This window comes from Telmatherina bonti, assembly GCF_933228915.1.
Source record: "Telmatherina bonti genome assembly, chromosome: 15".
NCBI lineage: Eukaryota > Metazoa > Chordata > Actinopteri > Atheriniformes > Telmatherinidae > Telmatherina > Telmatherina bonti.
The window spans coordinates 11,823,981-11,881,551 of NC_136613.1; the positions used below are offsets into that span (position 1 = coordinate 11,823,981).

General features: G+C 36.8%; 4 protein-coding genes across 4 annotated transcripts; 2 read left to right on the forward strand and 2 right to left on the reverse strand.

The window, feature by feature from the left end:
* Positions 1-846: 846 nt before the first annotated feature.
* Positions 847-9,064, forward strand: serpine3 (serpin peptidase inhibitor, clade E (nexin, plasminogen activator inhibitor type 1), member 3; the record flags this gene model as incomplete). Its single annotated transcript, XM_079254475.1, has 9 exons — positions 847-1,081; positions 1,580-1,854; positions 3,355-3,579; positions 5,851-6,093; positions 7,601-7,799; positions 7,888-7,988; positions 8,116-8,202; positions 8,298-8,381; positions 9,012-9,064. Exons 2-9 carry the CDS (start codon positions 1,590-1,592, stop codon positions 9,062-9,064), a joined length of 1,257 nt encoding a protein of 418 aa, XP_079110601.1. The 5' UTR covers positions 847-1,081; positions 1,580-1,589.
* Positions 9,065-9,350: 286 nt separating this feature from the next.
* Positions 9,351-28,568, reverse strand: ints6 (integrator complex subunit 6). The gene is made up of 18 exons (XM_079253768.1): positions 28,136-28,568; positions 27,912-27,989; positions 27,193-27,342; positions 22,851-22,940; positions 22,217-22,400; positions 18,571-18,696; positions 18,077-18,228; positions 17,332-17,484; positions 14,857-14,989; positions 14,436-14,530; positions 14,233-14,343; positions 13,670-13,885; positions 13,389-13,515; positions 13,154-13,296; positions 12,868-13,057; positions 12,181-12,561; positions 11,445-11,538; positions 9,351-11,083 (listed from the first exon to the last, which is right to left on the reverse strand). The coding sequence occupies exons 1-18, from the start codon at positions 28,244-28,246 to the stop codon at positions 10,990-10,992; spliced, it is 2,628 nt and encodes an 875-aa protein (XP_079109894.1). The 5' UTR covers positions 28,247-28,568; the 3' UTR covers positions 9,351-10,989.
* Positions 28,569-32,122: 3,554 nt separating this feature from the next.
* Positions 32,123-50,398, forward strand: wdfy2 (WD repeat and FYVE domain containing 2). The gene is made up of 12 exons (XM_079253851.1): positions 32,123-32,352; positions 33,958-34,025; positions 35,195-35,268; positions 37,676-37,730; positions 39,619-39,769; positions 41,025-41,137; positions 42,411-42,537; positions 44,515-44,620; positions 45,842-45,943; positions 47,021-47,151; positions 47,259-47,367; positions 50,248-50,398. Exons 1-12 carry the CDS (start codon positions 32,216-32,218, stop codon positions 50,275-50,277), a joined length of 1,203 nt encoding a protein of 400 aa, XP_079109977.1. The 5' UTR covers positions 32,123-32,215; the 3' UTR covers positions 50,278-50,398.
* Positions 50,399-53,888: 3,490 nt separating this feature from the next.
* On the reverse strand, positions 53,889-57,509 carry dhrs12 (dehydrogenase/reductase (SDR family) member 12). Its single transcript, XM_079253992.1, has 6 exons — positions 57,433-57,509; positions 57,242-57,303; positions 57,033-57,137; positions 56,838-56,928; positions 56,101-56,238; positions 53,889-55,593 (listed from the first exon to the last, which is right to left on the reverse strand). The coding sequence occupies exons 1-6, from the start codon at positions 57,494-57,496 to the stop codon at positions 55,481-55,483; spliced, it is 573 nt and encodes a 190-aa protein (XP_079110118.1). The 5' UTR covers positions 57,497-57,509; the 3' UTR covers positions 53,889-55,480.
* Positions 57,510-57,571: the final 62 nt, after the last annotated feature.

The following is a 57,571-nucleotide window of genomic DNA, read 5'->3' on the forward strand; positions in this document are numbered from 1 at the left end:
CCTGCAGGACACCGATCCTCGAGGACCCTGGTCTATGGTTCTCCATCAGACATGTGGTACCACTGAAAGATGGGGTCGAACAGAATTAAATAATACCCAGTGCAACATTTTAATGTGAAAATAAAGATTTTGGGTACAATACCTGTTTGTTTAATTTTGTATTTATATTTTTTCTCATTTTTTTCTTTCAGCATCTTCTACTTTTCCACTTGTTTTGGCTGTTAAATGTCCTTAAAAAAAAAAAAAAAACAATGGTGGGAAATGGAACTATTAGGAAAATAAACTATTCTTTACCAGATTCCCCAGCATGCTGTTCAGTATGACATGCAAGTTGCATGAAATGAGTTACAACCTACATACATTTTTAATTTAATTTAGTTGTATGGTGATATTGACGACAGAAGTGACAAAGTTAATGTTTATTTGATGTAATTTTTGTAAGTTTCAGCTAATGCTTGATATGCTTTATTTTTTTAAACAGCTCTAACCTATGCTAAAGTTGCAGTTAACCTTGCCTAGAAATGTTTTCTTTTTTAAAGAATCTGTTAACATATGTCACAGTCAAGTAAATGTAGGCTACGTCTTTCATTTTGTTGGCTCCCTGTTTCACCAGGAAACCAATGGACTCTAACTGGAATATATTTGCGCCACCGGGGTAAAATACACGACATGCTGGGAACATCCCTGCCCCTCTGAGCTGCACACGGGTGTGGGGGTGTTATTTTCCTCTCTCTGCTCGGCTTGGGATTTGCTGGTCGGTGACATGCCTCCCTCCGCCTGGTTCCTTATAGCCCCGTGGAGGCAGGAATCCCAAACGAGTGGTACGGACATCGCCGACCGCAACCGCAAACAAAACGAGTGTTTCCCCTTTAAACACGGTCTTATGACTTGTTTCAGAGAGACGAGAGGAGGAAAGAAACAGAGACCGACAGCCAGGGACCAGCAGAGGGGTGAGTCCTTGACAAGAACCTGTGAACGGTGACTGACAGGTGGTGAACTACATGATTGCATCCCCTGAATGGTTCGTAGAAGTCGAGGAAAACAGCTGAACTTAAAAGGATACTACCTCACCTGCACGCAGGTACGTGTCAAATGTGTTCCTGAAGACTTCACTGACTGTCTTTGGGTCCTAAGTTTCTAAGAATGTGACATCTGGGACTGCCCATAATTTTTGGCTCCTATCATTTTAAAATCTTTACTGTGTGATGGAGACATTATCCAGTACAAGGAGCTTTTGTTGTGCGTTTTAAAATATCATTTAAAGCATGTGTGCACATTTGGAAATAACATAGACTAAGTACTGAATATTTAGGGGGGAAAATTCCATCTAGATATAAAATTAATGTAAGAATATTTGATCATTTGTATTGGTGCACTTGTGATCATGTTAAGATTGTAGTTTAAAGCCACTTCATTCAATATTTTTTTATTTACATATTTAATTATGATCTGCTAAGATGTTTCATAGTTTATATGATATATAAAATAACACAGATCACTTAAGGGCAGCAGCTGCTTGCTTGTTCCTCACTGACCCCAGCTTCTTTCTGGCACCCTGTGGACCTTTCCTCCCCTGCAGCACTGAGGACATGCGTCGTTTGCCAGTGGCTTCCCTCTTCATCTGTTTCTGGTTGGTGGAGAGAAGCCACTGTAACGGCAGCCTCCAGGACAGCATGAGAGAGCTGCACAACAGGTTCGCCGTCAGCCTCTACCAGACGCTCACTGAGACGGAGAACAACTCCAACCTGATCTTGTCACCGGTGAGCGTCACCTTGTCTCTGGCACTGCTGCAGCTCGGTGCCAGGGGCAACACGCGTGCTCAGCTGGAGGGAGCTCTGGGATACAATGCGAATGGTAGGATTCATCTCATTTTCTGCAAATATAAGGATGGAGGGGGTCAATGGGGGAAGCTTGTATTCAGGTAGCATTAGCGGCTCCTTGCGCTGTGAGAGTGAGGCTGGAGGGGTTGTTGGTGGCCCTCAGTGCTGTTGGTACCAGGTGGTGTGGAGTGGTGCTGCTGCTGCTGTTGGCTCTGCAGAGAACAGTGGTGTCTGGAGCCATAATACCTGCCTCCACACTAACTCTAATCTCATTAACCACTCCTGCAGCTCGGCCTAAGGGTCAGGAGGTCAGTATGTTTAATTACAAACAAAATGAGAATTGGAGCTACTGTTTTGTTTTGTTTTATTGCCTTAAAGATAAAAGCTCATTTTGTAATTTAAGGATGGAATTGACAATTTTATATTGTCATATAGTAGGATGATCTTTCTTATATCTACATCTGCAGCTACGTTTTTCAGAAATAATCACATATTTTGTTTACAAAATGTAAGAAGATAGCGGCGAGGAGTCTCTAAAACTCAAACTTCCATTTGAAGATATGTGATACACAAATTGTTACCTCTTTTTTTTTTTTTTTTTTTTTAACCTGCTAAAGGCATATTCAGCCCTAAAATTCACTGCTTATTTGCTGATGATTAGTTACTTATCATTTCGGTCTTGCATTAGCATGCATATATAAAGTTGATATATAAATTTATATAAATTATATAAATGCATTTATCTTTCATTTTCATATATAAAGAAAGGACCAAATAAAAAGATTTAAAAAAGCACATGAGAGTAGTTATCACACAAAATGAAAGAAATGTGATGTGAAATCACACCTAAATACTTGGGATTAAGTCAAAGTATTTCCAATATTAAAGAACAAGATTGCATTTCGGTGTCATTTGGTGTCCTGCTCTGTACCTATACATATTTAATATCAGGTCATTGTGGTGAAGAAAATGGAAAATCAGAAGACTGACACATAAAACTACTGTGAGGGAATTTAAACAGAAATATTGAATAATTCACAGGAATAAAAAAAAAAAAAAAAAAAAAAGAGAAATATCCATTACATCCTCCCCAAAAATTGACTCAGTTTGTCAAACATGACATCAGCAATGAGATGCATCATTTTATCCATAAATTCTCAGTTTAACAGATTAGAAGATCTCCGCCTAACAGCACAGCTCAAATTATATCAAAGAAATTTCATTTCCCACAGTATTTTTAGATATGGTACAAATTCACATTCATATAAATTCACTGAATCTTGCTGTGAAGGTAACTTCATAGGATTGTTTTCAGATTTCCCATATTTGCTTACAATTTCAAGCATAGAAGCATCTTTTAGTCATAGTTGTAAAGTTACAGCAGAGCAAATAACTGATAACAAAACTGCTGTCAAGGTGAATAAGAGCTGCAAAGTGACAATCAATCTTGTGTCTGCACTCCACACAGAAAAGGGAAATTCACTCTGATGCACCACCAAATCTGACTTGTTGTCTTTGTCCTCTTCTCTGGCAGATGCTCAGGTGCAAGACTTGCTGTTGCACTCACAGGGTGACATGGGGAACACTAGCCAGGGTGTGTGGCTGCAGCAAAGTTGCACGTTATTCATCCAGAGTGGCGTTCAGCTCCTGACTGAGTTCACACAGCATGTAGCAGCCTGGGGCAACACCAGCGTGGTCCGAGCTAACTTCAGCCAACCTCACACTCGCAACCAACCAGAGCGAGCAGGACACGACCACGGTAATCCAGCCTCATATAAGTTGGTTATCGTCTTATGATCTTGTTTAAATGAAGATGTTTGACGTGAGCCAACCAAGGATAGTTCTGTTCACCCTTTCAGCATCTTTTAGCTCCTGCTTTTTGCTTGTAAAATTTAAGAGTAGAATTCAGTTTTCAGAACTAAATACTTTTGTTCATCTGAACTTAAAGTTTGAGACTCGCTGTTTAACTCAATATTCGAATAATAATTATGAAAGTTCTGTTTTTAGGCTCTTGCACAACCAGTACATAATCTCTGAATAGATACACATTTGGATACTCAAAAATTTCTTTCCATAAACAGAGAAAAAATGAGGTAATTGTCCAGAGCTAAAGTTAGAAGTCTGTGTTCATCCTTCTGACTTTGTTAAAACTACAAATCAAGCCTGAACTCTTAAGTTAGCAAGCTCATGTCAAGTACAAAGTCAGCCTCGATTATCTCAAGAATATTTAAAGTGTAACTATTATGTGCATTTCAGACTAATTTATTTTTATTTCTGAGACCAGAAGGGCTGGGATTGATCGAGTTTTTATCACAAATGGCTTTATTTACTTCAGACCGACCCTCTCCGTAGGCTGTCAGATCAGCCGGCGGGCAAAACGAGTGGATTGAGACTCTTCCGCATTAAGCCCCGCCTCCCGCCACTGCACTACATCGGGAGCGTGCACCGCAACTGCTTTCGCCGTCATTGTAACATCTCATAAACAGAAGGATTACGCTAATATGAACTCAATAAAAAAAACAAAATACAATGTCAACACATAGCATACAGCCCTACATGTTGGAACCTGAATCAGACCCTGAAAACGAAGTGGAAAACAGCAACCCACAGCAAGGAATGCAGCAGGATGTCTCTCTTTGGTAAACTCACCAGCCATCGTTGGAAACAACTTTATCCCACGTTTTCCACCCGCCTGATGTATTTGTACATGCCCTTGTTAACCAGTAGAATGTAACCAATCACCGAACCTTATCCCCCGGGACGTCACAAGGATTTCCAAGTAGAAAAAACTCTCTAAAACGATGCGTTTTTCGTCGCCATGGAAACCGAACTGAGAGAGTGCTGGAACTCAAACTCAAACTCAAACATGCGTTTAGGTGATAAAAAACAGTGTTGTTCACATGTCTGATGAGGATTCAACACTGTAACAAAGCTCAGAAAACTCCAAATACCATAATAGCACCCCTTTAAAGGATTAAATGACTAATGTCTGAAAGTGGTTTAGAAAGTGTGTCCATGCAGACTAACTGTAATGGTGTATTTACTGGTCTGCCTAAAAGCTCACTGAGACAGCTGCAGCCTATTTGGAATGTTGCTGCTCAAGTCCTCAATAACAACTGGAAAATGGATCATATTGCTCCAGTTTGGAGATCTTTCCACTGCCTTCCTGTCCGTCAAAGCGTTTATTTCGAAACCCTGGTGTTGGTTTATGTCTTTAAATGGTCTAGGGCCAGATCTTGTGGTAAGCTATGAACCTCTCAGGCATATTAGGTCATCTGGAACACATTTCCTTTCTGTCTTGAGATCTAACACTAAAACACGGAGAGGTTGCTTTTTTGTTTTTATGCACAATATATTTAGAATAAAAAGTCAGTAAAATAGAAGTCTGCATGAACTTTAGCTTCTTTAAAATTAAAACTTGGCACTTTTCCATTTCCCCATTAGATGCTTTTAATTAAGATGAAAAACCTTTATTAATAATTTTCCCTACACTGTCCCTTGCACTCTTATTTATTTTTTTTGCATCCTTTTTATTTAGTTTTTTTTAACTTATGAAAAATATACATTGTTAGTTATTACATTTTTAACATATATTATACATTTTACACAATGCTCTCTGCATCACCTTTATACTGGATAAGGTAATTGAAACAAATTGGCATTAACTTCTCCGTGCTACTCCAGGAAAGTTTTATTCAATAAAATTTATCATGTGAACATATTTGCTGGTATCTATTAATTAAAAAAACAAGTAGCATATTCAGTAAAAATTGATAAACTGCCAAATAAATAAAATTTTAATGCTGAATTGTGCTGGCTCTGATTTGTCCACAGATTACTGTCAGAAACTGCAAAGTCTTTTTAATTCTTAGGCAGTGTTAGTGTACTGTGGTCATATAAAGAATAAGAGAAAGAAATGAGGCTCAAAGACTGTTACATGTCAGAATAATTTTTTTCCAACCTCCTTATTTATGATTAGCACTCATCCTTGTGCAAGGCCTAAGATGTAAATGTACTTTTTACCTCCTAGATGAGTCCTGGCCCATACAGTCAGGAAGCAGCAGCGGTGAATTGTCAGGCTCAGGTGAGGCCCAGGCGGAAGCTGTGTGGTGGGGACACCGGCTCCAGGTGGCCCTGGTCAACACAGTGATGTTCAGGGGTATCTGGCAGAAACAGTTCATGTTCACCAACACCCAGAACCTGCCCTTCATCCTGTCTGATGGGAGCACCATCAAGGTGCCTATGATGTATCAGGCTGCAGAGGTCAGCTTTGGTAAGAGTCCATCCATCCATCCATCATCATATGGTGAATGTAATGTAATTTCAGTTCTCCCGTAGGAGCTTTTCATGCTGCTAAAACTGTCAATATAAAATATTGCCATTAATTTGTAGCAACAATTTACTTTCTTAAGTTTCTTAAAGGTTTTTATTGTTAGCCTTCACTTAACAAGTTCTTTATAAAACAAGCAAACAGCTGATGCATCTGGGTACAGGGTAGGGTAGATACTCCGCGGTTAAAATGCAAGATGGGCTCTAGCAGTGTTGACTGAGCTGAACTGACCTTCATCCCAATTAAACACTGGTGAGCAAAACTTCATTTTATGATCAGATTAACTTGAAAAAAGTCGCATTTAGAATACACAATTTTAAAATCTAGCTTTTAGGGTATGCTGATCTTATTTTCATAATGTGGGCAAGACATTTGGCAACACACAGCTGCTTCACAGTTGCTAGGCCTGCTTACTATGAGCAACTTTATGCTTCTTTTTTAAGATTTCGTCTAGTTTTTTTGGAGTGATTTTCAAAGGTTTATTGCTTTTATCTGTCAAATAATCTGATAACACTGATTCCAACAGCAAGTCCTGTGCAGAACAAGATGGTAAAAATAAGTCAAACTTTTGGGCGAAGAGAGAAACCTGAGTAATGCTTCATGTTTATTTAAAAAAAAAAAAAAAAAAAGACATGACAATGCAAAAGTATAATTCTTAATCAAACTGTGCTCTTTAATGTGTGAACAGGACTATAAAAATTAATAGCCCATTTGTAGCTCTAATTATGCCATTGTTTGAGTGTTGTCATTTAAAAATGAGATGTATTGTAATTGCCATATTGCTGCACATGTTGACATAACCAGTGTTAGCTAGCAAACATGGAATATAACAGCTTTATAAAATGAATGAAATTAAATAATTGAATGAAATATTTTTTTCATTTCATTTGGTTGAAGGTTTCCATGCTTACAAATATCACTATTGTTACTTTGGCTTAAAAACACAAACAGTATGACAATTGCATGGGTTTAAATGAGGATGCCACTACAGTCAGTAATATTACCAATTTCTGAATTTTTAAACTGATTATCCAAAATGTTTGTATTCATGTCAAGCCTGATGTTTGTTTGGGGTTTTTAAAAAAAAAATAATATTCCCATTTTACATGTGAATTTTTAATATTCAAGACAATCATATAGACTTAAAAAATAATCAGCCAGTCTCTTCATAAACAACTTGCTTGATAACAAAAACTTAGTCTATCATAGAGCAATATGTAAGTATGTTTTCTTTATCTTTTATTTTAAAAAAAAAAAAAAAAAAAAAAAAAAAGGGGGTGTTTCTGTTATTTCCATGCAGAAAAAAATAAGGTTCACAGTAAACTTAATATTGCAGGTATGGTTTTTAATTGAAACTATATGTTATAAAGTAGAAAAAATAAAAGTTGCGCAATCAAGCATTGGAAAAAGTCCTAAATGACTAATATAAACACATTTATCTCCTGGCCAGGTCAGTTCAGAACATCATCTGACCAGCACTACACAGTGTTGGAGCTGCCATACCTGGGCCACTCCCTGAACCTACAGGTAGTCCTGCCCAGTGAGAGGAAGACTCTGTTGTCTTCCCTCGAGTCCCAGCTCACTGCGCGCCAGCTGGCATCCTGGAACAGCGGTCTGCGCAGGACCAAGATGGACATTTTCCTTCCTAGGTGTGGGGATCATACAAGTGGAACGTAAATCTTTTCATTGTTTGCTCAGAGAAGTTGGAGATGTAACACAAACTCTGTCTATTTAAAGATTCAAAATGCAGAACAAGTTCAACCTGAGGTCAGTGTTTCCTTCCATGGGCATCAGTGACGCCTTTAACCCGACTGCAGCTGACTTCACTGGAATATCAGGTCAATGAGTCGTTTTAGGATAGATTCTCAATGAGTTTTTTTTCTTGTTTGTTTTCAGGCAGGCCATATTTTGCAGTGTGCACATAAAACAACTTCACCGACATTTTTTTTTTTTTTGTTCCTGCAGTGGAGGAGGGTCTTTATGTGTCTGATGCCTTTCATGAAGTCAGAATAGAAGTCACAGAGGATGGCACAAAGGCATCTGCTGCCACAGGTGAGTCACATGTGCAGTCACAAAAAAAATAAAAGAGCAAACTGACTACGGTAAAGGGTTGCAAAAAAAAACCAAAAAACTTTTTATCATTGCAGCCATGGTGCTTCTCAAACGATCCCGCGCTCCTGTTTTCAAGGCAGACCGACCATTCTTATTTCTACTGCGACAGGTTAACACAGGTATCTACTTTACAGTATAAATACTGCTCCCAGAAACATTCGTCAGAGCTCAATTGTTATGTAATTCACGGCTGAAAATAACATCCAACAACTGAACTGTTTCTTGAAACGTGGCTGGAGTTGACTTTTTCTCCTTCATGTATTGGATTGAAAACATTTAGGCCAGAGATCTTCAATCCTGGTCCTCAAGGACCGGTGTCCTGCAGGTTTTTACATGTGTGCCTGCTGGAACACGCCTGACTCAGACAAGCTCTGCACGTCTGCTAAATACACACCGATTAGAACCAGGTGTATTGGCCCTTGAGGACTTGGATTTAGGATCCTTGATTTAGGCCAACATGACCTTTTTAGGGTTTATTTAATAGCTATAATATATATATATATATATATACACAAATAAAATACACTAAAATAATAAAATATATGAACAAATGTTGAGAAATAACAGCTTTGTGGATGTAAGAAAAACTTCACCATGCATGACGTAACAAAAACATGTAGGATTCAGTTTCTGGTTTGGCGACCCCTAGTGATCCTCAGAAAAACCAACAAGCTGATGAATTAAACTGCTTGTTGCTGTTTAAACAGCCATTTACCTTTTTGTAATCATATTTTTGTTTTCCATTTCAGGATCGATCTTATTTATGGGCAGAGTGATGAACCCTTCACATCAAGCACCCTGAAGCGCCAACACCCACACACACACTTCTTTGCCAATTTATTTCACTACTGGTATTTATTTGTGGACCAAATGGAGGGATCCACAGACACTTCAGGAAGAGGGATATTATTTTTGTATATATCTGTAAATAAAATTTTAATATGTTTTTACAATTTGCATGTTTTCACACTTCCTTCAGTTATTTAAAAAAATATTTTAAAAGGCAAACTTGGACAAAAAGGGAGGGGGGGAAAAAAAGCACATGGACACTCATTTTTATGAACACTTTATTTACATGGCCTTTCACAGTGTAAAATAGAAACTTTATTCATGGAAATACTTACAAAAAGGCCATTTTTCCACTGAACATTCTCTTTAAATAGTACTCTAGGGTTATTTACATCTTTACAGTGTATTCAAAATACTCTTTTGGTAGCGGCCTCTTCACAAAGACAAGTATGGCAGATTTTGGTCCCTGTCCGAGGAGGGAGGGAACGAAAGAGGGCTGCCATCTGAATCAGAAATCAACTTTTGACCTATAGACCTTAATATGGGTTTATTTGTGTACATTTGAGAACACTGAAATAGCCTAATTTTTTTTTTTTTTTTTAAGAAGAAAAAGGTAGTTTTTCTTAAGTTATGTTAAATAATTCTCAAATTTACACAAGTGCATTAATGGTTAAGCGACAAGAAGTTGGTTTGAGATTCGTGGCGGAGAGGGGATATTGGGGGGCAGTTCAGGTCATTTGGCAGCAACCAGCTCACTGGGACAAGCTGGTATCTGAGACCTAGGGTCATCAACACTCCAGCAGGTGACTTTTTTTTTTTTGTTGCATATCAGCTTTCAGGCTAAAAAAAATCAAGAAAACAATGGAAAGGGGTAGGTGGTGTCTAATGTTATTGCTGATATTGATGCATTAATATCAGTTCCTGAGCTTTTTGTCCCTGTATTTAGACTTTTATCACCAATGATGTTGCATCATTCAAGATTAATTTTACTTTGCATTGTTCTTACTGATACAACTTGCATTTCAAAACAGACACAAGTTTACAGTTTTCAGATGTAAGGAAAACTGGATCCTTTCTTCCCCTGAGGGAAGCGAAAACTGAAATTTTGTCAAAACACTTACATTATTACTTACTGATATTAATTATCAATCTGGCAGATAGACCTCATGTTGACAAATTCAAAGCTAGAGCAGAAACATACCCATTTAAGAGCAGAGTAGTGGAGTGCTCCAGTTGGTGGAGTGTACAGTCAATTTTAACAATTATAACAGACTCATCCTCCCACAAACAAATGCAAGAAAAGAAAGAAAGAAGGGGGAAATGAATGAAAAGACATATGATGGGAGAACAGTGTTTCATGAATATCTTCACTGGATCCCTTTGACCCTGAGTTGTCTGAAAACAAACACACAATACAGACTAAACCCTGTCAACACAGTCGGTCACATAGTTGCAGAAAAGTTGACCAAATGTCAGTTACATCCAGGGTGCAGGTCGCCTTCTCATCTCTGAAAAAAATCCTCGTTTACTCCACCGCTCATTTGAGAGACAATCACTTGTCATTTGAAAAGTGTGTGTTGTTGGGGGTGGGGGTCTAATTAGAGGAGGGGGAGTAATCAAGGACAGGCTCAGAGAGCAGCAATCACCAAATGAGAAACAAGCATCTTATAACGTAGACAAGTGCTTTTCAGGTATGTCATGTTTGCACTTCGATCATCCAGGGTCAGTACTGCTTTCACTTATTCCTGTGCATAAACCAACACAACCCCCTCTAGTGCTGATTAAATGAAGAGGCAACTGAAGAAGGGATGTCTTGAGAGCTGGATGCTGTCTCATCTTTGCGGGGGCCTTGGTTTAGTGGAAGGAGGGGAGGGAGGGTTCCAGGAGAAAATGGAAGGTTTTTGGGTTCATTAAAAGTAAGTTCAGTTTGAGTTGGTCTCAGAGCGTTTCCACATGGTTCATGTTAATGGATCTATTGTGGATCTCTTCCAGGAAGTTTTCCAGCTGCTCAATGAGGACACGCTTCTTGAACCTTTGCAGAGAAGAAACAACAAGTGCTTAAACTTGAATTTCAAAAATATTGTGAAGTAATGCATTCAATGAACAAAAAAAAGGAGATGTTGATGACATTTATGAATTTTTAATCTTAAAGCAACTATGATATTCATCCTCCTGCAAACCAAGATGCAGAGGAAAACCTGATGTTTCAGGCTCTCAAACCCAGATTAGCTTTTTACTACAAGGTTTTCTAAAACAGAATGTGTTGGCAATGCATATCTGTGGGTGACTCGTTTGTTTCTACACCACGCCAACAGATGGTTCTGCTTAAAGCTCTGTTGTGAAAGCAGGGAACATGTAATTCTCAGACATCAGAGGATGGTGGAACACCTTACCTGGCTGCCTCTTTGATGATGTTTTGGAGGAAGATGAGTCGGGTGTCCAAGGTGCCCTGGATCTGCTTCAGGAGGAGGAAGATCTTCTCATAGTCTGAAGCAGAAAAGAGTGAGGGTGAATTATGGTCAGTTGCTTTATTTACTAATGTTTCTAGGACATCTAGAGTGACTTGCAAAAAAATTTAACCCACTTGGCATTTTCTCTCATTTTATTGTGTTAAAACTTATTAACTGATTTTTTGTAGGACTTTATGTAAATAAACTTAATTTAAAAAAAAAAAAGTCCAAATTTGAACTCCTTTGTACCAAAACCAATGCTTATTGAACTTATTCATCAACACTGACAAAGACATTAACAAATAAGCATGATCAAAGCTGAGTAACATGACTCATGATTTCCAAGCTAAATCACATTTATAGACCCATTAAATGTGTAATGTGGTTGGAGAACAATATCTTTCCAGCTCAAATAGAAGTTGGATAGCCATACATAAAAAAACAGAGGAGAATTAAGCAAACTTGGAACATTTTGCCCTTGAGTATAAAAGCCCAACTAAAAACATTAAAGTCTTTACTAATGGGATCAATCAACATTGCTGATGCTTTTGAGTATCAGATACTAACATGATTACAAAGCTCCAAGTTTTGTTTTGGCGTGCATACCAAACCTACGATATTTCATAAAATATAACTGCAAGGTTTTATTTTTTGTAATTGATCTTATTTGAATACATACGTCTGCCAGGTTTTCTGATCTCCTTGGTGATGAGTGCCCTCAGCTCATTGTTGACCTTTGTCGTCTCACCATGAATGTGCTTTTTCAGAGCTGTGGGTGACAGGAACCGCAGTGGCTGGTCCGCCATTAACACCATCTCAGCTCTTCCTTCGCTGCCTGGTGGCAGCTCACCTGTCTGGGGTCGCCCATTCTCCTCCTCCCCCTCATCCTCCTTGTGCCGAAAAGCCTGAGGATCCGCAGATATGTGGTTCTCTTGGAGATCGGCTGGACCACAGGGGTGGTCCACTTCTGAGTCAGAGCTCCCGTCTGAGCCATAGTGGTTCTGATTGAGGTGGTTGATGATCAGATCTGGTTCTGATGTGTCGTCATTTATGTCCATGTCTGTAGAATATGACATTTAGGAGATAGTACTGTTTATTCTGTTTATTTTATAAGTAGTACATATCAGGTTTTTTCTGTCTTAGAGGCTCCATACCCAGACGTCATTGATCTCCCAGAACATCCAAAACACATGTTACTAATATTCATTTCCTTCACAGGGAAACTTTCCAAAGAATAAAACCCAGATGTGAAAACTAATATAGCAAAAAAACAAACTGACCCTCTAATTCAATGTTAAACAATCAGCATTTCTGCAGTGAGGATTTTCAGTCATGCATGAGTTGTATACCTGATTTTAAAGCTTACCTGTTGAGGGACGAGGACTGGCAGGGGGAGTTACGGGAGGGGTGTAGGCTCTACCCAAACGCAGCAGAGGGGACATACAACGCCGTCTCTTGGGACCTCCACCTGGCATATTATTGCTGCTGTCTCCTGGTCGTTTGCCCTTGTTCTGAGGGCCAGTTACAAACTCGTCTGCCTCGTCAATCATCATACCCTAAAAGTAAAGTGAGGGGAAAAAAAAACAACTTAATGCTTTTCCTTCAACATTTTCCACTTGAGTGCTAGAGTTGAGATGACTTGATGGGATCACCTTCTTGTCCAATTTGAAAGGGTTGCCAAATGTGTGCAACCGTTTGGGCTGTTCAGGGTCCGCATCTCGAAGGGGCTGGGGTGCAGCTTTGAGGAAATCTTGGTAGTTTCCCATCTGGGCGATTGGCACACTGTGGAGTTGGTCTGGATGCAAGACATCAGGAGAAATTAATCTAGCATGACATCACTTTGCATGTTATTTAAATTGCAAAGAAGAAAATTCCACATTGCCACACCTGAGTCCTGCCCTCGCAGAGTACAGACGCTGGTGTTGAGCAGGTTTCTCCTCATTCGGCTGAGCTGATCCAGCAGATGGCTGCGAGGGATGTCATAGGGATTCCTAAAGCTCTGGGGCTTTAAGCCCTGAGAATGAGAAAGACAGACATAGTAAAGTCATTGTAAAAAAAAAACAAAAAAAACAAAGACGATTCAACTTCAAATTTAGACTCACTTAAATGGTTGATTATCAAACAAAAAAACTATATAAAACAGATCAATAGAGTCAGAAGAACCTTACCTTGTTGAGCAGCGCCAAGTGGAATACCTGAAACTCTTTTGGGTTGAGCTCCATGGGTAGAGTGGGGGCTTCCCCTGTGAGACTCTGCAGCTGATTGATGAAGTCTCTACGTTGGGCTAGAGAGATGCCTCCACCTCGCCAGCGCACCTTAATGCCGGCCTCTGGCAGTGGTTTCTTACCAATCGAGGCAATCAGGCGATCGTACTCAATTTTTGTCTGGCAATACAAGCAAATTATGTTGTAAATGACATTGCTGAAAATGACCTCCACTTTTGTCACCATCATAAGCAAGATATAGAACTGAAATAATGCTTCGAAACACATTATAGTGAGCTGGCATAATGATTATTCTTGTATTTGTTAAGAAAACAATAAGTTATAAATGAAACTGAGAAAATTGTAAAATGCCTTCATAAGTCTGGATTTAGTAGAAAAAACAAAGACTTAAGAATTAAACCAGCAGCCTTGTGAAAGATAAAAAATAAAAATAAAAAAAAAAAACCAACAAAAAAACAGATGAGAGAAAAATAAAGACTAAAATGAAGCAAAAATCATGAACAAACCTGCTGACTGAGCTTCTTCAGGTAGGAAACCACACTGTAGCTCAGTCCATACTCCATGTTGTCAGCCAGCAGGTTTGGAGCTCCCATAATTCTCAGCGCCTTTCTTAGAGACTAAGGAGGAAACACAGCCAGATGAAGATTTAAAGGGTTTTTGTATTTATGAAATAAAAGATGCTGTAAGGAAAGATGCAGACTCAACTGACCCCAATATAATAGGGAGGCATGGTCTTCAGGTAATTTTCAAAGGACTGCCGCCATTTGATGGTAGGCTTGAACTTGTGCACTTTGATCAAGTCATCTGCAGCATCAAAACAAAAAACATATTAATAAATAAATGAGAAAAAAAAAAAGTTACACAAAGGCAAAAGGAAATTAATCTGTGAAACTGTCTTGTCAAGTAAATAAAAAAAAAAAAATTCCCAAGAAATATTTCTGTTATGCAACAGGAAAATTTATATGATTAGTATAATTAAGCTTGTTCCAAGTGGCAATGAAGTTAACAACATAACCATAAAATTAGTTTTCCCACACAACATGGAGGAAATGTAAGAAATTATGTCACAGCAGTGGATATATAGTGACAGCAAAAATTAGGGAGGACAGCGCATGTGGAAGGAATTTTACCCAGGAGTGGCAGAAGCACGGGGTAGTTGTAGGGCATTACAAACAAGTTAACGCAGTTCAGAGCTGTGCTGGCCTTTAGGTAGCCAAAGGGTTGACCCATGTCACTGTACTTGGCACTGTTGCTAACAAACACCTAGAAGACAGATAGGAAAACAACAAATCAATGAAAACAACAAATCAATAAAAGAGACATTTGAACTCTGCAGTCAGCAAACAAAAAAATGAACTGGCTCAATAAAGTCTTCACATACACATTCATTCAGTTAAAAATCAACGTGGGTCTCTTTAAGAGCTCATCTCCACCACTGGGTAACATTTAAACATTATGCCATTAAGATTGTTTTTTTTTTTTTTATCTTTTAAGAAGCAAAAGCTGATCCAAGAGAAGGTATGTGCTGAGGTAGAGGAAGCTTTATTCAAGTAAAATGGTGGACAAGTCCAAGCAGAGGGTCTGGACCAAGTGGGAGCGTGCACTTGGGAAGAACTTTGGTAGGTGGAACCACAACACTTCCAGTTTTTAGTCCAGTCAGTGTATGACACTCTCAAGCTCTGCCAACTTGTTCATCTTGGGACAGGTAGACTCACTTTCTTTCCACCTTTCCCATAAAAGGGGATCTTTAAACATTCCCTCAGCAGCTGCTCAAAGGCCTTGGGAGATGCTCAGTATAGGTGGCCCCAATACCAGGTCCTGTGGGCAGTAGCAGGCACCATCTGGACTGGCATCAACAGCAAGTGATAACACCCCTCCAAGTGTACCATCAGCTTTGGTCATGCAGGCGTGAAGCCCCAGACAGCTGAGATGCAGTGACAACACTCTGGCCAGACATGGTCATAATTTCCAGGTAAGCAAATAGGTGGTGCAACTGGAGTTGACGGTCCCTTGGGAAGCACAAGAGCAGAGGAAGGCCAAATATGCCAACCTGATGGCTGAATCTTGGAGGCCTGCAGCAAGCCCACTGAAGAGGGGCTAAAGGGGCTTTGCTGGCCAGTCTCTGTGTAGAGTCCAGGGACTTTTAGGGGTCTGTGTACTGAACAGGCAAGGAGCCATCATGAACATCTTGGAAGCTGTTGGAAAGGCTTCTCATTTGCTCTGGTTGATGAGAGAGGGTGCATAGCAAAGTGTGCCACCTTGACACAACTCGAACACTGATCACCCAGGTGAGGATGTTTGATTTAAAACACAAAACATCCCAGGTAAGTCGTTGAGGATAAGTCCAGGTTACACCAAAAAGTGTTATTTCGTACAAAAAAATAAGTCCTTGTTTCTGAAGCACTAACATTAGCAAGTAAAACATTAAATACAGTGAAGCAGAACAGTTAGGAAAAAAAGGCTCAATATTTCAATGTATTTCACTCAAACAGTGAATATGCAAGTCATCGTATATTCTAAAGCAAAGCTGCCCCCATCAGGACACACAATACACGTGAAAACTGATAAAACAAAAAAACAGACATTTTAACTAGTGCTAGATTCTAACCACAGCTCTGTAATGCCAAAAACTGTTCTAAATTAAAAGGGTTTTTCCTGTCAAAATCTCTACTTGTGTTTATATGTGAATTTTTTCATTTAAAATTACAGAGAGGCTTCACATTTGCAATGGCTTCAGTTGAAAAGGCAGTTTAACCCACTAGTGAATCCACTCAATCTTTGGACAGGTTTGCTGACAGCCACAGAAAACATCATTTTTAAATAGAAACTGCAATAACATGTAACAAAACATAAAATTTGTTAAAACAAGTGCACCAAAAAGAAAATAGTAATCTGAATATATAGTCAAAAGTAAAGTCTTGATAGGAGGAGACAAGTTGAGAAGCAGATAATAAAATAAATAAACTAACTAATAATTCAGTGAATCAGAATTAAAGGCCATTTTCAGATTGTTTCACGGCGCTTATCTTCTAAAGTACAAATGAAAACTGCTCAAATGTCAGCACAACCCTGCATGAAGGTGCAGTGCTATCAAAATGTGTAACTGCAGCTGAGGCATAGCTTTTGTTTTTATTGTCGTTTATATGTCTGCACTGTAGCCAAGACCTGTTTCTGAGAAGAACATGCAGCAGTCAGAGTCAGCAGCATTACCTCCGTAAGGTGTATGATGCAGTAAAAACACACAGACAGCTGCTGTCTGAAGAAAACATTCTGGTTCCTAATCAAACCAGCAATGTTGAGTTCAAATGTAACTATAGTTAGAAATAAAATAAACATTTTATTTATTTCTGAGGCATTACACCACATGCTATTCACTGTTGCTGTGTCACAGATTACATAATTACAAATAATTACATGCAGTAACTTACTCTACAATGTATTAATCTACATTTTAAGCTTTAAAAACCTGAAAACCGGGAAAAGCATTAGCATGTTAGAGCATCTAAAGATGAATGCTGATAAATGTGCTATGTGACTGACTCAAACTTTATCCATGCCTGCAGAATTCACTTCTAGCTTAACACTGTTTTGTATTTGTAATATACCTGCCAGCAGGTGTGCGGAGATTTCCTCTCCAAAATGTACTGTGTGAGTGGCGAAGGCTCCAGCTCATATTTGTCGAAGGGCACCTTGTCTATCACCATGGGCTCAGCGTCCACGCAGGAGAAATGTACATGGGGGTGGGCTGAGCGGGGGGGCTAGGTAGGAAGCACAGTACAGGACAAATTTATAAAACATTAATAAAAAAATAATAATGTATCCACAAGGCATTTTCTCTTTGTTGAGGAGTTGGTTTTGTTCCAGCACAAAAATCTTGTATTACAGTATTTGTTTATTTCTGTTTGGACCCCCTACAGACATAACCCTTCTTCCTTCCATTGATATGTGAAAGCTTCTTTTTTTTTTTTTTTACTTAATGTATGATCAAATCTAAATGATTCATTTGGTCATGTCTGGTAGCGCCTTCAGATTTCTCTGCTGTTACCAAACTGAAACCATATCAGATCAGAGTTTATTTCTATAGTACCTTACGACAACACCCTAGTTGACCAAAGTGCTTTACATAATAAAAAACAAAAAATACAAAACTGATTTAAAACAGATTAAATATAAAGAAAATGGTAAAAGTACAAAACAGTTTAAAACTAAGAAGTATCAAAGAAAGTGCAGACAAGGTCCAGAGTTTGGCTTTGAACAGAGGCAGATCAGGGAAGGAGTATAACTATTGGGGAAGGAAAATTTCAGCGTGTTGGACCAGGCACATATAAATGCACTGAACAGGTTTCTTACCAGTGTTGGGGAGTTCTGATCTGGCCAGAAAGCCTCAGGGATGGGCCAGTGACCGATTGGGACGCCAGTTTTAGGGTTGGGCCGCACATAGATCAGCTTGTGACAGCAGTGCCAAGGCTGTGGACCAGACTTTAGTGTCTCAGCTGAAGCATCTGTGCATGAACATACAGAGGGAGCTGACTTCACTGGTACTAAACAACCAACAGAAACTCTGTAAGATGTATTTAAGATATGAAATCTCAAACACAATGAAACAAAGGGGTTTTAATAACTTTCAGTACTTAAATATGAGAATGGGAGGTTTAAGTAGCAGCATCCATCAGCTGTTTATAAGATACAGCAAAGAAGCGCTCGGGGAGAATAAACAAAAATAAACTGAGTGGGAGAAAAGAGCTCATTGCCTTATCAAACAGATGCAGTGCAGCAGATATCAGAAAGCTCTCTTTATTAGTTATAAATACATTTTACTAAAACAAAACAGAGGAGCCTCTTACCCTCTAGTGGAGGAGGGTCAGGCCCGGTCTTCTCAAAGTTTATTACCACTCCACTCTGGATTTTCTGCACCAAAGACTCCAGACACTGATTCAACATGCGCTGAGAAAACACACTATAGGAACGACCTGCAAGATACAGACAGAAATGTACCAATCGTAAACCCCCAAATAGAGAAACACTCAACAATACCGTTTTATTTTTTCAAAGACATCCGTTAGACCTGGACAAACAAAAATAATTCATTTCAAGCTGTTTGATGACTTGGTTATATACTAATCCAATATTTGATCTCCCTCTTATTTTTGCCCCATTTATGTCTCCCCTTGCAGCTGCTGAAATTACACACACACAAAAAAGACAGCAAATGATGGCCTAGAAGGGATTAAAAGACTCCATTAAATAAATGTGAAGCATTATCATTTTGCTGATTGCTCCTACATTCAGTTATAAATTATAAAAGTCATATAAATTAACATAATTTGGGTCTTGAAGACTGTTTAGATGCAAAAATTGGCATTCAGTAGAATACAAAGATATATTTGCTTTGCTTACATTTTAAATGTTAACAAGTAGACTGGAGTTACTTGTTAACATCAAGTAACTATGACGCCTTAAGCCACTACAGTAGACCTAAAAAGACATTTTTTGTGTATAAAGAAAATTTTGTCCTGAGCCTTTTACTTGTAAAGAAGAGGAAAAAGTTTAAGGGCTGAAATGTTACAAATACTCCTATATATGTATGAAATAAATTAATCTCAGAAGACTCAGACAGACCCACAGTGAGCTGAGCTGTGGCTTTCTGTGTAAGATCAGAAGATTTTAATATCTGAATGCTTGCAGTGTCTGACTAATGCAAGTACTGTGCAATTTGAAGAGCTCTCTGCTTCACACTGGACTCTTTCAGTCTTATCAGTCCTTCACACTTTGTAAAAATAGTACATGCAAATGGTACATTTTGCATTAAGTGTTCTTCTAGAAGGAGAATCTGCTGAAAACCCTTCGTCTTGTCAACATGGAAAGACTTTGATTCAGAAGTTGTTTGTCAAAGCTACAACTAATTGGTCTAATCTAGTTTTCTAGCCATGGACTGCCTTCCACTTCACCTCTGATGACCCTTCTATGCACCCATTCACACTCATTTCAATAGGCTGTGGCTTTGTGTCAGCTCTGCCATCAGCAGTAATGGACAGGCAGCATGTACTGTAGACCATCACTGACAATAGAGCTGTGTCATGTTCTGCATTCAGCACCATGACTGCGATACAGAGCTTTGGTGTGCTCTGTTCTCTCTGTGTGTGCATGTGTTAATCTTAACCTGCCATCAGCATCATTCTGGTGCATTCCTCTTGCCAGCTGTCAGCGGCAGGGAGGAACTGGAGACAGAAGGGATAGAAGTCAACTTCTATGAGTGCATGTTCTTTAAAATTGTCAGGTAGGCAGCCAGGACTCTGGCTTATTTTACAAGCAGAGAGGATTATAGGACAAAAAAAAAAAATCCCAGGGCAAAAAGTTTTTGACAGGCCTTTAAGTAGGAGAAATGTCATCCCAATTCTGAGCCAGGTGGGAAAGTCCTTCTTACCTTCATCAACACTTGATACTTAAGAATGCTTGAACAAAAGCACTTAACTCCTCCATTACAGCCCCAGCAGAGTTGCCCAGTGCTTACAATACTGTAAGAGCACACTGTTTGTACTGGGCCCGGTCCCAGTGGCAAACTTGTAAACACAACACTGCATGTTGATGAAGACAGTGCTGAGAAGGAGCTCAAGGCTAATTCAAGTGGAAAACAGCTGCCAAGGTATTCTTTTTCTCCATCTACACATTTTATTTTCTAAAAACAGATACGTTGTGACTCCACAACTTTAAACTGACAAAAGAGTAAACTGGAGCTCAACAGAAAGCACTAAAAAATATATCTTTTGCTGTTATAAATACTGTGACCTTGTCCCTGTATGTACAGCAAGACTCTTTTGTGCTTGTTGCTCTTGAAAGACATACATCTTTTTTTTTAGTTAGGACAGCATGGTATCATAAAAACCAGACTTAAAACAAGATATAACACTCTAAGATTAATCTTAGAGCGACAGCAAATAATGTCAATGTTTTAGTGTGCAAATGATAAAATAATTTTTAAAATAGAAATATACAAATGTGATGATGAGTTGTTCTCAATCTCCAGAGCCTGAACCAAACATAGATTTTTCTGCACCATATGTGTAACAAACTCCCAGATATAGAGCTCTTCGTTAGTTCTTGCTTAAATAGAATAAAACCAAGACCTTCCTGTGCATCATTGCATTTAATGTATTTAATTAATTTAAGTGAAGAAATTTAATTCAAGGTTTTGTGCAATGTATCATCTTACATTGTTTTACTTAATTGCTGTATTACCATTGTTTATTATGCCTTTTTTGTACTTTGATATTGCCTTGAAATTTGATGTGAAAAACACAAAATACCAAACATAAAAAAGCATCATAGGAAATATATAAATAAATACAAAATGTGGAAATAAGAGCAATAAATAAAATTAGTCAAATGTGGAAATTATATTCAATTAAACATAAATTTTTAAAAAATATTTTTTGTATGTAAAAAAAATAAATATATTTTTATTACAAGATGGCTGTCCATGACTTTCAATACTTCCTGTTTAAAAAAAAAAAAAAAAAAAAAAAAAAAAGGGGAAAAAAAATTAATTCTCGTTTTGTATTTTTTTTAAACTTTTGATTGATATTTAACATTTTTGCATTTACAGTTTATCTTGTAATCCAATCCATTTTGCCCCTATTCATTAGGGTGATGTAAACCATCTTCAGGCAAGCAGCAAGCAAGCGGGGACCACATATTATTCAGTTCCAATTTTTCCTATGCAATTGATTAAATAAGTATTATAAAAAAAAATTTGTGAAATAACTAAAAAATTGTTTATATTGAAGACCATTATATATTCATCCTTTAGTTACACTGATATATGCTTTAAAGTATGCAATGCACTCATTTAGTTGACTTTTTTCTTTCTTCAACTAAAGGCATCATAAAGTATAATCAGAAATACAAACATTATCATCCATCCACAGGACGCCATTGACAGGACTGCTTGCTTTGCATGAGCTTCCCTGATCAAGTTCATCAATAATGTTGTACTATCATCATCCAAAATAGCATTTAACCAGCCCAGCTGATCAGCAACCCACTTTTCAATATCAATATCAAATATCAATTTTCTTCAAAAAAAAAAAAAAAAAAAAAAAAGCAATGATTTACTGTTGTGGTTTTGGTTAAAAAAAACTGAATACAAGATGGGGTAAAATAGTGGCTGAAGACATTTAAGCACCAAAAACACTGGAGACTACAAATGCCATCATGCACCACAGCAGCATCCTCTATGAAACTGTCCCTGTACAACATAATGATGATTTCAGCTCGGTTCTTCTGCTTTATGAAGCAGATAGAGTCTTATGCATTTGATTTCAGTCTTTAGCATTTCTAAATTTAACCTGATACTTCCAAAAATTTGAAGATTACATCTGTAGATACATTTTATTGGCTGTACTCACAAGCTCAATTTTTTTGTGTGACTTTACCGGAACAACCCTCAAAGCAGTGGTTAAAAACATTATGCAGGAACCAAATACCACCTACCTCCAGTTACCTCACACATGGGTGTGATCGGAGAATCATCAGACGGGACTCCACCAAGAGGTTCAGGCTCCACCGAAGCGTTGCCAGGTATGCGCAACACCAGAGCAAACAGACGTTGGTCCCAGCGAAATGGCTCTTTGGTCAGCTCGCTACCAGGCAGCGGGGTGGTCAGAGGCAGATGGAGCTACACAGTGGAGTGGGAATAAATAACAAAATGAGACATAAGAGTTTATCCTTATTTATCCACATTGGAGATGATTTTTGTTTTATTACAGGATATATTTACCATCTAGTGATCAAAAGGCACTCCTCCCCAACAATATATACACCAGATGTGCTGTCTCAAGTCTCTCATTTTACCTTAAGGTTTTGTTTTATGGTAAAAATGAAGGATCCAACCTTGTATATGAATGGTCATATAGTGTAAACTTGTCAGTGAGAATAACACCCAACAGTATAATCTTTTTTATATATTTGTATTTAAAAGTCAGTTAATTTTCTCAAAGCCTTGATTTGTGTCTGAACTGACAAAGGTTACAAGTTTAACAGATTTCTGCTTTGGTTTCACTCATTAAACTTGGAGGGCTACGTCTATAGACTGAAACACTGAACATGTCTGATAAAGCTGGCTGACCTCATCTTGGACTCCGCTGCTGCTGGTCAACTTGTTGCCGTCAGTGATTGCAATTATGATGGCAGGTTCAAGGAAAAATGGGTTCCTTCCCTGCAAACATTAAAAAAAAACCATTTATGATGAAATCACGAGTGAAAAGAAGCAATTACAACCTTAGCTCATGAAAGTTAAATCACAACAAAAACTCCAGTAAACATTGGGCGATCGTTCAAAGCAACCAAGTGTCCTTTCACATCTCAAACTCCAAGTTAAAAAGAGTATACAGTACTTAGGATGAGACTACAGATATATTTGGTACTTAGCATTTGTGTATTTATGGCACCCTGGCATTTGTGAAACACAGACGATGCAACATACAGATAACTTAAAGGGGACCTATTTATGTGAGTGAGTGTGTGAAACAGAATCTTTACTCAGTCAGATAATAAATAGAAACTAAGTGTTGTCAGTACAAGTTGTCTGCATTTATACCCCTAATATATTGTAACTGTGTATGCATATCTCCAACATCCACACTATCCTACGTGGCTCAAGTATATTACCTGAGAGCTATGTGAAACCTCCTTTCTGCTAGACTCCAGAATATTTCATGACCTCAGCACTCCACGCTGATAATAATGAAACTGGAGCAGGACTGCATTTATCACTGTGCATCAGCCGTAAGGGATTTTCACAGAAACCACAGAATAACTTTGTGAGTTAACAGCGTAAAACCTCAATGCAACCCGACAAGTTGTCAGCAAACAGCACACTGGAGGCTCACTGCAGAGTCACATGGACTTCATAATCCATCCAATTCTGACAGCGGTGGGATTATTAATAGAGGTAGACCTGTTCATTTAGGAGTCCACCTGTGGGCTGTGTTTTCTGGCAAATGATGGATCCATCCAGCAACAGGGACAGCTTAAAGTAAACAGAATAGGTTCCTACCAAAATCTGTTCTGCTGTAGGTATCCATGACAACTTGGCCATTTTTTTGGGTGCATGTTCCTTCTTCCCATAATCCCCTCATAACAAGCCCTTTCTTAGCATGCTAATGAGCCGGTGATCAAGCTAACTAAAAAAAAAAACCCAAACAAGTTAGGATTTCAACCATGTCACATCAGCTTCCTTTGCATTTTATCACTGCTGCACATTCAAACACACACACACACACACACACACACACACACACACACACACACACACACACACACACACACACACACACACACACACACACACACACACAAAACAGAGCAAGAACATGTGTATCTGCTCTTGCTTTTATTTTCTTTGTGTTGCAATAAACTGAATGACTAACTTTCATTTCTCCTTGAGCTTGGGCAATTTCATCAAATTATCAAATTTGCAACCAAACATCCCTGTCCTTATTTCTTCACTCCAATCCTTTGTCATCTCCTGCTCTTTCTTTGCTCTCCTATGGAAACTGATCAGTGTCAGGATTACCAGCCGGCTGGCTCCGTCTTTACCCCCCCTCATACCCCTCTTCATCTCCCCAGGGAAAGTCATCTCAGATGCCTGGCAACCTGGATGGCTCTTTGTTACTGTAGACAGAGACACTCCAGGGCAATATTAACTCCCCCACAGGCCTACCCCCCTTTGTCTTCCTCCTCTCTAGCGCTTCAGCACAGTGAACATCTTACACCTTGAACACTTAGGAACGTGGCCATGAAGAAACAGTAGATTTTCAATCACTTGAAAGAGAAGTAAATAAGTGAGTTACTATCAAAGGCACTTTATAGACAAAGCTGGCACAGGCCTTGATTTAAAGCAAGATATAAAGCTTGAAAGACTAAATGTGTGTACTCATAGCACTGATGCAACTTGTTCGTTCTGAAAGCTTAGGAATATATTTCAACAATTTCAAGCTGCCATAATCTCTGCCCATGAATCTGAAAAAACACACACCATTTTTGACAATTCACCCAGTATTACGAGTTTAAAACTAAAATCTTCAGCTTACACAGCAATATGGTATCTCCACTAACCTGAAAATGACTTTTGCTCTCAGTTATTAACATGCTAATCTTGCTGTTTGATAATGTAAAAGCTTTAATGTTCCATTTTCTCCAAAAAATCACTACCATACAACAAGTTTTTAATTTTTAACAAAAAAATTGTTGAATGTTCTTTAACTCTAAAGATTAGTATTTGACAAAAATATTGATAAATTAATATGTAAATCAAGCTAAAATGGTACACATTTATTATAAATGAGTCACAAAATTACTTGTGGGTGCAGATTTGTGATTATAAGCATAACAGCATTGGGTGTTGAGACAAAAAAAGGTTGTCTAGACCTATCCTGTTGGGAAAATTATGTACATTTCCTCACGTTTGGGATATGGATTAGTTTAAAAAAAAAAAAAATGGGCACAGCTGTGATAAAAAAAAATTACAGTTCCTAACAGTGGATACTCACTTGCTTCCTAGAGAATATAATTGGCAGACTAGTTACTTGTAACTGCAATGCAAGTATGCCATCTGCTCAGATAAACCTCTTCCAGTTGTGAAAAAAGGAGGAGAGGAAGTTTGTTATGAAAGAATTATTGTCAAATCAACCTGTCATTAGAGGTCAGAAGTGACTGGTGCAGAACATCCTAACCCTGACCGTGGCTTCTGCCATTTGTGTTCACTGGCACGTGTCTGTCCATACTGTATCCGCCAGTCTTGACAACGTTGCTGATATGTGCGATTCAAACTCCCAAAGAGAGTCTGGCATGCATTATGCACGCTCCATGTATGCATTAAGTGATGAGGATGTTCCATTTATTACTCAGGAAATGGATTAACAGTCATTCTCTCCACTTAGCTCAACAATGAAAAGCAGATGTACAGATTCTGTATCAACACCCAAAGAGCAGACTCATCTAGCAATCAATCAGGGTATGAACTACACCTATATGTTAACAAGGATAATGGCTCATCTGTTCCACAAGCAGAAAAACGATACCAAATTACAAATTAGAAAAATATTACTTTGAGGTTTTTCATTATCCAGCGAGGTGCAGTGTGTTTTTTTCTTCTCATTTATCTATAGAAACCAAATAGTTTCTCTGATCACGTTTTGTAATTCTGCACGATAAGCAGCATGCTTATCAACACTAGAATCTATTGAAAATTAAAGACAAAAGAGAAGCAGTATATAACTAATACAGTCTAATACTGATATTGTCCACTCGCCAACACTGCTACAACTGAACTTACACTGGTGATGTCATTAGGCGGCACTAGTTGGAAATGGGCCCATAACACTGAATTACTTCCAGACCTTGTTGGCTCAGTAATATTTGCAGGGAAATTAATGTGAACGCGGTCTGAAAGCCGTGAACTGGGTCTGCTCATACAGTCAGGGATCAGAGAAGCACATAATGAAAACTGAACTACAAATATATCTGTACTTTCTGCTTTAATTTTCTTTTTTTTTTTTTAATCTTTCCTTAAAACATATCAAACATTCATGATCTCATGATCAGGATATTTTAGTAATTCAATAACTATTTTAGGAAGTTAGTCTCTGTATTTGTTTATTTGGAAAGAGAAAAGTTCCCTGAAACCTCAAATTTCTCAGTGATGGCATGTCTATCAGGTCTGAGAAAGCAAGGAAAAAGTTTTAAACATATCTGAAAACCTTTGTGTGGCAAATTTATTAAGTCCAGTCATTTGGAGATAAAAGTTTAAATTATCAGTTCCTGAAAAAAATCCTGCCTTGATTAAAATTAAAATAATTTCTGTAATTAAATGTTTTATGGTGCAAAGAATAAAATCAATATTCAGCAGTCCCTTTATACTAATCAATAAGCTGCAATAAAACCAGTTCAACAAATGTGTAAAAAAAAAAATCAAATGTTTAGAAAATGAGGGATTCAGTATTGACCTGCTAGTTGAAAGCTAGGCTTAGTTTCAGTGAAATGTACAACAATTACATAAGTCAAAGTAAATATTTATCTCCCAAATGGTGTAAAACATCCTTAAAATTTCAACCAGCATGCACATCAGGGTTTTTATTATTAAAAACTAGATTATGGCTCAAACGTTTTCAGAGCTAGATATATTTGCATGATCACATCAGTGATTTACAATAGAATAACCAGATCAGTTGTGAAAATTGTATTTACTGGAGGTGAATAGTAAGTTTTCCTCTTTCTGCAACTTAATGTTTTGTTTTTATTACATGACATAAGAGGTGTGGGTTCACAGTATGCAGGTGATTGATGCTTGTAAGACTGGGCAGAGGGTATGGCGTATGACTGGTGGTTGAGGGAGTTTTGTGGTTTTTTTTGTGGGTGCACGTAGCACTTCATAGGAGTTTCTCTCTTCCTCTCTCAATGCTACATACCTGTCCATAGTTGTCTATCCCAGTCACTAATCTATTGAGATTGAGTAAATCAAAAGCTGTCCTCAAGGACTGGCCAATAGTTGTGAGTCCAGTTGCTTGGAGGTTCCTCAACTCTGTCATGAAAGTAGCATGGCTCTCTTTCCATCCAGCCTTTATAAACAAACAAAAGAAAAGTGGTTAATAAAATGCACAAAGTTATATAAATTCCCCCACGGTTGTGAACCCCCCCAAAAAACTACAGTGAAGCTCCCTTGAAACTGCTATTATGATTCAAAACAATTAAATATCTATATAGGTCGTTTCTCCCTCTTCTAAAACCAATAACTTGACAGCACTGCAGACAAGACCTTGAATCGTTTTTACTCATCTCGTGCAACTACCTTGGGAGACTACTTGATAAAGTGGCAAAGTCGTAATATATGCCGTGGCAAAATTTGGTCTAAACAAGTAAAGTAGGCTAGTAGTGTGTCACCCACTCTTCTTCCTCCTCCTCCTCCTCCTCCTCCCCCCAGATATCACCTCGCTGTATAAATAACACCCAGAGTTCCTTGCTGCTCACATTGAAACAAAATGTCGGCCATGTTTTAAAAGGGGTATGAAAGCTCCTCCTGAAGATTTTCTCTACACAATTGATGTAGTGATCAGAGCGTGGTGCAGCGATGGAAGGACAATCAATCTGCGCAATGTAAAGCTGGACATGACCCGAAAGCAAACTCTACCTTTATCCCGAACGGAACATCTTCAAAATTTACCAACATATACCGGTCCCCTCGGCTCGCCGGATCTCTCCCTCTGAGCTGTGGAAATAGTAAAGAATTATTCACGGTTATCGAGAGATAAGGTTTGACAGACCAGCTTTCAACAGAACAAAGATGATCTGAGCTGCAATCCCCGCTTGGGAATGTCCCAATAATAATAATAATGTGTCCCGTGGTTACAATACCTTCATAAAAGTCTCAACAGCGCCTTTTGCTATGTCCAGATAGGTAGTGCCCAGATGGGTGCGCTGGTTCATTGAAGCGGACGTGTCTATCAGAAAAAGTAAAACGGGCATTGTGATGGTAATGACACGTTCTGCATGGACTTGGGTGTCAGTACAACCAGCCAAAACGCAAAAAAAATCTTTTGTTCTCCTGCCGTCTGTCTCACCTCTCAGCTAGCTAGCTAGCTGGCTAACTGTCTGTCTCACACATTCTTTCAAAAAAGTGTAAGAATAGTGAGTGTAGAAGCCCATTCCGGGTAAACTAAACTAAAAACCTCAAACCCTTGGGGCAAGTTATTGGTTCACGAGGGATATTGATAAGTTTTACAATATTTTGAAAATATTCCTAAGTTTCATATTAACAAAGTTCCCTCTCACTGTGAGTCCCTGCTTCTCCCTACACTGAATGCGCTGTGCCTCCTCCACTGGTTTTAATCCAAGCTCCGCGCCTGGCTCCGCCTCCTAAGCGGTCTTTCACTGTCACGTGCCAGTGCATCTGCTTCTCATTGGATATTTGAAGCCACTCATTACCATATCCAAATAAGGCCAAAGCTGAGCTCCTCATGCGCATGCTTGCTTGCCCGAGAGACAGGAATGCAAGGAAAATATTCTGTACATACAATGTGTGGTAAAGAAGACAGCATATGTGGCGTACAAGCTTCTGCGGACTACTGCTGCAGTTACTTTGTGTAATATTATTAAGGAATTGACCTGCTTGCCACAAGAGCTTATTACATAATCAACATTTACTTCGTTTTATGCACGGGCGTGGGCTTGAGCACTTTAAGACTAGAGAGAGAACAGAAGACAGACAAACACCATCAAACACAACAAACAAAAAAGAACTGTAAAATATTAACCTAAGAGTGAACTCATACATATACGTTTTTTGCTGGCACAAGATTTTCATGTGACTGAAGACCTTTCAGCGAAAAGATCAGTGGGAAAACAGGTTTATGTTAATAGTCACAGGGAAAAGGGGTTGACATAGGCGCGCGCACACACACACACACACACACACACCCTTGAGCCTTAAAATGGCCATATATTGTCTTTTCCCTCGATAGTAAACGCAGTCATGTAAAACTGACCAGCAGCATGCCATTCTGTATAGATCTTCATTTTTGTGTGCGTAATGGATGGGACGCGATTGATATCAGATATGGCTTTACACAAACATGATCTGTAGTTTTGCGAGAGAGGGTCTCAGCAAAGTCACTGCCCCCCTCCAAAAAAAAAAAGAAAAAAAAAAGAAAGAAACAAAACAACATTTCAGTCGATCACTAAAATGTTCCACATCATCCTGACAGTTTATGGTCCACTCTTAATGCCATATGACACCTAGCCAGGAGTGCACGATTGTGCAACACAATTTACATAATATAGCTCACTGGAAAACATCATCACTTCCGCAAAAAAAAAAAAACAAGACGAAACCATTCGGTGGCTCGCAAGAGAAGGAAGGTCTACTTCCTCTTGTTTGATCATATCACCAAACAGACACCCACACAGTTCATTTTCCTGTTACCGTTTGATACTTTTCAGATTAAAACCAAACTGTAATCTGTTGTTGCTGAAACGTAAATCTTCTGACAAGTTTTTTTTTTTCTTCACAATATACATTACCCAGAAGTAATTATGCACAGACATTGTTGCTTGAAACAGCTCAAGAAACAAAACAAAAAAAAAAGATAAATAAAAAATAATTTAAAAAAAGTATCATGTTGAATTTCTGCCTCTATAAGTTAGAAATCTAGATCTTGTTTCCTCATCGGAAAAATGCCCTACTCGGTCAATGCAATTGGTTACATAAGTTCATTTCAAAAGGTTCAACATCACCTTTCGTCGTTGATCTAAAAACTGACTTAAAGTTATTAGACTGGTTTTTGACAACACTTTGCCATTATTCTGAAACACCTAAACCGGACATAAATTTTAAGTTGGAATCTTTTCTTTTGCTCGAATACATTTTTAAAGACGTGCAAATGAAATACTTTTTTCTTTTCATTATGTGCATTGTTCTGTTCGTTGATGCCCATACAATACTCAAAACACCTCATACACATAACGGTAATTTATACTTCTACAATCTGCACAGTCTGCTAGAACTTTATTATGAAATAAATTACAGGAAGAGCAACATTTTAATAAGAATGAAACTTGATTACTGCTTAAAGAAAGTGTGAAATTAGTAAAGTTCCCAATAATCACTAAACCGACTGAAAAACTATAATATATTGTTTTAAAGTAAGTTTTTCCCCTTTTTTTAGTGCTTCCCATAAGGATCTTAACTAAGTGTAGTCACTTGAAAAAGTGACTGATAAATCTGTCAGTAATACTTAAACTTATTCGAAGTTAAGTTGTTTTATATTGATTTAGTTTATATGACATCACAACAAATTAATTAAATGAATAAATAGTATATTCTTTTTTCATGTTCCGTTTGCATTTCATACAATGACAGTGGAAACATATTTTTAAGTCTGCTAGTCCTTAAAACCAATGACTCCAAATATGATTGATTATATACAAATGTATTAGGATATCTTAATCTTCCAAATGAAAATCAAATGGAAGAAGCCAAAAAGATTTTCCAGTGTGTGGAAACCCCAAAAAGTATGCTAAATCACTTGCAACCAATTATGAGACATTCATATCACATTAATAAAACGCACCAAAATACTTTGCCTGCACTGAAAAATGAATAGATATGGACAGTGTTGGCTGTAAATGGGGATGATCTTAGTCTTGACCCTGGTTTCCTTTTATATAGCCTGTCTGGCACAGGATAAACAGCTGTATTAAAGTATATTGAGTGTCATATTTAGTTGGGCATAAGGTTTGAACATATTCATGGAGGGGCTTCTTTTTGACATCAGGAAGAGATCACTAAAAAGTTTGTGTTCCAAGTATGTCCTAAATTTGATGCCCATCAGATTTTTATGACAGCACAGAATCAATTATAATAGCTGCATACGAATAGACATAAAGCAAGATAGCTATAAAGGTCTGGGTCTTCTACACCAGACCATCTCCAGCTATAGCAGCAGGGTGTCACATACAGACAAACAGCATAAACTCCAGTCCTTGAGGGCCAGCATCCTGCATGTTTTGTTGTCTCCCTGCTCCAACACACCTGACTGAAATGAATGAATATGTTAACCAGAAGCTGTTAGATCCATTTGATCTGAATCAGGTGTGCTGGTGCAGGGAAATAACAAAAGGCTAATGGATACCAGCCCTCGAGGACTGGAGTTTGACACTTCTGGCATACATGAAGCAATCCTGTTGAATCTAGTAAGGATGTACATATGTGTGCAAGAGACACATTATTTCTTCTATCAAAGGATATTACTTCCATTTTAACCAGCTCTGAGAAAAGCAACAAAACAAAACAAAAAAAAAACAAAAAAAAAAACAAAAAAAAAAAAAAAAAAAAAAAAAAAAAATATATATATATATATATATATATATATATATATATATGTATATATATATATATATGTATATATATATATATATATATATATATATATATATATATATATATATATATATATATATATATATATATATATATATATATATATATGTATATATATAATTTTTTTTTGTTGTTTGTTTTGTTTTGTTTTGTTGCTTTTCTCAGAGCTGGTTAAAATGGAAGTAATATCCTTTGATAGAAGAAATAATGTGTCTCTTGCACATATATATATATATACAAAACAAAAAAACGTATGTGGTTCACAATTCATACTTTTATTTTGAAAATACAAAACAGTAAATGTAGCGGAAGTTTTATTTTGTATAGAGGAAGTTTGATGAGCGCCCTCGTGTGTATGGCCGTAGGTGGTGTGTGTGTGTGTACATGTGTTGTCAGCTGACTTACTGTACCTCTGACCGCAGTCACAACACCGTGAGTTGCTTGCCTGACAGCGACATGTAGTTAGCAGCTTCCAGCCGAAGCCCAGCCGTCTGACCGCGGGAGGTAATGCTTCTCGGAGCCAGCAACCCAGATAGAGGTTTGTGCACCATCAGCTCATGGCGGCTGAACCCCAGCCGAAGCCCCAGGCTCGGAAGCCATGCCTGCTTAGCAAAATCGAGGCTTTCCAGGAGGTTGTGAGCACAGCGGTAATAATTCCCAAAGAAGACGGCGTTATAAGCGTCTCTGAGGACAGGTAAGCTGTGTGCTGCGCCTTGGTTATGTTACGCTATTGCGTTATTATCCACTTTCCTTCATAGTAACCTTATTCTGTGGCATATATTTCATTTACAACATTCAAAACATCTCAGATGTGCAGAGACAGAAGGCTTCCGTTTTTTTTTTTTTTTTTTTGTTTTTTTTTCACCTGACTCCCATTTGTCAGCTGACATTGTAACAGTTTAGGGCAGTAATTCGGACTACTTTAGCCTTTTTTTGGTTTTTGTTTTTGTTTTTGTTTTATCACAGAGCAGAAGAATTAGCATCAGTAGAAACACAGTTGTAGTCGACTATGATCCCCTTTAAAACCATTAACGTTTTCTTGCCACAGCTAAAATGAAAATAAAGAGCCCTCTGTGCAGTTTGGTTTTATGAGTGATAAAACTGTATTATTTATGTTTTCCTTCGCGCTTTGTGTGTGTTTTAGTGATTGCCAAGAGTGTATAATTAGTTCATTTACATTTGGAGGTACTCAAGGGGTTAATGATACTGTAAAACTGGTTTGTACTATAATGCCTCAATAATTCTAATTATTTTATGTTATCACTATATATGTGAAGGATAGAATACCAAGTCTTGCTTGCTATTATGCAGCTCCAGATAATTACTCATTAACTAACTTAACCAGGTGACACTGGTTTCCTGAATCAAACACTTATGACTAACCACATTCCAGTTTGATGATTTCAGATTTAAATGAGTACAGTTCAGTATATTTTCTATTATTAGTGGTATTTCAGTCACAGTATCAAATTTGTTTGAATATTAAAGAGATTCTCATTAAAATGTGTTTGAAATTACGAAAGCCGGGGTCTTACTTTGTTCAGTTTGACAAATATTTGTATTAAAACCAATCTTCAAGAGCAAGAAACATGTAGTGGACTCCACGTGGTCATCACCTGTGGGAGTGTATGAAGTTCAGACAAACCCCTTTTCACCATTTTCCCAGCCATTCTTTGTGCGCACCTGTAAACATTCAACCAGTAGCGGGGCTGTCACACTAGATGGTCACATGTGTTCATTCGTCTCTCCAGCGTCAGTGAAATGACCGCGTTCTGCATGTATGACAGGGCAAAGATAAATATACACAGATAAGAGAAACTGCAGAAGATATGTAAGTGAAGCGATTGCAGCTGAAGAAGGTATAGGCAAATAATTAAATTGGATTTGTGCATTTCTGTTGGTCTGGAAAAAAAATACTAATAAAACCTGATGTTCATATGGATGCAGATGCTGATATGCGACCCAATCTTAGGAATTCTGACTTTTTCAAACACCTGAACTGGCAAAAGGGGGGTAAGGAGCAGGGAGCTGCTGATAAATCCGTTTGCATGTCTTCAGCAGCTAAAGTGTGAGACAAAGGATTGATATTCTTGTCAGTGGTTGTAAAATCTCCAGAACAACATCACATGCTTTCCATTTATTCTTAGAAACTTTGTATTGTAAAACAGGAGTCAAGTTCTTGTAAATTTGGGAGGTTTGTGAGTTTTACCTAAAGCCTAGAGTGTTAAAAGTTATTTATAAAACATTGACCTCTCTTTAGATGTCACAAGTACTAAACTGTTCTGGATTTACTCCACAGAACGATTCGAGTATGGCTGAAGAGAGACAGTGGTCAGTATTGGCCCAGTGTCCACCATACAATGCCATGTAAGTACTCCAGCTTTTTTGTTCTACTTTTCCTCCTGTTGTATGCTCAGCTCTTTGTTTTTAATAGTTGTTCTTATTTCATTAATCCTGTAAATAAACTTAATGAGATGCTTGGAGTGAATTACACAGAGCGGCATGCATTTTTGCAGAAAACATCCTCTTGGCATGAAATTTCATCTTATTCCTGTCAGTGCTGCGGTGCTTTATCAATCAATCAAAGTTGATTTCTATAGCACTTTTCATGCAAAAGCAGCACAAAGTGCTTTACAGAATAAAAAGCAAAACTAAAACAAGATTAAAAACAAGCCTTCACTGACAAAAACCTATAACTCACCCAAAGTCAAGCACATCCACTCATGTTTTTACACACACTCACATAGGTAAAACATATAAAACACTCTCAACCAACAAACAGGCAAACATTGCTTTAGTGTGTGAAAGTTTGTCCTTGTTTTTGTCCAGTTTTGCAACTGAAGGAAATCCCATGCTTTGATCAGCAAGCTTTGTCACTGACAATAGCAAAAGCTGCACATGTAACACTTTAGAGTTACTGAGAAGAAAATGAAATCCACCAGAGGCACAATAATCAATCCAATACTAAAAATGAGAAACATGTTTAAAATTATGTCAAGTTCAGGTAGAATTTATTGACTGTAGTTTTGAGACATTTTTGTTGCCCCCCCCCCCAGATTGCTGGAATATTGACAACATATTTATTATCTGTTTTTTTTTCTCTTAAACAACAACTGCTAGTTTCAGGAAATTTCTAAAGCTTACTTCTAATCAAAATGTTTAAACTTAACTATCTATAAAAAATATGCTTTTCAGAGTTGTGTAATGTCATCAAAAAAGGTTTTGACACTGAGGAAGTTTTGTTTTTCTTTTTTGTCAGTGGGTGGAGTTTCCTTAGTTTGTGGCTCAGTCATGTGATGAAAGCTGTCAGATGTTCATAAAAACTCTCCAAAAAATGATTAACAAAAATAAAATAATCTGACCATCCTATCTGCTTCACTTCTCTGCATAGTTAATAACTAAGACTCTGTCAACATCAGGATTTATTTATTATTGGTTTTAAGCTAGATTTTCAGAGTTCTCCATTTATTTATCCGTATGATTTAGCAAAAATTGACTGTATTCAGTTTTATCATCTGTGTCTTTTTTGTCTCCAGCATCATGCACGTGTATGTCCTTTAATCCAGAGACCAGGCGGCTGTCTGTGGGGATGGACACTGGAAGTATCTGTGTAAGTCCAACAGCAAGCTTTCTGATCTTTCTTTCCTTCCTGAACTGAGTTGTCAGTCAGTTCAGGGTTGTCTGCTTGTTTTAGTGTCAATACCCTGAAGGAAAGAAGTCATTCCCAAAGAGAGTGTGGTAACCTGGCTAGATCACCGTGGTAACTGAACACTTAACTTGCTTCATAGCAGATAATAATCACAGATTTAGATTAAATATTGAGACAAAAACCTACAGGATCTCCCAGACAGCCTTCAAACTAGACTGACATTTTAATAGCATCAGTCAGAATTATAAGAAGTTGATGACAGATTGTGAATAAAGTGAAAGTGATTAACTGATACCGAAAAAGTTTTATTATTCAGAGGAAAATTAATAATTTAATAATGACCAGTGTACCAAATGTAGCTCAGTTGTTTACATTTTAATCACTAAATCAAACCATAAGATGCTGATTAAGGGACGTATTTTCAGCCTTTATTATTTAAGATTATTAGGCAAACATGAATTATAATACAAACTAAGAAGAAGGCCTTTTATCAGGGTTCATAGTTAAATGGATAATTTGCAGTGTAAGTTACGTCATAGCAAAATATTGATAGAGCATGGTGTTGCCATGGGAACCATACTTTTGAGTTGGTGATCCAAAGTTATCTATGTGTGTTTTTTTAAAACTTGTCATATTTTCCAACTAGTAAAGTTTAATTCTGATATTAGACTTAACCCAGATTAGAAATTAATCTTGTTGATATATAAATTAATTGTTAATCTTACCTGGATTTAGTTAATTTCTTAACCTGATTTCATTGTAGGAGCCAAATGCTCTCAGTTATTTATTATTTATTTACCTAATTTCCATAATCAACAACTCCTGGCCTAATAGATCTGGTTTTATGTAAAGAAACTTTAGGTTTTTGTGGTTGTTATTTTTACTCAGTGATTTAATATTTTCCATTTCATGCAACCTGTTCTTATGAATTAAGTGCCACCTATATGATATTTTTAAAGTGCCTGATATATATATATATATATATGTATATATATATATATGTATATATATATATATGTGTATATATATATATATATATATATATATATATATATATATATATATATATATATGTATATGTATATATATATATATGTATATATATATATATATATATATATGTATATGTATATATATATATATGTATATATATATATATGTATATGTATATATATGTATATGTATATATATATATATGTATATGTATATATATGTATATGTATATATATATATATGTATATATATATATATGTATATATATATATATGTATATATATATATATGTATATATATATGTATATATATATGTATATATATATATATATATATGTATATATATATATATATATATATATATATATATATATATATATATATATATGTGTGTGTATATATATATATATATATATATATATATATATATATATATATATATATATATATATATATATATATGTGTGTGTGTGTGTGTGTGTGTGTGTGTGTGTGTGTGTATAATATCTGTGAAAAGGTTTACCTTTTGTCATCCTATGTAAAGACAATCTGCCTGTGTGTATTTGCTTTGTGGTACGACCATTAGTAGATTTTAATTTTGTTGAGGTGATCTCAGGAAAAAAAAAGGATGCTCTGCCAAGTTATTTAAAATGTTAGAGCTTTTCTTTGTTTGGACACATATTTTAAAAATGATCGTTCTATGAGGTACTTTGTCCAACAATGCAAGACTGATTCACTTACTGTGAAGACTCTTACTTTGAAGAGAGTCAACCCTTTCAATTGAAACAACATTTCTCTGCAGCACAAGTACAAGTGCAGTTTATCAGTCCAGACTTTCTTTGCATTTCAAACTTCAGGCATTTGTTTTTGTTAACAAGACAGACCTACAGAAAGCTGACCTGTGGCTCAACAGTACATATTAGCATGTAATCTGAGAAGTCAAAACTCAAAGTTCTTTTAGTATTTTAATAAGGGAGCTGACCTCAGCGGAAAAGACTAGTATCTCTTGTTTTTGTTCACTGGTCCATGAACAGTCCTACAGGTTCTGTATTTAAGTTATTGTAATTGTGCTTTTATGGAGAAATATTTCTGCAAAATGAGATTTTTTTTTTTTAACTTGAAGGGAAATGCTACATAAATGCGAAGAATCTACCATTTATTCAACATAGGTGTCATTAAATTATTACTTAAATGGTTAAAACAAATATCTGAGAAATAAAAAAAAAAAAAAACCTCATTATCAGAAGAATATGTCATATGAAAACAGTTGATAGAAATGCTGATTTCCAAATCGAAATATTAAAACTACATTTTTTATTATTTTCACTGAATTCTGTCTGTGTAAATAACTTTTTATCTGCTTCCTGTCTTTCAGGAATTCATTCTGTCAGAAGACTACAACAAGATGACCCCAGCACTCACTTACCAGGGTGAGACAGGAAGTGTCTGTTAATACCACATTTCTAGAAGTGAATCCAGAAAGTCCTGAAAAAGAATAAACCAACTCCATTACTTTATTAATTTCATTGCCTCCTTGCACCTGAATGGTCCTAAAAAGATTCCAACTCTCACCAGGCTAATATGCTTCTACTTCTTGGCTTCATATGACCATTATTAATGGCATTCTTAATGTGTGTTATATATTGTGACACAGTTTCACGACATTTCACAGCTGATAAATCCAGTTTGGCTCTGTTTGCTTTAGGCCTTGAAAACCCTGCAGCCTGAGGGTGTTTGCTTTCTGGCTCTGTTCACAATTCATTTCTGTTTGTGGAGTATAATTCACTTGAAAATAAGAGCACTTGAGCACTACTTATGCATCACTACACATTTAATTATACTGCATAAGTTTATTGGTAGGGAGCAGATAAAAACCCATGCATGACTGATTCTTTAAGATCCTGTTTTAAGTTTAGTCTGACAATTTGGGTGTCTTCTTGGGTTTAGTGGGTTTATGTGCTTTATAAGATATTTAGAAATTATATTTCCCGAAACTGTATCTTCACTAAAATGCAGGTTACGGTGAGACAAAATGCAGGAACACATTGCAACCTCACTTTCTAAGAAAATAAGTACAACCTTCTAACAACTATCTGCTGCCAAAAATAACAAAACAACCCAACATACACATAAAAACAGGACCCGCAACAATACAGATTTCAGTTAACCATTTTTATAGTAACTGCTGGGTTGTTTGTTGCTCTTGTGCTGGGAACACTCTTGTTTTTGTCATTGTGATCAACAACAGAATATTGTGATCAACAACAGAATATCTGGCATGCCTTGGTCATGACACATCTGAAGAAGAAGTTAGCAGAGTCAGACACTTTTTTTCTGTTTTGGGAAAAAATAGAACTTTAGTTGCAAGTAGGGAAGTGTGAAAACCGTAGTTGTGATGAAGATGAGTAATACACCAACAGCCTGAACTCCCAAAGGTGCATTTCAGTTCACAGAATATGTACTTTTAAACATGTATTTATTGTTAAATTTTCATTTTTTTACAGGAAACAAATACAACAGAACAAAACAAGAGACATATAGAAAAGCAAAATATAGTTTATCCAAAAATCAAATTGAAGATCAATCATATACAACAAAAACATCATACTACAGTCACCACCTTGATTAATGAAACAGATTGTATCATAATGAAAACATGACACAAAAAGTCAAATTTCTCACTCATCCAACGCTCTACTTCTAAATCATTTTGCTTCAGAAAATTTAAGAAAGTAGTCCACATTGTCCAAAACTGCTCAAGCATGTTTTCTGTAGAATAACTTAATTTTCTCTCGGGCCAAATAAAAAATCATCCCCTGAAACACTGCTGTACCACAAAGCTTGTCAGACTTCCATAAGCGGGCAAACATCAAACATGTTTGTTATGAAAGGAAAGGGCTCTTTATTTTTGCAAATCTTTTCCAAGCACAGATTACATTTATTGTACACTGAATAAGCAGGAAGACCCCTCAAGACAAAGCAAAGCTGATTTTTGATCATGTTATAAGTGAAAGCTTGTTCCAAGAGTCCCTTGTCGGCTGTTAGCACTGAAATTGTAGCCTCTAAATATCTGCAGTAGTGTCAAACAGCAACTTCCTCTTTGATTGTTGATCAAATATTTTCTTAAAAAGTAGTGCAGCAGTAGTGCTCTGCTAGTAATCTCAAAACAAGGTGGCAAATAATGCATTTTTGTACTATTCTGTAAATTATTGTGTATTTAGTACAGTTTTTTCACCTTTATGCCTTTTGCACCCAGGGCGACCCCCACATTTGGTGAACCTTATGTGCTTAATTTTTGCTTGTTTTCTATTTGTGCAGCTCATCAGGGCAAAGTCACAGTAGTTCTGTTTGTGTTGGAGATGGAGTGGCTATTGAGCACCGGCCAGGACAAAAACTTCACCTGGCACTGTTCGGAGAGCGGCCAGCAGCTTGGGACATATCGGACTGCAGCCTGGGTTTCAGGACTACAGTATCTTTTTATGTTCACCCCCTCATCTGCTCTGTTTTCTTCTTTCTGTGGTCTGATATCAGGCTGCAAACCTCCTTGCTTACATGGAGTGCAGTGACTACAAGTAGGGAGGGTTTATCTGTCTGATGTGCTTCAGATTTAGGAAAATCTCTCTTATATTATCACAGTTTCACAGTCTTATATTATGTATTTTCAGGAAATGGCAACTTAAGAAAGTGCTATTAAGATTAGCTTCCAGTGAGTTTGAACTAATGAGAAGGACTAACAATAGGCATCAGTCATGCTGTTGTCAAGGAAACAGTCTGAGTAGGTTTCTGTAATGGGCAGATGAAAAAGGCTGTGAGGGCTCAGCAGCGACACTGATCCATACCAATGAGCTGCCATGAGGTCATCAGAGTGATGGTATCCTGCCAGGCTCAAATAGTGGCAGTTCTTGTTTATTTTTGTTTTCTTTAGCTGTAGGTGTGACGATGAATTATCTCTCTACGCTAGTTAAAAGTTAAAAAGCCATCATCGAGTGAATGCTAAACTAAGATTAGATGTGTTGAATGCTTAAGTTTCTTGTTGTTTTAGATTCACTTCAGTGCTGGTTATACCGCTGCTGTTGTTCCAACAAAAAGCCAGATATAATTCATGTTTGAAGCCCCAGGTGATCAAATCTAAATGGATTTAAACCATGAGCAGTAGGTTGTCAAACTGAGAGGGATAAGGCTGACATAACTCTTCGTTTTGAGCACTTTCTTTGATCATGTGATTTAGTCCAAAGAACACAGGTTATTCATGCTCTCAGGTTTATCGTGTGTGTCATCAGTTTTCTGTGTGTGTGTGTGTGTGTGTGTTTAATGTTTAACATTTGTTGGTAGCACAACTGCAATGTACAGAATCTATATTTCCTCAGCTTAATTTAAGAAAATCAGTCTTGTTATTCTTATTTTGTTTTCCCTTTAATGCAGACACGTTGTAATGATTGTAGTCTGCAGTGACTTAATCCGGTCAAAGGCCAGTTGTGACTTCAACCAATGAAATATCTGCATCCACTTAAACGCTTCTACTGCTGTGTTTTCAAATATATCACATGCAATGATTTAGATATTTTTAGCACTGGGTTTTACTGAGCAGTGAAAATTGAAGCTGGGTTTTTGTCTTGCAGGAACAGTTTGATTTCACTTGATCAGTAACAGAAAACCTGTAAAGCAGTGATAGTTTTCCTGCATGAGATGCTTTCTTCTTTTCTCTGACCTTAACCTTTAACCAGATTCGATGTGGAGACAAGACACGCGTTTGTCGGGGACCAGTCTGGTCAGGTGACCATACTGAAGCTGGAGCAGGACAGCTGCAGCCTGGTTACCACCTTCAAAGGGCACACCAGTACGAAACACACACTATGTACACATGAGCTGATATGACAAATCAATTAATTAATTATTATCTTAATATTTAGATAGGCTTTTTCCTCCATTTTTAAACCAGAAAATGTTTTGTGATTGAATTGAATAATCAGCAGATTGTAATAAACATAATTGTTTGCTTAAGCCCCGATGCATTGATGAAGCTTTGATTTCTTACAGCCTCTTCTTGATTCTGCATTGCAATAAATATCTGGCATCCATTTTTTACCCCAAACTGTCTTCAGAACACATAAATAAATAATTACCCTGGTTGCATTCCAGAAACACTTTGAAATTATTAGTTTGGAGCATAAATGAGCATCTCATGAACTTCTTGTTTCTTCCCATAATTTGAAATGGATAGATACTGTTACTAAATGCAAATCATATAAAGCGAAATCTGTCCGGTAATTACTGATTTTCTAAAAAAGTGTTTTTTAGAAAATAACCCAGCTGCACAAAATGCAAGTTCCTAATGATGCATTCTTTTACAGAGCATTATGAGATTAATACAAGCGTTTCCTTGGAAGGAAACGAAATCTGTTTGCTTTAATTATTTTGTTTTAAGAGAAGTCTCATAAAAACCACCCGATGTTAAATTGTAGCTGCTTTAAATTCACATCCTGCTTCAGTCTCGCTAACCAGTGTTAACAGCTGTTGTCCTCAGCCAGGGAAAAGATTTATTCAGCCAGTTCTGAATTCATTTTAGCAGCTGTCTTTCTCCCGTCATCTGTAGTTTTAAAGCAAACCAAGAAGTTGTCATTATGAAATTAACATTAATCAATGAGTTGCATGAAATGTATTTGCAGCCTGATTGTTTGAAGTCTAGGATAAGAACATATTTGATTTAGTCTTAATATGAGTTCAGGGCCAAAATCAAGGCATAAAGTGGTTTGAATTTGATCCTTTTTTCTGGTATGCTGTTGATTAGCAATTATAAGAAAATAAGCGAGAAAAACAGATATTTTTGGCTCCGCTCACAAAAAAGCAATAAAAGACACCGGTCTAATAAGCACCAAAGCGAGTTAACACTAGGCACACCGGATAAAATCCCAGATAAATCAGTTTCAGTTGGGAGAACAGGATCAGCTCATCCGATGTCATTTCTAAAAAAAAAACAAGAAAAACAAAAGAAGAAGGAAAAGTCTTTGTTCATGCTGTGAAGGTATTCTGACTTGCTTGACTTGACCTTCAAACTGTCAGACTGTCAACTGTCTTTCCCGTGTTTGTCTTTGTGTTGTGCTTTTCACCAGGTAATGTAACGGCACTGTGTTGGGATCCTGTCCAGAGGGTGTTATTTTCCGGCAGCTCGGATCACTCTATCATCATGTGGGACATCGGAGGTCGCAAAGGCACAGCTATTGAACTACAAGGACACAAGTAGAAATCACACCAAGCATGTCCACATGACTCTAGGGAAACTATAGTTGGGAATGATCAGATCCAGTTTTGTTATTGGGCTCCAATGCTGATGTAATTCATGGATCAGATAACGGACTGAGTTCCATGACCCACCTCACTGATCCAAGGAGGGTCCTTTTAGGTCCCATGTTTACAAATTATCTGTATTGTGTATTATGTGTAATGATGAGTATTATGTAGGTTTAACACAAACTAAAAAACAACATATGTTGATTCATAATCAGTTCAGATGTATCCATTAGAACTTGTGTCAATGCAGATAGTTAGATAGGATTTTGTTTTCATCTTCCAGTTCACAGTTTAGACACAGTGTTACCGGACAACTGCATTTACAAACCACATGGGGAATGAGCTGACTTTGCCAATTTAGCATGTCACTAATTTATAAGATTTTAGTCTGGAAAGATAAAAAGATCAAGATGGTAAATCGCAATGTGTTTGTGGCCAAAGGTTCCAGGTGTTCAGGGTAAAAAGTTGCTCGCTAAGAAGGGGAGAGGAATTAATGCAGCAGACAGTCCAGAAACATCAGAGCAGAGTGGTAAATGTCCAACAGACGACGTCAAAGCTGAAGGGATTAGCCCCCAAGAAAAGTTGTTCCAATTCATCGTTCTGGTCAATCACTCTTTAGCTGTGAAGGAAGATTTACATCTTCACAAGTAGCACAGTCCTGTTTGCATGATCTTCAAGCTAATCTAAAAATGGTTGCAAACTGGCTTCATGAAGACATTGCTGCCTGATTTAACAGTAGCTTCTATGATCAGAAATTCCCTTTAGCAGAAACGAGCCCTCTGTGTCGATACCATAATCTCTCTGCAGCGCAGTCAGAGTAACTTAAATTGCGTGAGACATGTTGGTCTGAGATAATATGCGTGGAATTCAGTTTACTCCTCAGGTAGACTCCAATAGGTACAGATGTTTTCAAATGATGTCTTTTTGCATCTTCTTTTAAAAACAGTAAATTGTAAGCATTTTTAATACAGCCAAATTACAAATACAGCTGCTTTCATTTATAGATTTTTCTTTTGTTAGTTTAAAGCATCTCCAGACTGTCACTCTGCTCATAAAATATTTCTAAAGCACCACTCTGACAAAAATCAACACCCAACTCACCTAAAGATAACGTCCGCACTGTGAATACAGTTGTCCTTACAGTTGTGCTCATAGTTATTCATACTCTTTCATTAAAACAGGAAAAAACAGCTGCCTGACAAATAAGCTGAAATTGACTAAAGTAATAACAAATAAAGATTTTATGAAAATCATTACATTATTTTCTAATTCTGGTTCAGTAGAAATATTTAAGATAATTTATTACTTATTACATCACTCATAAACTAATATTTTGTTGAACAATCTTTTAATGTTTCCGCTCCAGTCAGGTGTTTTCTGTTCCTCTCAGTCAGACTTCTGCACCTGTTGACAGGTATTTTGTCCCACTGTTCAACAGAAAAGTGCTCTAATTTGTCCAGGACCAATTTCTTTGTTTGTTTGTTTTTTCTGTCTTCGACTCAATTAAATGAAAAAACAATGTCTTATATTACTTAATTATATTTTTGTAAATTTTTTGTTATTGTTCCTTTTTAAGTCTCCAGTTATTTGAGTGACTGTTGTAAATTCAACCTTTTCTTTAATGAAAGGGGATGAATACATATGAGCACAACTGTACATATATGATGATCTTTTGTATAGAAAGTTAGAAGTAACAGAATATCTTAAATGTTTTCTGACACGGTCCATAACATCATGGTACCAGTTAATGCCCCATGCGTGTATACTAGGACAAATTTCACAGTCCATTTACATGACCAGGTGAAATCTAACACATCTTAGTGTATGTAACCATGCTGACTGTTTTAGCTGAATGGACAGTATTGTTTAGAAAAAGAAATGTATATTACATTTTTGTTTGTGTGTGTGCGTGTGCACTCTCCACAGTGACAAGGTTCAAGGCTTGTGCTACGCCTCACACACCCGCCAGCTCATCTCCTGCAGTTCAGATGGAAGCATCGTCATCTGGAACATGGATGTAACACGACAAGAGGTGAGTGAGAGTAGATGAGAAAGCAGCTTGATGAAGAGTGACTTCAGCCCAATACAAACAGAGCGCTGCAACAAGGTGTAAAGAAAATCTGGAAAAATTCAGAGCGTAGCTTTGTATTTTCCAGCCGAGTTGCAGAAGAGCATGCACAGACCAGTTAAACTCAAGTCAGAAGAAGACTGACAATAGTATAGTAGATTAAATATTTAAAGACATTATAAGTAGTACATATTCAAATTGGCTTTATTGTAGGAGCCAAAGAAATAAATAATAAATGTACAATAATGAAATCAGAGGTGTTACAGAAAGATAAGAATATGAATCTGAATTTTCTCCAGTATGAAATTGCACATAGGAAATGAAAGTGCTTAAGATGGTGATGATAAAAGCATAAATCAGTGTTCCATTAGAAAAGTGCATGCTAAAAACATAATTTAGATTAGATTAACTATTTTGCCAACAATTAGGAAATCTTAAACCAGCAGTAACAATAAAGCTCTGTTTTACTCTTAATTTTGTGAAAAGTTTCAGATGAAATGCTAACCGCTAAACTTGCATTTGTCATATTGTCTGCAATCTTAACACACTGACATTGAATTGATTCATTAATTTTAATTGTCCCAGTGATAGGGAAGCCAAATTCACAAAAAAAGGTTAATTTAACCCACTGATACATTAATTATTAAAAAGACAATTCCACATTTTTTTCATTGCAATATTTTACTCCAATAGACATGTACAGAGACACTTTTCTTTGTCTTTATTATTTGTTGGTTTTTTTTAATTATTTATTTTATCTGTTTTATAGAAATATTTATAAAGTAATACATTTTTATATTTGTATAATAGACATAAATGCTATAAAAATTGACGTATCATTTTCTTGTCCGTTTTCTTGTCCGTCTGTGCAAGTTAGTAATTGCATGTACGTGTTTAAATTAAATTTTATACTAAATTAGTTGATTCTTCAGTGAGTGGCAGTATGTTTGGTGACTCGTAATGTCCACTGAAGAGGCAAAATTGCAAATATACCATCTTCACTTATGAATTTACTAGAAAACAGCCTTTAAATAGGTGTACACTGTAGTGGACACAATATATTAAAGGATTCAAATAATGTCCCAAAAATCTGTTGGATTTAAAATATTTTGTAGTTTTTATCACTTCACATTTATTATTTGAACAAAATCAAACATATATTTTTTAAACTTTGTGTGTGCACAGACCCCAGAATGGCTGGATAGCGATTCCTGTCAGAAATGTGAGCAACCTTTCTTCTGGAATTTTAAGCAGATGTGGGACAGTAAGAAGATTGGCCTGCGACAGGTACTTTACACACCTGCCATGGGTGTTTTTTGGTTTCATGAACATTGGCAGAGACAAAAAAATATCACCACAGCTTCTCTGTTGTTACTGTTGAAAAGATCTGTAGCTTCGACAATCCTGAGCTTGTCTCAACCAGCTTGCACAAGTGTTAACAAAATCAACATGAATAGTGAGCAAACATTCTGCGGCTCCTGTGTTGACTTAGCCTTACAAACATGTAAATGTTTTCATTTCTCATTTTAAGTGTGTGTGCATGCAGCGATCGCAGTTAATGGAAAAAGTTTATACATATTTTTTGTAGTCTTGTCAAACATTGTGTAAAAAGAAGCAAAAATATTATTAATGATTCTTCTGGAGTTGTTAACGTTTGTGTTTGAGACATATCATAACCGTGCCCTGAAAAAGGAGAGTGACTTGGAGGAATTTTTGAAATGAAAGTTTATGCCTACATGGTCTGAAAAGCTCCTCTACTGGATCCAGGAACCACTCCTACACAAACAGTATTTTTGAGCTGGATTTAAAAGTTAGGATGATATTTTTAGAGTTGTTTCTGTTTCATGGCATTTGCAGACAAAAAGCCCCTAAAGTGTACTGTGAATGTAAAAAATTAGTGCAAAAACAGAACATGGCTATGAAGACGACTCTATGTATTGCATCATATGTGTATAGCTGCACACAAACCACTGTTTCCCAAGATTTCCAGCAGTTATGAGCTGTGATAGCGGATCTGATATGTTGACATATTTGAGTCATTGCACATTGAAATATGATCTATTTTAAACATACCTGAGATTTTACTTAACAACAGTTGCTAGGTTTTTTCCCCCTGATGCACCTCTTCTCCCAAACACTGTGTCTGAATCTATATTCATAAAACATGCATAATTCATTACCACCTCCTGTAACGGGTTGGTCATGTGATCCCTGGTTCATCTCCTTCCAGGTGGTGTCCGGTTTAATTAAGAGACTGAGCTAACTTTTTCTCTTCTATGTATTTTAAAAAGTGTGCTTCACTCCTGTGAAATGAAACGGTTGCTTCCGATGACTGTCACATTAAAGTTTCCGTACGTTATTCAGCACCACTGCAGGAAGTGTGGCCAGGCAGTTTGTGGCAAATGTTCCTCCAAACGTTCAACCATCCCCCTCATGGGCTTCGAGTTTGAGGTTCGTGTGTGCGACAGCTGCCACGAGTCCATCACAGACGAGGAGTGAGTAACAATCAGCCTCTGTTGATGTCATATACTGTCTCTTTGTGCTGTCAGCTTTTCTTAGCGCTCACACACTAAAACCTCCGGCCTCCCTTTGTGTTTTCCAGTCGAGCGCCCACAGCCACCTTCCACGACAGCAAGCACAACATTGTTTACATGCACTACGAGCCCACTACTGGTAACCTGCTCACCTCTGGCATGGACAAGGTTATCAAGGTCTGAATGGGAACAAGCAGTCTCTGTTATATGCATAGGTCTTAGATAAGGCATGCAAGCACACAATGACATTCAGTAAGCTCACACTGTCAGTAAGGTTAGGTCATTTTTTAATGTTTTATCTCTCAGTTACTGTCATGAAAGCTGAATTACCCTACAATGCAGGCCCTATATGCATTTTGTCCTGAGGTAGTCCATCCCTAAACATAATTATTTAAATAATAAGTTCAATTTAATTGAGGTCAGATGGAAATCTGGATCATAGTATGCAACAATAAATTTGGATATTGTGATTTAATGTGGCTGTTTAGTCAATTTGAAGACAGATGTAGAGATCAACTGTAGAGTTTTTATCCTCTTTTGGTTTATTTGTTGGGGGGTTCCCACAAATAGGAAATGGCATCCATAATTGATTGTGCACATTAATTTCCAAGCAAACTTTACATTAAAAGCAGTTCATAAAATGTATTAAAACATGACAAAAGCAACACAACCAACACGAGAGTGATAAGTACGAGCAATTGTGAAATGCCGAATCTTAAAAGAATCTTGCGAGACAACCCCTAAAGGTTTGTAAGAATAGGAAAGTATTAAGTGTAGTTTTAAATACAGATAAGGTGGCGACAGACCTAAGGTTAACAAGCAGAGCAGAAGTCCTTTTTTAACTGTTGACCTGATGTTTTCACACACACTCTTGTGTGCCTGGTGTGCAAAATTTGACTCAGTGTGCAGTGTGGAGTTAACTTGCCAACTTTACTGCATAAAATGTAGCTGATAATTTCTGATCAAGGCAATGTGTGAAAAGAGAAGGAAGTCGCAGTATATACAAGTCTGCATGCTAGTGATGTAGCTGCTTCATGGTCTTGTCTGCATTCCAGACCTTCATCATTATTAATGATGCATTTAAATCACATATTGATATCAACCAAGCATCAACCTTCAGGACTGAAAAGTAAATGCATATTTACTTTGCGGACCAAGGATACTATACAAGTCATTTGAGTAGTATCAACAGGATTCACTTGTCAGCTGAAGTTGCCTTTTCTGTGTTGCTGTGCAACTTTAAGTCTTAATACGATTTAAATTTGTAAAGATCAAAGTTATACCACCACTGTATATTTGTCCCTGCCTGAGATGCTTAGCTTTTGCCTCACTGTAAACCAAATTATTTTAGTAGGTTGGGTCAATGAACATGCATAACTTTCAATTGACACTTTTTTTTTTTTCCATTTCTGCTGTCTACTGAACTTTATTCATATTGTGGTTTATTAAACACTAGTGCAACCTGAAGTACTTTAATCAGTAAATACAAAATGTCTGGCATTGAATTAAAATGTTAGTAACACTTAGAAAAGCATTTGAAATATTCCAGTTAACATTTATAGAATAACAGCTGAAAATAGTCAAATAATAAAAGAAAAAAGATTAAAAGTATACAAACCAGATTGGGCATTAAAAATAGGGCAATCCACAAAAACAGAAGGATGTGAGACTGAAGACAAAGAGACTGACAGCATTTTGAAATTAAAAGTTACACTGTTATATCAGTAAAAGGCTAATTTCTGGAACTGGAGATTCTGGGAATAACAACATTACCTGATTCACGAGTGGGCTGAAAGTTTTATTGATACCATTTAGAAGTGTAAGCAGAATTTTGGATAAGCTCATTTTAAGGGTATCGTTTAAACAACCAACTAGTCCTTTCTAGATGTAATGAATGTGTTCATCAATGTTTTTTAGCATTACTTTGGAATGGAAAGCTCCTCATATTGGTAATATTACATGAAGAAAGATGCTCTTTAGACTTGTTTGTTATGTCTTTTTAAAAACTAATCTGGAGCAAAATGACTTCTGGTTCTACGCAGCAGTATGTGTAGAAGCTAAGGTAATGGCATCCACATAAATATGGTGGTCAAATAGTGGGCCTTTTTAAAAACAGTTGTCTTGAGTTTTTCTTGAATTTAGACAAATATTATGGGGCGTTAATGTCCATAGGTTAATCAGATTTTGCTGATAGATGTGTCATAAAAACAATACATTACATTACAATATTGTCCAAAGTAAGCATGCATAAGGAAAAATTAGCTCCTCGTCCAAAACCCCATGGAACAAAACAATTAGCTCTGTTATGTGTAAAAGAAAAAACATGTTATTTACATATATAAACTAAAGATTGCAACCTGGCTTCTGTAATATGCAAGTCACGTTGTCCTAGGTTCTCAGTCAGGTCATCTCTTGCAGCACAGCTCTGCCTCCAGATATCAAAGAAGGCAAATTGGCAAACTGCAAGCTTGAAAACGATGGTTCGGAAACCAGTGGTAGATATCACTATTGCAAAAGTACTTGCATTCAGTCTGACACTAAAACACAACAATGTTTATGTGAAACACCGGCTGTTTGGAGTTTTAGTGTGAACAAGGTTTATGGTTTAGTCTGAGCTCGGACAACTCTGATAAACTTAATGCAGACTGTCAAAGTTAGAAATTAACAGAAGAAAGCAGAACATTCTTCCACTGATAAGCTAAATATTTCTCTCAGGCTATTCTGTCAGAGACATTCAGAAAAAAATACTACTCTGGTGTGGTGAGGATGTTTGGTGTCTGCTCTGTGAGAGGGAAGTTTGTCAACATTTTACGTCTAAACTTCCCATCTCCGCTGTCAGTTTTTGCTGATATATAAATATATAAATATATTTTGTGTAGTCTTCAGAGGAGCTTTATAATTTATAGTCAATTTGAAATCTCAAAATATTGGCTTTTTCCCTTTTCATAAATCAAGTTGCACATTTGTTTTTCCACAACGTTAACAGAAAAGTCTTAACAGATTGTTTATAAGCACTGTCACTATAAAAAAATAAATATATTTAATATTTTTCTGCAGTTGTGGGACATGACTCCTGTGGTCTCCTGAGGTCTGTGGACGAGCAACCGTCTGCAGGAATTTCTGGCAAAAACCATGATGTTTTCATGGCACCAGTCACAGTTGGAAGAGAAAAGAAGATGGATTTCCCACAGTATCAGTGTCATATGGATAATATTTAACAGTTATTTAACAATGAACAGTGGGTTGTTGCAGATTCACAGCACTGCAGGCCAGTGAAGGCTGAGAACAGTACAGGCCTTGCTCAACAAGTCAGCAGAAACTTGCTGGAGTTTGCTTGTGAAGAGTTCTGTTATTTGGAGATCTCAGTGAAAAGCTTTCAGGCATTTCAGTTTGTAAATAGCGGAAACACCTTATTTACTTAATTCCCATGCATTCCCTGCCAATTTCATACAGGAAACTCATAAAAAGTAACTTTATTGCTCTAGTCAGATATGAAGCAGCTTATTACGGTACATTGGGCCTAAGCTCATTGACAAACACTTAATAGGCTGCGCATTGTCCACATAACGAATTGTTTGATCATTGCCATATCACATCTGCCTCTGCTGTCTTGGGTTAGCAGCACTTCAGGCCTGCAGATGGAGATGTTAATATTTTATCTCTGTAGGTAAAGGAAGAGTTAACACTTGAACCATCTGCTCATGTTTGTCTATTTATTTTCTTTGTGTTGTTTTTCAGGCTTGATGACACATCACTGTCACATTAAACTCCAGGAGGTACAACAAGTACAAACAAGTGCAGCAAATCAGAGCTTTTCTTGGTTTAGTTCTTTTTTTCCATAATAAATTCTGGAGTTTAGCATTAAATACTTGAGACATCTAACCTACAAAATATCCCAGATTGTGTTGTTTTTTGTGTGTGCAAGTTGTATTAGCTATCTGGTAATACATACATATTTATTATTGCATCTGCAACAAATTCACCTGTCAGTTTTTGACTTCTTTTGCTATTAAACTGTTAATCTTATTTTATTTTTATATGTCAGTGCAGACATGGTGAAATTGAAGACGTAGGGACTGTCATTGACACGAGGTGAATATTGGAAGTGTCCTCACAGAAGATGCGCTCATCAGATAAATTGGTTGTGACTTAAACATAAATATTCATCTGAAAAACATGGAGACAGAGTTGTCACAGTGGGCGGTTCCAGCATCAATGCTTAACTCTGCCTGTAGGTGGTGCTAGTGAGAAGCTATAACATCTGCAGTCAGTGCCTTCTTCATACCTCAAAGGCTTTTCTGTTGTGTTTTAATCATTTTCATGAAGCAACAGGAGGAAAGAAAAACTTTGCTGAATTCACTGGATGGTTAAAATTTGTGTTTTTAGGACCTTTTCTTCTTGCTTCCTCACTCATCAACCACTAAAGAGAAGAGTTATCTTCATCCAAGAAAGTGGGGAATTATTTTTATTTTGAATTAGGCTGAAGGGGTTGTGTGAGGAAAAGAAATCTGTATCTAATGCTGCTTTAAAGTTGTACTTTCCTGTACAGGGAGCCCCTGACTTGTGTGTAATTGTATGCAAGACCACTGTCTAAGAGGTAGCTAATGTGTACCTCTTTATTTTAATCGTGAATCTCCATGTTTACGAGGACACTAGATGTGTTAAGATGCATTATGGGAAACTGTGTAAATGGATGTAAAGACTGAAGTGTTTAGATCTGATGTGTCAGTGCAACCATTCAACTGAGAACGTATTTGGTTTATTCTTAGTGTAGCATTACAAAGCTTCAACATTGTTTCTGAACAGGCAGATATCTCTCTATTACTGTTTTATGTTTGTTCTGGAAGGGAGATTAGAGGATGTGTGTGTGTGTTGTGTGTGTTGTGACTCAAGCAATCAGACTGCTTGTTGGTCTTCATTTATTTCATCTTAGCTGCAGCTGTATGAGGTCATTTTCAGTGAAGTTTGGCTCAAGTTTTTCTCACATGCAACAAAATCATTGTTACTTTTTTTTCCTTATTATTATACGCTGACTTTGTTGTTAATGCACTGGAATCAAAGAGCAAAGCTATAATAGCTGTGAAGAGAAAATATTTAGTTTTTTTATTTATTTAATGATTACGTTTGCTTTAATGAAAACATAATCATGTCTAATTCAGACATAGTTTTAACCCCACTAATTTTCCAAAGATCATTCATGTTTAATGAAATATTACTTTCACTATTTTTTCCAAACAAAAAATGTAAATGATAAGCTTTATTATTGTTGAAATGAGTCAACACTTACACAGCTACTCATACATGTCCAACAGTTAAGGTACTCTGTAGTCAGTTACCCCCCCCTTCTTTTTATTTCCAGTTTAAGTGTTTGGCAAACCAGTGTACCTACTGTACCACTGTAGTGAAATGAAAGCAAGATGATTTCTGCCACGTTGTGTTACAAATAAACCTGAAACTTAAATTGAGATAAATGTGAAAAACATCTTTACTGTACAGATCTAACTACAGTTTATGTACAAAGTACTTCTGGGATTGTTTCTCTCTCTCTCTCCCTCTACAAGTAAAACATGGCTTAAACAGGATTTATCATGCATTTGTTTCCATTGGTGTATCTGTATGTATAAATGACATACAATATTAAAAGAATCAGATGAGTTAAAGCTGAGTAAAAATTGTTTCTTCGACTTTAATGGTAACTAAGTCATCATTGTGTAATAGCCTCTTTGGCCTAATTTTATACTTTGTTGCCTTTTCTTCTTTTGTAATATGTTTGGCAACTCCTGCTTTGAGATCTGAGCCTTTAAAGAATGCGGCTAATAACAACAGTGTTATCTCACCGTTACAGATTTGTTAGTCAAGCCCAAGTTAGAAGCATTTTAAGCTGGTAACTATTAGAGTCCGTTTCTTATTTAAATATTTGTTCTGATTGGCAAAACTGATATTCAAATACCAGGTTCCCATTAGGACTAACACTGTGTTCAATGGGCTGTCTGTAGCTAGTTGCATTGACATTTTTTAGTTTTCTATTTTGTGACTTACTCTGAATCTTCGATCGAAAAGCATAAAAAGCAGATGTCTGATATTTTTCTTGAATTTTTTATTGTGAAAAATATTGCATTGGACTTAATTTTTTAGACAAGAAATAGTCTTTATCCAAAAAGTTTAAAAAAAAAAAAAAAAAGTTCAAATTACACGTCAAGTACTTTAGTCATTTACCAAGTTATAAATAGACTACATGTTCTACCCATGAAAACAATTAAAATAGTTTTTAATACCCTTAAATTTCTTAATCAGCACCCCTGATTTGGCACTATTATTAAAATTAAACTTGAAAATTTCAATAGCTTCTTTAAATGTCTTCTAAATCAGTCTTGTATCTGTAATATGTGAAATCCCAAACCTCACAGCTACAATTCAGACATCTATATATCCATATCTATATATATATATATATATATATATATATATATATATATATATATATATGTATATATATCTATATATATATCTATATATAGATATATATATATAATTATTTCATCCATCAACTTTCCAGACTGATGCAGTTGCTATACTCTTGTTCTATTCTTATTGAGTAGTGTGTATTTATTGGCAACAGTTTTGAATGCTGCTAAAGGATGGAGAAAATGCATTATGCTAAAAACAACGAAATAGAAAATAATTAAACCCGTCCAAAATGAGGGGGAAAAAAAGCACAGTTCAGGGTTTAATGTGATAAAAAAAAAACTTGAATTAAATACAAGCAAACAGTTTAATCTGTTTAATTTAACCAAAACATCAGTGAAAATTATTAATATTAATCTAGTGAGCCAACACTTCACTTTAAAACTTCAATGTATCGACTCATCTGGGAAAACAACCAAAGTGGACCTTCTGCCATTGCTGAGGTGGTATTTCTGTGCATGTCAGAGCAGAACAGGTGAGAATCTGACTATATTTTAACAATGTCAGTGGAAATCTTCAAAGACTGCTGCATTATCTTGGCTGTTCATACAGCAGTGAAAAATAGAAATTGTGGTGAAAAGTGAATGCAGTGATCACAGACATTTACTTCATGAAGACTGCAGCTGTTAGTGTCTGCGTAACACTGAGGGGAGCAGTGGTTGACACTTTGTCAGCTAATGGGGTGTGTTCATTGGGGAGGAGCACCTGACAAACAAAGAGCAGAGGAAAAATGACATGCCGGCACGGCAGAGGAAAAACTGGACTTCATTCCCAACAACAAAAACACAGTAAATGTAAGTGAACAGTTTAATCTTGACAGTAAATTGTAAATGTCCATGTCACTATGCTGCTGCACATGACAACGGGTAATGTTTATTATAGTAGTTATTGTTAACAAACTCCAGTACTTAAAGGCCGGTATCCAGCAGGTTTTTGTCATTTTCCTCCATCATCACACCTGATTCAAATCAAATGGATCCAACAGCTTCTTGCCAACGTATTAATTCATTTTGGTCAGGTTTGTTGGAACATGAAAAAAAATCGAAAAACCTGCGAACGGCTGTTAGACACCTGAGGTCTAAGGCAAAGGGGTGTTGCCAGAGTAAATGATTGATTTGCGGGATATTGTGAATTGTAACGTTTTTTTGCCCTTATCAAGATAACGTTGTGTCCAGAAAACAAAAACAATTCAGTCAGTATGACAAACTGATCACCTACATGGTGATCTACAACCAAAACTAGATTTATCAAAACTACACCTAATATTTGACAAAACAGAAAACTAACAGCTTTTGCCAAAGTTTTAAACTATTTCTTCATCAAATTTTGAAAACTTATGACCAGATTTGCATTTTATATTCCAATTGTCAGTCTTCAAGAGCAGTTTTCTCTGGAATGAATCATAGCTTATACTGAATGCAGAGATGTTAAACCAATATGAAAAACAAAACTTTGGGATCGCAGATAGAATACGCTTTTAAATAACTGTAGACCCCGGTCTAACATTGTCAGTCCAGATATTCATGCTGCTGTCACTTTTAGGATCAGCCACCTCAGTAATGGCAGTGCTGCAGGATTTATCTATACATCTCCCAAAAGGCTTGATTAAGTCAATATACAGCATTGTATATTTAGTGTATTTACATTTAACAGTTCTTGCAGAAAAAGTTTCAAAAACTGTACAAGATTTTTTCCTCCTAAAAAAACTTTAAGTTTTCTTTTGAGGTATTCATTAAATATTTACTTTATTGCAAATACAGAAAGTTATGTAAACAATAAAAAATTCATGAATGAGGAGTGTTTTATATAAGTTTGTTTATAGGATTTAAGGTTTGAACTTGAGGGCAAACTCCTCCAGCGCTGCCAGAAGCTTCTCCTCCTCTTGAGGTGTGGAACGGGAAGAGGCCAGCGGCAGGTGAGTCGCCACTGGTTTACGATCTGAAACAACGCAAGATAATAAAACCACAAAAATGTGTCACAGTAAAAATAACATAAATGAAACAATAAAAAAATGAAGCAACAAAAATGTAAAAAAGCAAAGACTAAAGGTTTGTTTTCAACTGTTTAATGTTACTTTTACTAAATATAATTTAGCAACATTGTCATGTAATTGTATAATTTTTCCTCTTGTTCTTTTAGGGTGACTTAACATCTGTCTAGGGACAAATGAGTCTAGGGAAAAAAACATTTAGACATTGTTTCATTAAAGATCTCCAGCTTCTATTAACCCCAAAGAAAAGCTCAGACAGAAGATAAACCCTGTGATAGACTAGCAACGTGTCCAGGGTGTGTCCTGTCTCTTGCATCATAATTGCTGGGATAGAATCCAGCTTTCCTGTAACCTTAATTAGACTAAGCAGTATTAAAAAAGAATAATTGAACAAAAGAAAAGAAAAAGAAAGAAAGAAAAAGAAAGAAAGAAAGTTTGACAAAGTTGTTTCTGACCCTGGAAGAAGAGTCCACTTGGCTGTTTGGTGGCAGCAGCAGACACAGCAAGCCACACGACAGTGTCAGCTCCCATGGATTCTGTCCTCAGCTTGGATTGCATCTTGGCATGGAATGAGGGCATGGATGACTGAACAGCTACAGGGAGGGGAAAAACAACAAAATACCAAACAGCAACCTTAAATCCCAAAGAACAACATTCCTTAAATACAGACCGATAGGGGTGGGAAAATCGAATTGAAAAATCGAAAATCGGGATTTTTTTGCTTCACAATTTTAAAATTGATTTTTTGTTTTAAAAAATCTATTTTTTTTCCCAAATAAATAAAAATAATGCAGGATAAAAATTTTGTCATTTTTATTGGTTTTATTGATCTTTTTACTTGTCTTCTTAGGTATTAAAGAAGCAGAATGATGGTCTGGCTACTGTGTTGTTTTTTTCTAATTGAAATCAAGAAATATTACGAGCAAAAAAAAACAAGTTTTATACATTTATTTTGTTTTTAATCTACAAAAATCAGCAATATCAAAGAACTGTGAGAATCGCAATTTAAATCGAATCGGCACCCAAAAAAATCGGAATCGAATCGGGACAAAAGTGTATTGTCACAGCCCTACAGACCGAATGAATGAAAAGTGTGTTTTCGCAGCAAGAAAAATTCAGACTGTGACTTAAAATCCAAACAACTCATTATTTTCCAACTAATGAGTTGGAACATATCTCGTCTTTGATTTACCTGGCGTGTCAGCCCAGCCAGGATGCATGGTGGAGAAGTGAACCTCTTGGTGCTGAGAAGCCCATCTCTCCGTCAGAATGACCTGCTGTCTCTGCCACACAGGGGAACACAGGGGCATGTTAATGACTTCAGATACATCGTGCAGAAGTTTGCATACACACCTCTGTGTAAAGCTGCTGGAAGTTAATGCTTTACTTTATTCTGAGCATAAGCCATTGTGCCATCAAACGTCCCTTTCTCAAACTGCAGGTCATCCACGTTAAGCTTCTGAGTGAGCATGCCGCCTGATGACACAGTGATCTGAGGTAGGTAAACAGCAGTAAATGATGATTTGTTTACTTTGTACCGCTGGCGTACTCATTTTGGAATAAGACTTGGATTTCTTCTGTTGAAACTGAACCCACCACTCTTGGATCTTCAACCTTCTTCAGTGCAGGTATCAGTGCAGTGGTGAGGATGTAAGTCCCTGATAAATAATAAAAGTAAGCAGATACATTTGCCTATCACAGAAGTTCACAAATGAATAAATAAATTAAGATAAACAGTTATATATTGCCCTTAAACCAGTTCTTGTAAGACTTTTTCTGTCTCCTACCAAGTGTATTAGTGGCAAAGTTCTTCTCCAAACCCTCCTCAGTTAGTTCCCTCTGGTTGACCATGCAGCCTGCATTGTTGATCTAGGACACACAACCAGAAGTTAAAAAGACCACAAAAACTTTAGTTAATCAAAAAGG

What these genes read in the sequence shown, in the direction of transcription:
- ints6 (XM_079253768.1), bottom strand. Translation starts at nt 28,246, where the DNA reads ATGCCCGTTTTACTTTTTCTGATAGACACGTCCGCTTCAATGAACCAG. An exon ending in TGAAGAAGCTCAGTCAGCAG is followed by an intron (nt 13,886 to 14,232) that starts GTTTGTTCATGA and finishes TTGTATTGCCAG; the next exon opens with ACAAAAATTGAGTACGATCG. An exon ending in TCTGCGAGGGCAGGACTCAG is followed by an intron (nt 13,297 to 13,388) that starts GTGTGGCAATGT and finishes TCTTGCATCCAG; the next exon opens with ACCAACTCCACAGTGTGCCA.
- wdfy2 (XM_079253851.1), top strand. Translation starts at nt 32,216, where the DNA reads ATGGCGGCTGAACCCCAGCCGAAGCCCCAGGCTCGGAAGCCATGCCTG. An exon ending in CCCAGCACTCACTTACCAGG is followed by an intron (nt 37,731 to 39,618) that starts GTGAGACAGGAA and finishes CTATTTGTGCAG; the next exon opens with CTCATCAGGGCAAAGTCACA. An exon ending in ATTGAACTACAAGGACACAA is followed by an intron (nt 42,538 to 44,514) that starts GTAGAAATCACA and finishes CACTCTCCACAG; the next exon opens with TGACAAGGTTCAAGGCTTGT.
- dhrs12 (XM_079253992.1), bottom strand. Translation starts at nt 57,496, where the DNA reads ATGGTCAACCAGAGGGAACTAACTGAGGAGGGTTTGGAGAAGAACTTT. An exon ending in CTTTGCCACTAATACACTTG is followed by an intron (nt 57,304 to 57,432) that starts GTAGGAGACAGA and finishes ATTATTTATCAG; the next exon opens with GGACTTACATCCTCACCACT. An exon ending in TGGCTGGGCTGACACGCCAG is followed by an intron (nt 56,239 to 56,837) that starts GTAAATCAAAGA and finishes CCCTCCCTGTAG; the next exon opens with CTGTTCAGTCATCCATGCCC.